The sequence below is a fragment of the Taudactylus pleione genome, unplaced genomic scaffold (assembly GCF_031769625.1).
Source record: "Taudactylus pleione unplaced genomic scaffold, aTauple2 ptg000411l, whole genome shotgun sequence".
NCBI lineage: Eukaryota > Metazoa > Chordata > Amphibia > Anura > Myobatrachidae > Taudactylus > Taudactylus pleione.
In genome coordinates, this window is record NW_028284813.1 from 1,735,960 (window position 1) to 1,808,048 (window position 72,089).

The following is a 72,089-nucleotide window of genomic DNA, read 5'->3' on the forward strand; positions in this document are numbered from 1 at the left end:
CCAGGGCCTCACTGTATGCCAGTTAAGGGTGCATACACATGGGTCGATTTTTTGGACGCCTGAACGATAATGACAGTCGTTCAAAATATCGTTCAGTTTTAAGGCCAAAACAATGAACGGTAACTACCAATGCGCGTTCCCGTTTGTAGTTGGTAGTTGCCATTCATCACCCGAACCTCCTGTCCAACCTGACAATAATATCAGGTTGAACATGTTCGGGGATGACGGAGGGAGCCAGAACAAATCGTTATTGATTTCGTTCAGTGTTGGGCTCAGTGTTGTTAACAACACTGAGTACACCCCTGCCGGGGACACACGGGACGATTTTCGTTCAGGGAGAAAATCGTCCCGTGTGTACGCACCTTTACAGTCACCGAGCTCTCAGGTGGGGGCGGGGCCATTATACTGTCTAATAGATATATACACCGCAGCAGCCCCATAGGTTTCTATTAGATGGAGTTAATTGACAACTGAAGCCTATGGACTTCTATGACCATTCTTGACAAAGGACAATATTCTACCTCAAACGTTGCTATTATTTTTGGTAATTATGCTTAAACAAACACTAGTGTAAGTTTAAATCTGCTTATGGAATGGTGTAATACCAGGAGAGATAAACAAATGGATGGATATTCGTAACATCCAAGCATCATGGAGCCAGCCATTGTGACCCGCACAAGCATCATAACCCCAGCCATTGTGACACGTGCACTGTGGCTTATATGCAAAGCACCTGACAGTTACTGAGCCATCAGTTCTAGGCAAAGGAGGAAGATGGAGGCCGATGATGGACTGAATGCGCTGGACTACACTGAGGAGATTTATGGAGGTGTTAGTGAGTCTTTATCGATAGTGGATGAGGCTTGGGAGTCGATAGATCCCAACCCCAACATCCAGGAACTCTTTACAGAGTTCAATGACGCTTACTTCGGAGGGAAGTTGGCTGATGTACCCGTGGCGTGGAGCTCCAGGCTGAAGTTGTGAGTGTAGATACTGTCAGATCAGTTTATTATAAGATATTCCTATTTATTAACAGTTAACAGTTATTTATATAGTCCCCTATAAATAAATGTTACTAATGGTTAATAATAATAATAATAATAAAATATATATCTGTAAGTGGCTGCCTGGTACACATTACACATATAGGGCAGTGATGGACATCTTTATACTGTACATGTATGTGCGGCCCTCCAACCTACATAATAACTGATCAGTGGGGGTTACGTGTAAGATAAATAAGTGTCACGCGCTATATACTCAGGTTCTATGTGACTTCTGGGTGAGCAGAATTTTCTCCAGCCTGTGACAGTGAGGATGAGGCATGAAGAGGCACAGCACAATTCTGCAGAGGATTCCGGCTGTCAGTGTGTTGCGTTTGTGTTAATAATGGGTCTAGGGGCTCCGGGCCCCATGAGAACACTTTTCATATTGCAAAAACAAATGTATGCATTTATAATTTTCAGGAGAACCAAAACAAGTGCTTCTGCTTTTCCCGCCTTTGGGCTGCCATCAGTCACATCCAGTGGCGGAGTTTACCACAGCTCCCCCCAGTAAAATCTACTACCTCAGTGAGCCAGTGAGAGTGACTGCACTGGCTACACTGTGACTGGCAGTGGCTTCCAATTGGAAGAGCTATCTGCCAATCACACACAGGACTGGCAGTCCCAGGGGCAGGTGTGTTTATCCCCCTGGGACTGCCAGTGCAGGCTGTGATCAGTAGAGCGTGTGCTTCCAGTGGGTGCCTTTCAGTCAGCCCAACATGGCTTCTAAGAGCTGCAGCTGATGCAGTCCCTAGAAGCCATCATTTTGCACATGTGCCAGTCCTGGCGCCTACCAGCTCCATTGAGCAGGCGCCGGGACCCGGCTGGGCAGAATTACTGCCTTCTCCTCTCCTACTGCAGTACAGTTAATGGGAGCACGGGCAGCAACAGCCCCCCTCATCCAAGAGGGTAGGAGTCACTGCTGGTCCCATCTATGTGGAGTATGTATAACTATCATATTTATATGGGCACTAATGTTAGCGTCTTCTCTCAATTGTCATCTCTCACCTCCTCGTATGTAATTGTATCAGACCATGGATGTTACTCATGTGCGATTTGTGTTCTCTCCCCAGAATGGCCGGATACTGCCGCCAGGGAAAGGAGTTTGGAGGAATCTGCTTAATTAGGCTGAGCAAACCGATCCTGGAGCAGCTGCCCAGGAGGAAACTAGTAGAGGTACTATAGGTTGTGTTTTCAGAGGGGATAAATATTTAGGGATCCCATCATTTCACAGAAATTAGGGTGTGATGACCCTCTGACCTCCCCATATGTCCCCCCCATGTCCCATCCACACCACCCTCCATGCCCCCCCCCTTACCATGCACAGGGGGTCAAAGTAATTTACAACACTGAGACTAATGAAGTATTGGAATGAGATAATGGGGAGAAGGGACATTTTTCAGAATATACAAAATTTTAAGTTTTCACCAATGATTTAATAGTACATAGTACAGTGTTTGTCTCTTTCGATCTGGCGTAACTCACATCTGGAAACATAAACCTCAATCGTTTTTAACAAAGTGTGTAATGTCTGTGTCATTCTTACTATAGATTGTAAGCTTGCGAGCAGGGCCTTCCTACCTATATATCTGTTTGTTATTACCCAATTTTGTTCTGTTAATGTTCCAATTGTAAAGCGCAACGGAATATGCTGCGCTATATAAAAAACTGTTAATAAATAAATAATAAATAAATACTATAACAGGCCCATTATTTGGTGTATTGCAGAGCTTATTGCATGAGATGATCCATGCCTTCCTGTATGTGTCCCAAATAAGGGACACGTCTCATCATGGAGAGGAATTTGTGAGAGAGATGGAGCGTATAAACAACCTGACTGGTACAAACATAACTGTAAGTATATAGTCAGTCATTAAGGGTCCATGTATGTGGGAGGAGAGGGGAGGCTATACACCAGCCAGCTGTATGTGGTGAGACATTGGCAGGATTCCTGGTGACCCTTACGCCTGACACACACGTTACCCTAAGGTTACATACCAGCCAGCTATATGTGGTTATACATTTGCAGGATTCCTGGTGACCCTTAGGGCTGGCACACACGTTACCATAAGGCTACATACCCCATTAGGAGTTAATCTGCCCATTCTTACAGTATATTACACTGCATAATGTTATCCTGTATTATTCTGCGTATCCCTATCATGTATGTAATTATGTACAGGACAGGAGACTTTAGAGTGTTTTCATGCAATCAGTGAAATGCTGTCGCCATTTGTATCTATAATTTGTTTTATTTCTACTATGTGATTAGATCTACCATGACTTCTATGCAGAAGAAGAGGCACTGAAGAAACACTGGTGGCAGTGCATGCGATGCCGGCTCTACTTAAAGCGGATGAATAACCGTCCACCATCTACTAGGGCAAGATGGTGGTCAGTGCACGAACAGCTGTGCGGGGGAGAAATCCGCAAAGTTAGGGAACCCCATCGCCAAGGTAAGAAACATAATGCCTCTTCTGGGGCTCAGAGTTCTCTCTCTGTACTCACCTAAGTGTGACTATATGCCGCAGTATCCTGATACATTGCCTGGGAGAAGGAAATCCAAATAATGCACATAGGCCCTAATCATGACAGGAGCCACATTGTACAGATCACAACACTGACAATGGCGAGTGACTGTTTGGGGGCAGGCGGCATATGCCCATGCTTGGTGTGTGCAACCCTCACAGTCAGACACCAGTGGCCTGAATACATGATTATATGTAACATATCCTGTAATATATCACCTTATATGTGCTGAGCAGTGATAAAGTCCTATGATGTACCCGATAACTGTCAGTAAACATAGGAAGATCACCTTGCACAATGCACTTGCTATGTCACTAATTGATACTTGTGTATTATAGGAAGGAGGAGGCCGAGGACCACTACTGATGGACCTCGTGACGAGGCCTCTCACACACCAGCAAAGAGAGCGAGGAAGGGAGTTGCCATATAAGACACTGGCGGCCACCCTCATTTTGCCTGTCACACGTCGGGATCTTAGCCCCCATTAGTGGGTTCAGCGGAGACATATCATCACCATCAGTGTTCCTTCTGGTCGTGCTTGGTGCTCCTGAGACCCTGGCCGGAACATCTCCACATAAAACCCATCTGGTAGTACCCGCGACAGTGGACCATGTTTGCCGCCATCTTGGATTAATTCATGACTACATCGTTCTACCAGATTCCAGCAGTCACGCTCACATAACCTGTCAAACCAATAGGCTCTGGGAGCGTCCTATTTAAACCTCCACTACTGGCATGTTCATTACCAGAACAACAAGCCTCCCTGACATCAGTATCCTGGATCCTGCGGCTCCCAGCTCCTGTCACCTGCAATTACCAGGGTATTCTGTGCCCAATATCTGCAGTTTTCAAGTGCTCTCGACTAGTGCTTCTGCCTACACATCTCTGCATTCAGGTGCACTCTGCAGCTGGCTACCATCAGCATCCAGCATTTACATGTGAGCATCCTGTACTCACAGTGTATATGTCCTGCATGGTACCAGTCCCCAGCTGCCTGCTTTGTCAGTATTCTCTGCATCTGCTTCAGTCCACATTTTACCAACAGGGCTGCCCTGCATTTGCACCTATATCAGCTGGCATCCTACCTGCACCTGTGTCCACCATCTGTTCCTGGGAACATGCAGCATTCTATGTGCCTACACCACCTACAGGCTGCCAACAGTACTACAGCCACCCTAAGGCCTGCCCTAATCAAAGACTGTATTCACACTGCTTTCGGCACTTTATTCAGTCCACCTATAGACACAGTGTGCCAGTCAGGGGCTTGCATTAATGATCAAACTGTGCCCACATCGTGTACAGGGGCGGGATGCCAATCACCTTACACCTGTGGCACCTTTTCTAAAAAGGCGCCAGAAAGACCTCTGTTTTCTGCAGCATCAGCAGCTGCACCCGGATCCCTGCAATGTCGTGCACAAGCTGCCTGCTGAGGAAACACTGACTGTTAGAGGCCAGGGACGGACTGGGAACTGAAAGTGGCCCTGGAAAAAACACCATTAGCCTTAGCCCAGGAGTGGGCAATTATTCCAGCTGAAGGGTGACATGTATCAGCTACAGTACCTGCCTATTATGCTAAATAAAGTCATAATGTGCTGTCTCTACACAACTAATTAGTGATTGCATGAGTGTTATATCTCTGATACATCTTTACTACAAATACTCACGGTCCCACATAATTAAGTATTCAACTCGCTGTGACTTGCGGCGATGAAAATGTAAGTACCGGAGCAATTCAACATTGTACATAAATACAAAGAACATACCAGTGACCGCCATAGAGTACGTTGACCATCACAGAAGAGGGACTGGTAGTGGGTAATGGGAATTATAGAGGGTAAAGTGCAGTGCCAGGGAGTGGTAGTGGGTGATGGGAATTATAGCGGGTGAGGTGCAGTGCCAGGAAGTGGTAGTGGGTGATGGGAATTATAGCGGGTAAGGTGTAGTGCCAGGTAGTGGTACTGGGTGATGGAAATTATAGCGGGTAAAGTGCAGTGCCAGGGAGTGGTACTGGGTGATGGGAATTATAGTGGGTAAGGTGCAGTGCCAGGGAGTGGTACTGGGTGATGGGAATTATAGCAGGTAAGGTGCAGTGCCAGGGAGTGGTACTGTGTGATAGGAATTATAGTGGGTAAGGTGCAGTGCCAGGGAGTGGTTGTGGATGATGGGCAATATATTGGGTCAGGTGCAGTCAGGGAGTGGTAGCAGGTGATGGGAATTATAGAGGGTAAGGTGCAGTGCCAGGGATTGGTAGTGGGTGATAGGAATTATAGCAGGTGAGGTGCAGCACTAGGGAGTGGTAGTGGGTGATGGGAATTATAGCCGGTAAGGTGCAGTGCCAGAGACGCAGCCATTAAACTGAGAATATAACTTACTGTAGAAACTGAATGGTATAAAAGATGCAACAGGAAAGTATGCCTGGGAAACCTGGGAACCCCACAGGATTCGCCATCATTGGATTGTTAATCCCATTGCTAAATGCTAAAGGAGCAAAACAAATGAGATAAAAAGACTCTTACAATGCGCTGACAAAACGATACTGAATATTGCGCAGCTGATTGGGTGTGACTATCACGGTCAGGGTGTAGTTCCAGCTTCACCACTCTGCGCACCTGGCTGGGCCGTGATACCCGATTGAGAGATTTTGGTCATATGATGCACAGCATTTCTCTCCTTTTTAGGCTTAACTTCATAGATCTTAAAGGCCTGTACTAATATAGCGCACACAGCAATTAAATCGATCCGACATTGTGTACGATTTCCCTTGAAATTCCTCCCCGGCAGCTCTGCACACGATTTGGTGTTTAAAGTGTCCAATTTACAAACGATGTATCATGCATCCAGACTTTTTCCAGTGCATTTGTGTCCCAGATTGGCAGAGCTGCCCTACAGCATGGCAGATCTGACGATGCGATGTGTGACCAGCGGGGAAGCGTATCGCATCGTGATCGTGAGTAGGGACTCACGATTTGGGCATTTTTTACACGATCTGTCGTTCCAATACGTCGGAATCGGCCCAAGGTCCCTATATTCTATATAACTTGCGCTGCATTTTCAAAACACCAAAAGTAGGTATGCCAGGCATTGAGACCTGTTAGCCGTGGGTGTCAGGGACTCCCAGGGGAACTTACGGTTAGCCCCCCCGGGAGGGTTGGTTAGGTTTAGGCACTAGGGGGGGGCTAGTGTATTGGAAACCATTGCATCAAGTGTTTAAACTGACATTTGGCTCATTGTAATGAACATTTTAATGAGTTTTTACAGAAGATGGCAGATGTAGCGTTTCAGCCAGGACGTGAGCGTTACTAAGATTGTAGGCAGGAAGCATCAGTGCATTTTATATGGCGGCGTTAATTATGCCGTTATGCATGAAGATTTGTAGTGCGTCCTGCCATGTATGTACATTAGCGCTGAGAGGCTCTTCCCCACATTATCCAAATGAACACACACGCCATGCAAATGACACACAGCGGTGCACAAACACAAGTAAAATACGCTCTGTACCAAATGCCAGTGGTGACCAACCGTCAGTAAATTTGCTGACACAATAAAGGGATGTAGCTTACTGTATACATAAGAATATTTAGGAGACCCTACTGTCAGCCCCTGGGCTCCTTTTAGCTCATAATACTGCAATTTTCACTTGGTACAAAATAAAAAAACACTTGACATGACATAAACAAATGTCAAAAAAGTAACAAAAAAGGAAATTTTCAAGGAATGGTAAACCTGAAAACATGTCCCTGCTCAAAGACACCTGATATTTGTGGGTGCATATACACTTTACTAACTGGGTGCAAACACATACTGCAACAACATACACACTGTATATGTATAACAATTAGAAACATAATATATAACTATACTCAGTGCACAGTACTGATAGGAAGAGCTCCAGCAAAGCTTCACATACATGTATTGCATGCAATATAACCTAATAGACAACATGCATAACTCACCCTGTCCCTGCTGCTATGCTATGTAGATCAGGGAACTTTTTTACCTTTATCCCAAAATATATTTAGATACGCCAACGTTACCCCCTTGATTTGAAAGGAAGGAAATCCTAGAGTAGTGACCCCATATAATGCCCCTGTAGTAGTGCCCCCATAGTTATGCCCCTATACCAGTGCCCCTAGCAGTGCCCCTGTAGCAGTGCCCTCATATAGTTATGCCCCTGTAGCAGTGCCCCAATAGATATGCCCTTGTAGCAGTGCCCTCATAGTTACAGTCAGGTGCATAAATATTGGGACATTGACAGAATTTTCATATTTTGGCCTCTATTCACCACCACAATGGCTTTGAAATGAAACAAACAAGATGTGCTTTAACTACAGACTTTCAGATTTCCCTGTAGCAGTGCCCCCATAGTTATGCCCCTGTAGCAGAGCCCCCATAGTTATGCCCCTGTAGTAGTGCCCTCATAGTTATGCCCCTGTAGCAGTGCCCCCATAGTTATGCCCCTGTAGCAGTGCCCTCATAGTTATGCCGCTGTAGCAGTGCCCCTGTAGTTATGCCCCTGTAGCAGTGCCCTCATAGTTATGCCCCTGTAGTGCCCCCATAGTTATGCCCCTGTAGCCGTGCCCTCAGTTATGCCCCTGTAGTAGTGCCCCCATAGTTATGCCCCTGTAGCAGTGCCCCCATAGTTATGCCCCTGTTGCAGTGCCCCCATAGTTATGCCCCTGTAGTGCCGCTTGTACAAAAAAAAAAAACACTTACCTTAATCCCCGCCACTGCATCCGCCGCCGTCCTGTCCGCCTGGCTGCTCCTCGGAACTATGGGAGAGAGTGCACATGGAGAGAGCCGGAAGCTGGAGTTCAGAAGAGAACTCCAGCCTCCGGCTAACGCAGCGCTGCATGGAGGGAGCGGGTGTCCGGCTAACAGCCTCCCTGCGGCGCCGGGCTGGAGGTCATTGACGCCGGGTGCAGTGGGTACGCCGCTGCACCCGGCGCCTGTGACCTCCATTCCTGGGGGTAATGGACGGACAGCCGGGCATGCAATGATTCATATGCATGCCCGGCTGTCCGTCCATTACCCCCAGTAATTTCAATTTTACCAAAAGTGGGGTAATTTACCCCTGTTCCCCGACCACTGGTGTAGATGCTCTGATCAGTGTCCTCTGGGTCTGTCTGCAGCAGCCTGCCCTGCAGTGCACTCACTCACATGTCACAGTCACCCTCCCACATGGTGCAACCAGGATATGGTCACAGCACCTCCCTTTCATTAATATACACCACCTATCTCACCAATGTTACTGACAGGAGGACACCTAGTGGTTAGTTTTGAGTACAGCAGCTTCATACAGAAGCTGAAGTCAGTATCATAAAATACTATTATTATTATTATTATTATTTATTATTTTTATTTTATATATGGTGCCACAAGGGGTCAGTAGCACCTTACATAGGGCCTGATTCAGACCTGTTCGCGAGCGCTTGGGGGGGGGGTTGGCTGTCTGAAGAAACGCCTGCCGTTTGCGGGCGGACCTACTGACACGGGTGGCAAGCTCACTGGGGCTTGCGGAAGATGAGATCCTACCACAAGGGTCTCGTTGCAAACCCGATGGTCGTGACTACCACCAGGCCGCTCGCAAAAGCTGTGGTGGGTCACCCACAGCTTAGCGAGTGGCCAGGAGGCCGGCCCAAAAAAAAAAAAAAAGCCGCCCTGATTCAGAGCGAGTGCTCTGAAAGAGCGTCCGGCTCTGAATCAGGGCCATAGTACAGAAACAGTGAAAACCAGGGAAGCTAATCCCTGGATCATGATCCACGGGATTCCCGGGATTTAACCTCAAAAAGTCAGGGATTTTAATTGAAGCTTCAATCCCTGGATTTGCGATTACTTACAGCGGGTGCGGTGTCCTTCGCAGTGGCGCAGTAATGGCAGTGTTAGCTCATTGTCCTGACCTGGGAAGCCCTAAGCTCTTCCGACGACGCATACGCAGCCCGGGCTCTGACATATGAGCAACAATGAGGTGTTGTGATGTCATAGGTCACGCAGCCAGGCGTCATCATTCCAGTACACACAGAGGGCCTGATTCAGACCCGGTCACAAGCGCTGAGCGCTCGCAACCGGGTCGATGGTGGCCCACAGCGCATGCGCGTGACGGAGCCGGCTCCGTCGTGTACATGCGCGAGACCCGGCTAGCAGCAGGCAATCCGTCTATCCGGGTCTCGCAAACAAAGGGGGCGAGCTGTCGATGTTGAGTGACAGCTCGCCCCGTTTGGTGGGCGGGCCGAGGGGGGGGCGTGGCTGCCCAAACGGAGGCGTTTCCATGAGAACACCTGCCGTGTGGGGGCGGCCCCTCACAAGTGATGTCAGTGGAGAGCTTACGGCTCTGTTAGAGCCGAAAGCTCTCTGGAGCTTGCGATGAATGAGATCCTACCACAAGGGTCTTGTCGCAAGCCCGATGGTCGCGATGGTCTTGACCATCGCAACCATCATCATGGCCGCTTGCTATAGCTGTGGGTGGTTACCCACAGCTATGCGAGCGGCCAAGAGGCCGCTCCTAAAAAAAAACAGCGCCCGCCCTGATTCAGAGTGAGCGCTCGCTTGTACTGCAGAGTAGGGTTGGCCATCAACAATTATGAACCATCGATGGATAACCACTGATAGTTGATAGTTTTGAGATTGATGGCGGAGATCCAATGATTCCATGCCATCAAAGACAGAGAGCCTCGCAATGTTTTTACCTGGTGCGGAGATGGAAAATCGCTCCGCCCCCTGGCACTACCCTTTAAGCCCCACCCTCAAACCTGATTGGCCAGCTGTCCAAAAGACCAGGGCTGACTGTAAGAGTAGGGCTGACCATCGGTGCGCAAAATTATTCTTACAATTATTAGACACAGGGGCCTGATTTAGAGGAAGCAGCCCCATGGAGTGCAGAATTCCTGTCTAAGCTTTGCCACCAGTGTCAAAAGACACAGTCGCCGATTTGGACACGCCAGTGACATGCACTTGTCTAATTGATACAATGTAATATAAAGATTTGTTTGAAAACTAGACATTACATTTTCAGCTTCTCTTTAGCTCTAAGGGGTAACTGTTCTGCAGAGAGATCTTCAACTCTGAATGTATCAAACCTTCCACAGTGTGGAGAAGTTTTCCATAGCAACCAATCAGCTTCTTTCTATTGTTTTATAGGATATACTTGATAAATGCTAGCTAGAAGCTGATTGGTTGCTATGGGGAACATCCCCTCTCTGTAGAAGGTTTGATACATGTCCCCTTCAGTCCTTTCAGTCCTGTGCATCTAGGCAGTGCTGGCTGTGTCTGTGAGGGGGCAGGGCCTCAGTGTATGTCAGTCTAGCAGTCACTGAGAGCTCTGAGGTGGGGGCGGGGCCACAATGTATGTCAGTCTAGCACAGAGGTCGGGATACAGGGGTAAATTACCCCACTTGGGGTAAAACTGAAACTCCTGTTGGTAATGGACGGACAGCTGGGCATGCATATGAATCATTGCATGCCTGGCTGTCCGTCCATTACCCCCAGGAATTAAGGTCACTGGCGCTGGGCGCACCTGCTGCACCCGATGTCAGTGACCTCCAGCCCGGCGCCGCAGGGAGGCTCTAAGCCGGACACCCGCTGAGATGTTATTACCAGCGTGTGCCTGGCTCCCTCCCTGCAGTGCTGCGTTAGCCGGAGGCTGGAGTTCTCTTCTGTACTCCAGCTTCCAGCTGTCACCATACTCACTATGGGAGACACATCATGACGTCTCTCCCATAGTTCCAAGGAGCAGCAAGTGGGGTTTTTTTTTGTTTATTTGTACAAGCGGCACTACAGGGGCATAACTCTGGGGGCTCTGCTACAGGGGCATAACTCTGGGGGCACTGCTACAGGGGCATAACTATGGGGGCACTGCTACAGGGGCATTCACCATTGAAACTTTCGATGTGATGGTAACTAACCATTGCATCAAAAGAATTTGATGGCAAAAGCTATCAATATGAATAGTTAAGGGGCGGGATTGGTGGTGGGGATAAGGGGACGGGGGCGGGGCTCAGAGCCGTGGCAAAAAAAAAAAAAAAAACCTGAGGCCAGCCAAGCAGAGCTGAGGAGATAGAAACACTATAACTTCCCCTGCTGCTACGTCACAGCCAACACTGGGAGACTGGATCTGTGTGTGTTTCTGAGGGACTGTTTATACTGCAGCACCAGGGCTGAACAATGATTGGCTCTCACTGTCTCGGAGAGCCAATCATGGCTAGCAGAGAGGGGAGGGACTGAGGGTCACGTCGGAGGCAGTTAGGGACAGCCTCCAACGATCCCAGCAGCATGAGCCATGGAGATCATCACATGCAGAGACACAGCACACAGCAGCCATGGGAGGCATAGCTTTTGGTATTTAAAGAAAAGAAGCCACCATCGCAACACCATCGAGTGATTACCATTTGATGACAGCAAACATCGGAATGCTGCCATCGAATGGTGAAAACAATAACATTGCAAGAAAAACATTAATGGTCGGTAAACATTCGACCAACGATGTCCATCCCTATCTAGCAGTCACTGAGAGCTCTGGTGTGGGGCCTGGGCCTCACTGTATGTCAGTTAAGGGTGCGTACACATGGGTCGATTATTTGGACGCCTGAACGATAATGACATCGTTATCGTTCAGTCGTTCAAAATATCATTCAGTTTTAAGGCCAAAACAATGAACGGTAACTACCAATGCGCGTTCCCGTTTGTAGTTGGTAGTTGCCATTCATCACCCGAACCTCCTGTCCAACCTGACAATAATATCAGGTTGAACATGTTCGGGGATGAGGGAGGGAGCCCGACACGGAACAAAATCGTTATTGATTTCGTTCAGTGTTGTGCTCAGTGTTGTTAACAACACTGAGTACACGCCTGCCGGGGACACACGGGACGATATTCGTTCAGGGAGAAAATCGTCCCGTGTGTATGCACCTTTACAGTCACCGAGAGCTCTCAGGTGGGGGCGGGCCCATTATACTGTCTAATAGATATATACACCGCAGCAGCCCCATAGGTTTCTATTAGATGGAGTTAATTGACTACTGAAGCCTATGGACTTCTATGACCATTCTTGATAAAAGACAATATTCTGCCTCAAACGTTGCTATTATTTTTGGTAATTATGCTTAAATAAACACTAGTGTAAGTTTAAATCAGCTTATGGAATGATGTAATACCAGGAGAGATAAACAAATGGATGGATGGATGGATATTCGTAACATCCAAGCATCATGGATCCAGCCATTGTGACACGTGCACTGTGGCTTATATGCAAAGCACCTGACAGTTACTGAGCCATCAGTTCTAGGCAAAGGAGGAAGATGGAGACCGATGATGGACTGAATGCGCTGGACTACACTGAGGAGATTTATGGAGGTGTTAGTGAGTCTTTATCGATAGTGGATGAGGCTTGGGAGTCGATAGATCCCAACCCCGACATCCAGGAACTCTTTACAGAGTTCAATGACGCTTACTTCGGAGGGAAGTTGGCTGATGTACCCGTGGCGTGGAGCTCCAGGCTGAAGCTGTGAGTGTAGATACTGTCAGATCAGTTTATTATAAGATATTCCTATTTATTAACAGTTAACAGTTATTTATATAGTCCCCTATAAATAAATGTTACTAATGGTTAATAATAATAATAATAATAATAATAATAATAAATAAAATATACATCTGTAAGTGGCTGCCTGGTACACATTACACATATAGGGCAGTGATGGACATCTTTATACTGTACATGTATGTGCGGCCCTCCAACCTACATAATAACTGATCAGTGGGGGTTACATGTAAGATAAATAAGTGTCACGCGCTATATACTCAGGTTCTATGTGACTTCTGGGTGAGCAGAATTTTCTCCAGCCTGTGACAGTGAGGATGAGGCATGAAGAGGCACAGCACAATTCTGCAGAGGATTCCGGCTGTCAGTGTGTTACGTTTATTTTATTAATGGGTCTAGGGGCTCCGGGCCCCATGAGAACACTTTTCATATTGCAAAAACAAATGTATGCATTTATAATTTTCAGGAGAACCAAAACAAGTGCTTCTGCTTTTCCCGCCTTTGGGCTGCCATCAGTCACATCCAGTGGCGGAGTTTACCACAGCTTCCCCCAGTAAAATCCACTACCTCAGTGAGCCAGTGAGAGTGACTGCACTGGCTACACTGTGACTGGCAATGGCTTCCAATTGGAAGAGCTATCTGCCAATCACACACAGGACTGGCAGTCCCAGGGGCAGGTGTGTTTATCCCCCTGGGACTGCCAGTGCAGGCTGTGATCAGCAGAGCGTGTGCTTCCAGTGGGTGCCTTTCAGTCAGCCCAACATGGCTTCTAAGAGCTGCAGCTGATGCAGTCCCTAGAAGCCATCATTTTGCACATGTGCCAGTCCTGGCGCCTACCAGCTCCATTGAGCAGGCGCCGGGACCCGGCTGGGCAGAATTACTGCCTTCTCCTCTCCTCCTGCAGTACAGTTAATGGGAGCACAGGCAGCAACAGCCCCCCTCATCCAAGAGGGTAGGAGTCACTGCTGGTCCCATCTATGTGGGGTGTGTATAACTATCGTATTTATATAGCCACTAATGTTAGCGTCTTCTCTCAATTGTCATCTCTCACCTCCTCGTATGTAATTGTATCAGACCATGGCTGTTACTCATGTGCGATTTGTGTTCTCTCCCCAGAATGGCCGGATACTGCCGCCAGGGAAAGGAGTTTGGAGGAATCTGCTTAATTAGGCTGAGCAAACCGATCCTGGAGCAGCTGCCCAGGAGGAAACTAGTAGAGGTACTATAGGTTGTGTTTTCAGAGGGGATAAATATTTAGGGATCCCGCCATTTCATAGAAATTAGGGTGTGATGACCCTCTGACCTCCCCAAATGTCCCCCCCATGTCCCACCCACACCACCCTCCATGCCCCCCCCCTTACCATGCACAGGGGTTCAAAGTAATTTACAACACTGAGACTAATGAAGTATTGGAACGAGATAATGGGGAGAAGGGACATTTTTCAGAATATACAAAATTTTAAGTTTTCACCAATGATTTAATAGTACATAGTACAGTGTTTGTCTCTTTCGATCTGGTGTAACTCACATCTGGAAACATAAACCTCAATCGTTTTTAACAAAGTGTGTAATGTCTGTGTCATTCTTACTATAGATTGTAAGCTTGCGAGCAGGGCCTTCCTACCTATATATCTGTTTGTCATTACCCAATTTTGTTCTGTTAATGTTCCAATTGTAAAGCGCAACGGAATATGCTGCGCTATATAAAAAACTGTTAATAAATAATAAATACTATAACAGGCCCATTATATGGTGTATTGCAGAGCTTATTGCATGAGATGATCCATGCCTTCCTGTATGTGTCCCAAATAAGGGACACGTCTCATCATGGAGAGGAATTTGTGAGAGAGATGGAGCGTATAAACAACCTGACTGGTACAAACATAACTGTAAGTATATAGTCAGTCATTAAGGGTCCATGTTTGTGGGAGGAGCGGGGAGGCTATATACCTGCCAGCTGTATGTGGTGAGACATTGGCAGGATTCCTGGTGACCCTTACGCCTGGTACACACGTTACCCTTAGGTTACATACCAGCCAGCTATATGTGGTGAGACATTGGCAGGATTCCTGGTGACTAGTGGTCTTATATATAGTCATATACATAGCGTTCCCTTAGGCCTGGCACACACGTTACCCTAAGGTTACATACCAGCCAGCTATATGTGGTGAGACATTGGCAGGATTCCTAGTGACCCTTAGGGCTGGCACACACGTTACCATAAGGCTACATACCCCATTAGGAGTTAATTTGCCCATTATTACAGTATATTAAACTGCATAATGTTATCCTGTATTATTCTGCGTATCCCTATCATGTATGTAATTATGTACAGGACAGGAGACTTTAGAGTGTTTTCATGCCATCAGTGAAATGCTGTTGCCATTTGTATCTATAATTTGTTTTATTTCTACTATGTGATTAGATCTACCATGACTTCTATGCAGAAGAAGAGGCACTGAAGAAACACTGGTGGCAGTGCATGCGATGCCGGCTCTACTTAAAGCGGATGAATAACCGTCCGCCATCTACTAGGGCAAGATGGTGGTCAGTGCACGAACAGCTGTGCGGGGGAGAAATCCGCAAAGTGAGGGAGCCCCATCGCCAAGGTAAGAAACATAATGACTCTTCTGGGGCTCAGAGTTCTCTCTCTGTACTCACCTAAGTGTGACTATATGCCGCAATATCCTGATACATTGCCTGGGGGAAGGAAATCCAAATAATGCACATAGGCCCCAATCATGACAGGAGCCACATTGTACAGATCACACCACTGACAATGGGCGAGTGACGGTTTGGGGGCAGGCGGCATATGCCCATGCTTGGTGTGTGCAACCCTCACAGTCAGACACCAGTGGCCTGAATACATGATTATATGTAACATATCCTGTAATATATCACCTTATATGTGCTGAGCAGTGATAAAGTCCTGTGATGTACCCGATAACTGTCAGTAAACATAGAAAGATCACCTTGCACAATGCACTTGCTATGTCTCTAATTGATACTTGTGTATTATAGGAAGGAGGAGGCCGAGGACCACTACTGATGCACCTCGTGACGAGGCCTCTCACACACCAGCAAAGAGAGCGAGGAAGGGAGTTGCCATATAAGACACTGGTGGCCACCCTCATTTTGCCTGTCACACGTCGGGATCTTAGCCCCCATTAGTGGGTTCAGCGGAGACATATCATCACCATCCGTGTTCCTTCTGGTCGTGCTTGGTGCTCCTGAGACCCTGGCCGGAACATCTCCACATAAAACCCATCTGGTAGTACCCGCGACAGTGGACCATGTTTGCCGCCATCTTGGATTAATTCATGACTACATCGTTCTACCAGATTCCAGCAGTCACGCTCACATAAACTGTCAAACCAATAGGCTCTGGGAGCGTCCTATTTAAACCTCCACTACTGGCAAGTTCATTACCAGAACAACAAGCCTCCCTGACATCAGTATCCTGGATCCTGCGGCTCCCAGCTCCTGTCACCTGCAATTACCAGGGTATTCTGTGTCCAATATCTGTAGTTTTCAAGTGCTGTCAACTAGTGCTTCTGCCTACACATCTCTGCATTCAGGTGAACTCTGCAGCTGGCTACCATCAGCATCCAGCATTTACATGTGAGCATCCTGTACTCACAGTGTATATGTCCTGCATGGTACCAGTCCCCAGCTGCCTGCTTTGTCAGTAATCTCTGCATCTGCTTCAGTCCACATTTTACCAACAGGGCTGCCCTGCATTTGCACCTATATCAGCTGGCATCCTACCTGCACCTGTGTCCACCATCTGTTCCTGGGAACACGCAGCATTCTATGTGCCTACACCACCTACAGGCTGCCAACAGTACTACAGCCACCCTAAGGCCTGCCCTAAGCAAAGACTGTATTCACACTGCTTTCGGCACTTTATTCAGTCCACCTATAGACACAGTGTGCCAGTCAGGGGCTTGCATTCATGATCAAACTGTGCCCACATCGTGTACAGGGGCGGGATGCCAGTCACCTTACACCTGTGGCACCTTTTCTAAAAAGGCGCCAGAAAGACCTCTGTTTTCTGCAGCATCAGCAGCTGCACCCGGATCCCTGCAACGTCGTGCACAAGCTGCCTGCTGAGGAAACACTGGCCCTCATTCAGAGCCGTTCGCTATTTGCGGTCGTTCGTTCAAAAACAAGGGGTGGCTATTCAAATGATCCGTTCGCAAATTGCAGTCTGTTCACGCCTCTAAGTATGAACGAGCGAGCAAAACATACGCTCGTTTATTTGTTAAAAATGCCCCCTGGCCGCTCGCACCATACGTCATGTCCGCTATTTATTAGATTAATCGAGTACATCGACCAGCGTATGAACTGCTCGCTATTCTTGTGGTTGGTGTTTGCTACCACAAATTTGCGAGCAGTTCTGGCTATAAAATAACCCAGTGACGTGGTCAATGACGCTGCTGTATTAATTATGCACACCCATAATACGCCCGTTTTGACCTTTAAGCACGCCTGCGTTCGGATCTCCACTCCCCATTTTCAAGCACCTTCCCCTGTTACCACCCACATACGCCTCATTCTGTCACTCAAAATAGCAGGCACTCGCTATATAGCGTACAAACGATTTTTGGCCGCACTGACTGGTTCGCGCATGCGTACTAAAAACCGTACGCATGCGCAGATGTGCAAACATCGCTCGGAACGAGCGTACTGCCGCTAACGAGCGGCTCTGAATGAGGGCCACTGACTGTTAGAGGCCAGGGACGGACTGGGAACTGAAAGTGGCCCTGGAAAAAACACCATTAGCCTTAGCCCAGGAGTGGGCAATTATTCCAGCTGAAGGGTGACATGTATCAGCTACAGTACCTGCCTATTATGCTAAATAAAGTCATAATGTGCTGTCTCTACACAACTAATTAGTGATTGCATGAGTGTTATATCTCTGATACATCTTTACTACAAATACTCACAGTATTCAACTCGCTGTGACTTGCGGCGATGAAAATGTAAGTACCGGAGCAATTCAACATTGTATATAAATACAAAGAACATACCAGTGACCGCCATAGAGTACGTTGACCATCACAGAAGAGGGACTGGTAGTGGGTGATGGTAAATATAGAGGGTAAAGTGCAGTGCCAGGGAGTGGTAGTGGGTGATGGGAATTATAGCGGGTAAGGTGTAGTGCCAGGAGTGGTACTGGGTGATGGAAATTATACCGGGTAAAGTGCAGTGCCAGGGAGTGGTACTGGATGATGGGAATTATAGCAGGTATGGTGCAGTGCCAGGGAGTGGTACTGGGTGATGGCAATTATAGTGGGTAAGGTGCAGTGCCAGGGAGTGGTTGTGGATGATGGGAAATATAGTGGGTCAGGTGCAGTCAGGGAGTGGTAGCAGGTGATGGGAATTATAGAGGGTAAGGTGCAGTGCCAGGGAGTGGTAATGGGTGATGGGAATTATAGCGGGTAAGGTGCAGTGCCAGAGACGCAGCTGATACTGTGGAGACATACATGATACAGGGGATATACTATATACATGATACAGGGGATATACTATATACATGATACTATGGTGAGTGCATCTGTCCTATCACTTTCCAGCTACTGGCGAGAGGCCGAGTGGAGGGAACTTGTCCTGTTAGCAGCCGACCATCATCTCCTTTTATAAGGACAAAGTAAATTTGATCATTGGATGTCATCAAATAAAAACATTTATGATGAACAGCAAAATAAACTCCATTTACATCACTAGTATAAAGAGCCATTAAACTGAGAATATAACTTACTGTAGAAACTGAATGGTATAAAAGATGCAACAGGAAAGTATGCCTGGGAAATCTGGGAACCCCACAGGATTCGCCATCATTGGATAGTTAATCCCATTGCTAAATGCTAAAGGAGCAAAACAAATGAGATAAAAAGACTCTTACAATGCGCAGACAAAATGAGACTGAATATTGCGCAGCTGATTGGGTGTGACTATCACGGTCAGGGTGTAGTTCCAGCCTCACCACTCTGCGCACCTGGCTGGGCCATGAGACTCGATTAAGAGATATTGGTCATATGATGCACAGCATTTCTCTCCTTTTTAGGATTAATTTCATAGATCTTAAAGGCCTGTACTAATATAGCGCACACAGCAATTAAATCGATCCGACAAGGTGTACGATTTCCCTTGAAATTCCTCCCCGGCAGCTCTGCACACGATTTGGTGCTTAAAGTGTCCAATTTACAAACGATGTATCATGTATCCAGACTTTTTCCAGTGCATTTGTGTCCCAGATTGGCAGAGCTGCCCTACAGCATGGCAGATCTGATGATGCGATGTGTGACCAGCGGGGAAGCGTATCACATCGTGATCGTGAGTGGGGACTCACGATTTGGGCATTTTTTACACGATCTGTCGTTCCAATACGTCGGAATCGGCCCAAGGTCCCTATATTCTATATAACTTGTGCTGCATTTTCAAAACACCAAAAGTAGGTATGCCAGGCATTGAGACCTGTTAGCCGTGGGGGTTAGGGACTCCCAGGGAAACTTATGGTTAGCCCCCCCCGGGAGGGTTGGTTAGGTTTAGGCACTAGGGGGGCTAGTGTATTGGAAACCATTGCATCAAGTGTTTAAACTGACATTTGGCTCATTGTAATGAACATTTTAATGAGTTTTTACAGAAGATGGCAAATGTAGCGTTTCGGCCAGGACGTGAGCGTTACTAAGATTGTAGGCAGGAAGCATCAGTGCATTTTATATGGCGGCGTTAATTATGCCGTTATGCATGAAGATTTGTAGTGCATCCCGCCATGTATCTGCATTAGCGCTGAGAGGCTCTTCCCTACATTATCCGAATGAACACACATGCCATGCAAATGACACACAGCAATGCACAAACACAAGTAAAATACGCTCTGTACCAAATGCCAGTGGTGACCAACCGTCAGTAAATTTGCTGACACAATAAAGGGATGTAGCTTACTGTACACCTAAGAATATTTAGGAGACCCTACTGTCAGCCCCTGGGCTCCTTTTAGCTCATAATACTGCAATTTTCACTTGGTACAAAATAAAAAAACACTTGACATGACATAAACAAATGTCAAAAAAGTAACAAAAAAGGAAATTTTCAAGGAATATTAAACCTGAAAACATGTCCCTGCTCAAAGACACCTGATATTTGTGGGTGCATATACACTTTACTAACTGGCTGCAAACACATACTGCAACAACATACACACTGTATATGTATTAGGGGTGAGCGGGTTCGGATTTCTGAAATCCGAACCCCCCCGAGCCCCCCCGATCCGAGTCCGATCCGAGTCAGGCTCGACTTTTCCCGCCTGACTCGGATCTGACATCGAGGCAAAACGTCATCATCCCGCCTTCCGAGTCTCGCGGGTTTTGGATCCTATATAAGGTACCCGCGTCGGCGCCATTTTCTCACTCGGCTGTGGACAGTGAAGAGGGAGGGTGGGAGTTAGTGCTGTGTAGTGTAGTGTAGTGTAGTGCTGCTGTTGTCCACTACTTCAAAGTCCATAGGGGCTGGCTGTGTTGTGCTGTGCTGCTGTTGTTAATAGGGGCTGTGTCCACTACTTCAAAGTCCATAGGGGCTGGCTGGACTGTGTTGTGCAGTCAGTTCTCCATAGGGGCTGTGTCCACTCCAAAGTCCTGTGCAGTGTCCCAGTCCTAAAGGGGTGCTGTAGTGTTGTCCAGGGGGTGCTCTGTCCATCAGGGGTGCTCCCCCCAAGTGCTAAAAAAAATAATATATTTTCTGTGTTTGTGAATTGTGTGCGCAGTAGCCGCACGTGCATCAACAAAGTAGTGCCAAGCGTGCGCCTGTGTCATAAGTAAAGGGCCGGCTGGCTTGACCGTTAAAGGGTGCTGTAACCCCCGAAAGTACACTCCAGTCCAAACCAAAAAAAAAATTATTTTCTGTGTTTGTGAATTGTGTGCGCAGTAGCCGCACGTGCATCAACAAAGTAGTGCCAAGCGTGCGCCTGTGTCATAAGTAAAGGGCCGGCTGGCTTGATCGTTAAGGGTGCTGTAACCCCCGAAAGTACACTCCAGTCCAAACCAAAAAAAAAATTATTTTCTGTGTTTGTGAATTGTGTGCGCAGTAGCCGCACGTGCATCAACAAAGTAGTGCCAAACGTGCGCCTGTGTCATAAGTAAAGGGCCGGCTGGCTTGACCGTTAAGGGTGCTGTAACCCCCGAAAGTACACTCCAGTCCAAACCAAAAAAAAAATTATTTTCTGTGTTTGTGAATTGTGTGCGCAGTAGCCGCACGTGCATCAACAAAGTAGTGCCAAACGTGCGCCTGTGTCATAAGTAAAGGGCCGGCTGGCTTGACCGTTAAGGGTGCTGTAACCCCCGAAAGTACACTCCAGTCCAAACCCCAAAAAAAATTATTTTCTGTGTTTGTGAATTGTGTGCGCAGTAGCCGCACGTGCATCAACAAAGTAGTGCCAAGCGTGCGCCTGTGTCATAAGTAAAGGGCCGGCTGGCTTGACCGTTAAGGGTGCTGTAACCCCCGAAAGTACACTCCAGTCCAAACCAAAAAAAAAATTATTTTCTGTGTTTGTGAATTGTGTGCGCAGTAGCCGCACGTGCATCAACAAAGTAGTGCCAAACGTGCGCCTGTGTCATAAGTAAAGGGCCGGCTGGCTTGACCGTTAAGGGTGCTGTAACCCCCGAAAGTACACTCCAGTCCAAACCAAAAAAAAAATTATTTTCTGTGTTTGTGAATTGTGTGCGCAGTAGCCGCACGTGCATCAACAAAGTAGTGCCAAACGTGCGCCTGTGTCATAAGTAAAGGGCCGGCTGGCTTGACCGTTAAGGGTGCTGTAACCCCCGAAAGTACACTCCAGTCCAAACCCAAAAAAAAATTATTTTCTGTGTTTGTGAATTGTGTGCGCAGTAGCCGCACGTGCATCAACAAAGTAGTGCCAAGCGTGCGCCTGTGTCATAAGTAAAGGGCCGGCTGGCTTGACCGTTAAGGGTGCTGTAACCCCCGAAAGTACACTCCAGTCCAAACCAAAAAAAAAATTATTTTCTGTGTTTGTGAATTGTGTGCGCAGTAGCCGCACGTGCATCAACAAAGTAGTGCCAAGCGTGCGCCTGTGTCATAAGTAAAGGGCCGGCTGGCTTGACCGTTAAGGGTGCTGTAACCCCCGAAAGTACACTCCAGTCCAAACCCCAAAAAAAATTATTTTCTGTGTTTGTGAATTGTGTGCGCAGTAGCCGCACGTGCATCAACAAAGTAGTGCCAAGCGTGCGCCTGTGTCATAAGTAAAGGGCCGGCTGGCTTGACCGTTAAAGGGTTCTGTAACCCCCAAAGTACACTCCAAACCAAAAAAATATATATTTTCTGTGTTTGTGACTTGTGTGCACTGTGGCTGCACGTGCATCAACAAAGGAGCAGCGCCAAGCGTGCGCCTGTGTCCCATAAGTAAAGAGCCGGCTGGCTCATTTCTTAAAGGGTGGTGTAACCCACAAAGTGCACTACTCTCCAGCAAAAATAAAAAAATATTTTCTGTGTTTGTGTGCGCTTTAGCCGCACGTATATATATCAATATAACATAAATGGAGGACCAAACTTTCTCTGATAAAAATAAAATAGGGAAAGATCAAGAACCACTTCCTACTAGTGCTGTTGCTGCTGCTGGGAGTTGTTCATCATCCCAGAGAGGAAGTAGGAACATCACTACTTTTACTAAACAATTGACCCTCCAACAGTCCCTAGCGATGAGGATGAAGTACGACAGCAGTCATCCTGAAGCAAAACGTATAACTGAGGCCTTGACTGCTATGTTGGTGTTAGACGTGCGTCCGGTATCCGACATTAGTGCAGTGGGATTTAGACAATTGATGGAGGTAGTGTGTCCTCGGTTCCAAATCCCGTCTAGATTCCACCTGCATCCTCAAAGCAGCAGCGACAAGCGTGCGTCTGTCTGTTAAAGGGTGGTGACACCCTCAAAGTGTGCTACACAAACAATTAAAATATTGTTCTTTTTTTTTCTGTCTTTGTGAAATGTGTGGGCTGTAGCCGCACCTGCATCCTTAAAGCAGCAGCGACAAGCGTGCGTCTGTCTGTTAAAGGGTGGTGACACCCTCAAAGTGTGCTACACAAACAATTAAAATATTGTTCTTTTTTTTTCTGTCTTTGTGAATTGTGTGGGCTGTAGCCGCACTTGCATCCTCAAAGCAGCAGCGACAAGCGTGCGTCTGTCTGTTAAAGGGTGTTGTAACTCTCAAAGTGCTCCAAAAAAAATCAAAAATTTTTTTTTAATGTGTTTGTGACTTGTGTGTGATGTAGCCACACTTGCATCCTCAAAGCAGCAGCGACAAGCGTGCGTCTGTCTGTTAAAGGGTGGTGACACCCTCAAAGTGTGCTACACAAACAATAAAAATATTCTTCTTCTTTTTTCTGTCTTTGTGAATTGTGTGGGCTGTAGCCGCACCTGCATCCTTAAAGCAGCAGCGACAAGCGTGCGTCTGTCTGTTAAAGGGTGGTGTAACTCACGAAGTGCTCCAAAAAATAAAAAACTATTTTTTTAATGTGTTTGTGACTTGTGTGCGATGTAGCCGCACTTGCATCCTCAAAGCAGCAGCGACAAGCGTGCGTCTGTCTGTTAAAGGGTGGTGACACCCTCAAAGTGTGCTACACAAACAATAAAAATATTCTTCTTTTTTCTGTCTTTGTGAATTGTGTGGGCTGTAGCCGCACCTGCATCCTTAAAGCAGCAGCGACAAACGTGCGTCTGTCTGTTAAAGGGTGGTGACACCCTCAAAGTGTGCTACACAAACAATTAAAATATTGTTATTTTTTCTGTCTTTGTGAATTGTGTGGGCTGTAGCCGCACCTGCATCCTTAAAGCAGCTGCGACAAGCGTGCGTCTGTCTGTTAAAGGGTGGTGACACCCTCAAAGTGTGCTACACAAACAATTAAAATATTGTTCTTTTTTTTTCGGTCTTTGTGAAATGTGTGGGCTGTAGCCGCACCTGCATCCTTAAAGCAGCAGCGACAAGCGTGCGTCTGTCTGTTAAAGGGTGGTGACACCCTCAAAGTGTGCTACACAAAGAATAAAAATATTCTTCTTCTTTTTTCTGTCTTTGTGAATTGTGTGGGCTGTAGCCGCACTTGCATCCTCAAAGCAGCAGCGACAAGCGTGCGTCTGTCTGTTAGAGGGTGGTGTAACCCTCAAAGTGTGCTCCACAAACAATAAAAATATTCTTTTTTTTTTTCTGTCTTTGTGAATTGTGTGGGCTGTAGCCGCACTTGAATCCTCAAAGCAGCAGCGACAAGCGTGCGTCTGTCTGTTAAAGGATTACATCGGTGACAGCATCCAAGTAGGCATGTCAGACAGTCCGTACCTGTACTGGCAGGAAAAAGAAGCAATTTGGAGGTCCCTGTACAAACTGGCTCTATTTTACCTGAGTTGCCCCCCCTCCAGTGTGTACTCCGAAAGAGTGTTTAGTGCAGCCGGGAACCTTGTTAGCGAAAGGCGTAGGAGGTTGCTTCCACAAAATGTGGAGAAGATGATGTTCATAAAATGAATGATCAACTCTTCCAGGGAGACCAGCCTCCAGAACGTACAGAGGGACCTGTGGTTCCAGCAGGGACGAATTAATACTCTGTGAGGATGAGGATGTACATAACACTGAAGAGGGTGAGGAATCTGTGGATGAGGAGGATGAGGACGACTTCTTGCCTCCGTAGAGCCAGTTTGTGCAGGGACAGATTAATTGCCAGCTTGTTTTGTGGGGGCCCAAACGAACCAATCATTTCAGCCACAGTTGTGTGGCAGACCCTGGCGCTGAAATGATTGGTTTGTTAAAGTGTGCATGTCCTGTTTATACAACATAAGGGTGGGTGGGAGGGCCCAAGGACAATTCCATCTTGCACCTCTTTTTTTTCTTTGCATTATGTACAGTTTGGGGCCTAGTTTTTCAATGCCATCCTGTCTGCCACTGCAGTTTCACGCCTAGATGGGTCACGTGTTTGTGCCGCCCACTCGTGTCGCTTAGCATAGTCATCCAGCTACCTCGGTGCAACCTTTTGGACATAAAAACACTATTGTGAGGTGTGAGGTATTCAGAATAGACTGGAAATGAGTGGAAATTAAGGTTATTGAGGTTAATAATAGCATAGGAGCAGAAAAACCTACAAATTCTGTGATTTTAGCTGTTTTTATGCTTTTTTTAAAAAAAATACAGATCCAAAACACAAAACCCAGAACCCAAAACACGGAAGGGTGGTTTTGGCAAAACCAATCCAGATCCAAAACACGAAGAAAGATCCAGATCCAAAACCAAAACACAAAACACGAAAAGTGGCCGGTGCACACCCCTAATATGTATAACAATTAGAAACATAATATATAGCTATACAGTGCACAGTACTGATAGGAAGAGCTCCAGGAAAGCTTCACATACATGTATTGCATGCAATATAACCTAATAGACAACATGCATAACTCACCCTGTCCCTGCTGCTATGCTATGTAGATCAGGGGTCAGGGAACTTTTTTACCTTTTACCCCAAAATATATTTAGATACGCAGACGTTACCCCCTTGATTTGAAAGGAAGGAAATCCTATAGTAGTGCCCCCATATAATGCCCCTGTAGTAGTGCCCCCATAGTTATGCCCCTGTAGCAGTGCCCCTATAGCAGTGCCCTCATATAGTTATGCCCCTGTAGCAGTGCCCCCATAGTTACAGTCAGGTGCATAAATATTGGGACATTGATAGAATTTTCATATTTTGGCCTCTATTCACCACCACAGTGGCTTTGAAATGAAACAAACAAGATGTGCTTTAACTGCAGACTTTCAGATTTCATTTGAGAGTAATTACATCCAAATCAGGTGAACGATGTAGGAATTACAACGGTTTCTATATGTGCCTCCCACTTTTTAAGGGGCCAAAAGTAATGGGACTATCAACTCAAAAGCTATTTCGTGGATAGGTGTGGGCTATTCCCTCGTTATTTCATTATCAATTGAGCAGGCAAAGGTCTGGAGTTGATTCTAGGTGTGACATTTGCATTTGGAATCAGTTGCTGTCGACTTTCAATATGAGATCCAAAGAGCTGTTACTATCAGTGAAGCAAGCCATCATTAGGCTGAAAAATCAAAACAAACCCATCAGAGAGATAGCAAAAACATTAGGTGTGGCCAAATCAACAGTTTGGAACATTCTTAAAAAGAAAGAACGCACCGGAGAGCTCAGCAACACCAAAAGACCCGGAACACCATGGAAAATAACTGTGGTGGATGACAGAAGAATTATTTCCCTGGTGAAGAAAAACCCCTTCAAAACAGTTGGCTAAATCAAGAACACTCTCCAGGAGGTAGGTGTATATGTGTCAAACTCAACAATCAAGAGAAGACTTCACAAGAGGGAATATAGAGGGTTCACCATAAGATGTAAAACATTGGTGAGCCACAAAAACAGGAAGACCAGATTAGAGCTTGCCAAACAACATCTAAAAAGCCATTACAGTTCTGGTACAACATCCTATGGACAGATGAGACAAAGATCAACTTGTACTAGAGTGATGGGAAGAGAAGAGTATGGAGAATGAAAGGAACTGCTCATGATCCAAAACATACCACCTCATCAGTGAAGCATGGTGGTGGTAGTGTCATGGCGTGGGCATGTATGGCTGCCAATGGAACTGGTTCCCTTGTATTTATTGATGATGTGACTGCTGACAAAAGCAGCAGAATGAATTCTGAAGTGTTTCGGGCAATATTATATGCTCATATTCAGTCAAATGCTTCAGAACTCATTGGATGGCGCTTCACAGTACAGATGGACAATGACCCGAAGCATACTGCAAAAGCAACCAAAGAGTTTTTTAAGGCTAAAAAGTAGAATGTTATGCAATGGCCAAGTCAATCCCCTGACCTGAATCTGATTGAGCATGCATTTCACTGGATGAAGACAAAACTGAAGGGAAAATGTCCCAAGAACAAGCAGGAACGGAAGACATTAGCAGTAGAGGCCTGGCAGAGCATCACCAGGGATGAAACCCAGTGTCTGGTGATGTCTATGCATTCCAGACTTCAGGCTGTAACTGCCTGCAAAGGATTGGCAACAAAGTATTAAAAAGTGAAAATAAGATTTAGGATTGTTTAGTTTGTCCCATTACTTTTGGCCCCTTAAAAAGTGGGAGGCACATATAGAAACCGTTGTAATTCCTAAACCGTTCACTTGATTTGGATGTAATTACCCTCAAATGAAATCTGAAAGTCTAAAGTTTAAGCACATCTTGTTTGTTTCATTTCAAAGCCATTGTGGTGGTGAATAGAGGCCAAAATATGAAAATTCTGTCAATGTCCCACTATTTATGCACCTGACTGTATGCCCCTGTAGCAGTGCCCTCATAGTTATGCCCCTGTAGCAGTGCCATAGTTATGCCCCTGTAGCAGTGTCCCCATAGTTATGCCCCTGTAGCAGTGCCCTCATAGTTATGCCCCTGTAGCAGTGCCCCCATAGTTATCCCCCTGTAGCAGTGCCCTCATAGTTATGCCCCTGTAGTAGTGCCCCCATAGTTATGCCCCTGTAGCAGTGCCCTCAGTTATGCCCCTGTAGTAGTGCCCCCATAGTTATGCCCCTGTAGCAGTGCCCCCATAGTTATGCCCCTGTAGCAGTGCCCCCATAGTTATGCCCCTGTAGTGCCGCTTGTACAAAAAAAAAACCACTTACCTTAATCCCCGCCCCTGCATCCGCCGCCGTCCTGTCCGCCCGGCTGCTCCTCGGAACTATGGGAGAGAGTGCACATGGAGAGAGCCGGAAGCTGGAGTTCAGAAGAGAACTCCAGCCTCCGGCTAACGCAGCGCTGCAGGGAGGGAGCCGGGCGCCCTCTGGTAATAACATCTCAGCGGGTGTCTGGCTTAGAGCCTCCCTGCGGCGCCGGGCTGGAGGTCCCTGACACCGGGTGCAGCGGGTGTCCGGCTAACAGCGCCAGTGACCTCCATTCCTGGGGGTAATGGACGGACAGCCGGGCATGCAATGATTCATATGCATGCCCGGCTGTCCGTCCATTACCCCCAGGAATTTCAGTTTTACCCCAAGTGGGGTAATTTACCCCTGTTCCCTGACCACTGATGTAGATGATCTGATCAGTGTCCTCTGAGTCTGTCTGCAGTAGCCTGCCCTGCAGTGCACTCACTCACATGTCACAGTCACCCTCCTACATAGTGCAACCAGGAGATGGTCACAGCACCTCCCTTTCATTAATATACACCACCTATCTCACCAATGTTACTGACAGGAGGACACCTAGTGGTTGGTTTTGAGTACAGCAGCTTCATACAGAAGCTGAAGTCAGTATTATAAAATACTATTATTATTAATATTATTCATTATTTCTATTTTATATATGTGCCACAAGGGGTCAGTAGCACCTTACATAGGGCCTGATTCAGACCTGCTCGCGAGCGCTTGGGGGGGGGGGGGGGGTTGGCTGGCCGAAGAAATGCCTGCCGTTTGCGGGCGGACCTACTGACACGGGTGGCAAGCTCACTGGGGCTTGCGATGAATGAGATCCTACCACATGGGTCTTGTCGCAAGCCTGATGGTCTTGACCATCGCGACCATCATCATGGCCGCTTGCTATAGCTGTGGGTGGTCACCCACAGCTATGCGAGCGGCCAAGAGGCCGCTCCTAAAAAAAAACAGTGCCCGCCCTGATTCAGAGCGAGCGCTCGCTTTTTGCGAGTGCCTTTGAATCAGGCCCACAGTGCACTCATCTGTACAGAAAGACTCCGCTTGTACTGCAGACTAGGGTTGGCCATCGACAATTATGAACCCTCGATGGATAACCACCGATAGTTGATAGTTTTGCGATTGATGGCGGAGATCCAATGATTCCATGCCATCAAAGACAGAGAGCCCCGCAATGTTTTTACCTGGTGCTGAGATGGAAAATCGCTCCGCCCCCTGGCGCTACCCATTAAGCCCCACCCTCAAACCTGATTGGCCAGCTGTCCAATAGACCAGGGCTGACTGTTAGAGTAGGGCTGACCATCGGTGCGCAAAATTATTCTTACAATTATTAGACACAGGGGCCTGATTTAGAGGAAGCAGCCCCATGGAGCGCAGAATTCCTGTCTAAGCTTTGCCACCAGTGTCAAAAGACACAGTCGCCGATTTGGACACGCCAGTGACATGCACTTGTCTAATTGATACAATGTAATATAAAGATTTGTTTGAAAACTAGACATTACATTTTCATCTTCAACTCTGAATGTATCAAACCTTCCACAATGTGGAGAAGTTTTCCATAGCAACCAATCAGCTTCTTTCTATTGTTTTATAGGATATACTTGATAAATGCTAGCTAGAAGCTGATTGGTTGCTATGGGGAACATCCCCTCTCTGTAGAAGGTTTGATACATGTCCCCATCAGTCCTGTGCATCTAGGCAGTGCTGGCTGTGTCTGGGAGGGGGCAGGGCCTCAGTGTATGTCAGTCTAGCAGTCACTGAGAGCTCTGAGGTGGGGGCGGGGCCACAATGTATGTCAGTCTAGCACAGTGGTCGGGGTACAGGGGTAAATTTCCCCACTTGGGGTAAAACTGAAATTCCTGTTGGTAATGGACGAACAGCTGGGCATGTATATGAATCATTGCATGCCTGGCTGTCCGTCCATTACCTCCAGGAATTAAGGTCACTGGCGCTCTCCCATAGTTCCAAGGAGCAGCAAGTGGGTTTTTTGTGTTTAATTGTACAAGCGGCACTACAGGGGCATAACTCTGGGGGCACTGCTACAGGGGCATAACTCTGGGGGCACTGCTACAGGGGCAGAACTCTGGGGGCACTGCTACAGGGGCAGAACTCTGGGGGCACTGCTACAGGGGCAGAACTATGGGGGCACTGCTTCAGGGGCAGAACTATGGGGGCACTGCTACAGGGGCAGAACTATGGGGGCACTACTACAGGGGCATACCTATGAGGGCACTGCTACAGGGGCATAACTATGGGGGCACTGCTACAGGGGCATTCACCATTGAAACTTTCGATGTGATGGTAACTAACCATTGCATCAAAAGAATTTGATGGCAAAAGCTATCAATATGAATAGTTAAGGGGCGGGATTGGTGGTGGGGATAAGGGGACGGGGGCGGGGCTCAGAGCCGTGGCAAAAAAACAAACACCTGAGGCCAGCCAAGCAGAGCTGAGGAGAGAGAAACACTATAACTTCCCCTGCTGCTATGTCACAGCCAACACTGGGAGACTGGATCTGTGTGTGTTTCTGAGGGACTGTTTATACTGCAGCACCAGGGCTGAACAATGATTGGCTCTCACTGTCTCGGAGAGCCAATCATGGCTAGCAGAGAGGGGAGGGACTGAGGGTCACATCGGAGGCAGTTAGGGACAGCCTCCAACGATCCCAGCAGCATGTGCCATGGAGATCATCACATGCAGAGACACAGCACACAGCAGCCATGGGAGGCATAGCTTTTGGTATTTAAAGAAAAGAAGCCACCATCGCAACACCATCGAGTGATTACCATTTGATGACAGCAAACATCGATCGGAATGCTGCCATCGAATGGTGAAAACAATAACATTGCAAGAAAAACATTAATGGTCGGTAAACATCGACCAACGATGTCCATCCCTATCTAGCAGTCACTGAGAGCTCTGGTGTGGGGCCTGGGCCTCACTGTATGTCAGTTAAGGGTGCGTACACATGGGTCGATTTTTTGGACGCCTGAACGATAATGACGTCGTTATCGTTCAGTCGTTCAAAATATCGTTCAGTTTTAAGGCCAAAACAATGAACGGTAACTACCAATGCGCGTTCCTGTTTGTAGTTGGTAGTTGCCATTCATCACCCGAACCTCCTGTCCAACCTGACAATAATATCAGGTTGAACATGTTCGGGGATGACGGAGGGAGCCCGACACGGAACAAAATCGTTATTGATTTCGTTCAGTGTTGTGCTCAGTGTTGTTAACAACACTGAGTACACCCCTGCCGGGGACACACGGGACGATTTTCGTTCAGTCACCGAGAGCTCTCAGGTGGGGGCGGGGCCATTATACTGTCTAATAGATATATACACCGCAGCAGCCCCATATGGTTCTATTAGATGGAGTTAATTGACTACTGAAGCCTATGGACTTCTATGACCATTCTTGACAAAGGGCAATATTCTGCCTCAAACGTTGCTATTATTTTTTGGTAATTATGCTTAAATAAACACTAGTGCAAGTTTAAATCTGCTTATGGAATGATGTAATACCAGGAGAGATAAACAAATGGATGAATGGATGGATGGATGGATGGATGGATGGATATTCGTAACATCCAAGCATCATGGAGCCAGCCTTTGTGACCCGCACAAGCATCATAAACCCAGCCATTGTGACACGTGCACTGTGGCTTATATGCAAAGCACCTGACAGTTACTGAGCCATCAGTTCTAGGCAAAGGAGGAAGATGGAGGCCGATGATGGACTGAATGCGCTGGACTACACTGAGGAGATTTATGGAGGTGTTAGTGAGTCTTTATCGATAGTGGATGAGGCTTGGGAGTCGATAGATCCCAACCCCGACATCCAGGGACTCTTTACAGAGTTCAATGACGCTTACTTCGGAGGGAAGTTGGCTGATGTACCCGTGGCGTGGAGCTCCAGGCTGAAGCTGTGAGTGTAGATACTGGCAGACCAGTTTATTATAAGATATTCCTATTTATTAACAGTTAACAGTTATTTATATAGTCCCCTATAAATAAATGTTACTAATGGTTGATAATAATAATAATAAAATATATATCTGTAAGTGGCTGCCTGGTACACATTACACATATAGGGCAGTGATGGACATCTTTATACTGTACATGTATGTGCGGCCCTCCAACCTACATAATAACTGATCAGTGGGGGTTTCATGTAAGATAAATAAGTGTCACGCGCTAAATACTCAGGTTCTATGTGACTTCTGGGTGAGCAGAATTTTCTCCAGCCTGTGACAGTGAGGATGAGGCATGAAGAGGCACAGCACAATTCTGCAGAGGATTCCGGCTGTCAGTGTGTTGCGTTTGTGTTATTAATGGGTCTAGGGGCTCCGGGCCCCATGAGAACACTTTTCATATTGCAAAAACAAATGTATGCATTTATAATTTTCAGGAGAACCAAAACAAGTGCTTCTGCTTTTCCCACCTTTGGGCTGCCATCAGTCACATCCAGTGGCAGAATTTACCACAGCTCCCCCCAGTCAAATCCACTACCTCAGTGAGCCAGTGAGAGTGACTGCACTGGCTACACTGTGACTGGCAGTGGCTTCCAATTGGAAGAGCTATCTGCCAATCACACACAGGACTGGCAGTCCCAGGGGCAGGTGTGTTTATCCCCCTGGGACTGCCAGCGCAGGCTGTGATCAGCAGAGCGTGTGCTTCCAGTGGGTGCTTTTCAGTCAGCCCAACATGGCTTCTAAGAGCTGCAGCTGATGCAGTCCCTAGAAGCCATCATTTTGCACATGTGCCAGTCCTGGCGCCTACCAGCTCCATTGAGCAGGCGCCGGGACCCGGCTGGGCAGAATTACTGCCTTCTCCTCTCCTCCTGCAGTACAGTTAATGGGAGCACAGGCAGCAACAACCCCCCTCATCCAAGAGGGTAGGAGTCACTGCTGGTCCCATCTATGTGGGGTGTGTATAACTATCGTATTTATATAGCCACTAATGTTAGCGTCTTCTCTCAATTGTCATCTCTCACCTCCTCGTATGTAATTGTATAAGACCATGGATGTTACTCATGTGCGATTTGTGTTCTCTCCCCAGAATGGCCGGATACTGCCGCCAGGGAAAGGAGTTTGGAGGAATCTGCTTAATTAGGCTGAGCAAACCGATCCTGGAGCAGCTGCCCAGGAGGAAACTAGTAGAGGTACTATAAGTTGTGTTTTCAGAGGGGATAAATATTTAGGGATTCCGCCATTTCATAGAAATTAGGGTGTGATGACCCTCTGACCTCCCCATATGTCCCCCCCATGTCCCATCCACACCACCCTCCATGCCCCCCCCTTACCATGCACAGGGGGTCAAAGTAATTTACAACACTGAGACTAATGAAGTATTGGAATGAGATAATGGGGAGAAGGGACATTTTTCAGAATATACAAAATTTTAAGTTTTCACCAATGATTTAATAGTACATAGTACAGTGTGTGTCTCTTTTGATCTGGTGTAACTCACATCTGGAAACATAAACCTCAATCGTTTTTAACAAAGTGTGTAATGTCTGTGTCATTCTTACTATAGATTGTAAGCTTGCGAGCAGGGCCTTCCTACCTATATATCTGTTTGTTATTACCCAATTTTGTTCTGTTAATGTTCCAATTGTAAAGCGCAACGGAATATGCTGCGCTATATAAAAAACTGTTAATAAATAAATAATAAATAAATACTATAACAGGCCCATTATTTGGTGTATTGCAGAGCTTATTGCATGAGATGATCCATGCCTTCCTGTATGTGTCCCAAATAAGGGACACGTCTCATCATGGAGAGGAATTTGTGAGAGAGATGGAGCGTATAAACAACCTGACTGGTACAAACATAACTGTAAGTATATAGTCAGTCATTAAGGGTTCATGTATGTATGAGGAGCGGGGAGGCTATACACCAGCCAGCTATATGTGGTGAGACATTGGCAGGAGTCCTGGTGACCCTTACGCCTGGTACACACATTACCATAAGGTTACATACCGGCCAGCTATATGTGGTGAGACATTGGCAGGATTCCTGGTGACTAGTGTTCTCATATATAGTCACATACATAGCGTTCCCTTAGGCCTGGCACACACGTTACCCTAAGGTTACATACCAGCCAGCTATATGTGGTGAGACATTGGCAGGATTCCTGGTGACCCTTAGGGCTGGCACACACGTTACCATAAGGCTACATACCCCATTAGGAGTTAATTTGCCCATTCTTACAGTAAATTACACTGCATAATGTTATTCTGTATTATTCTGCGTATCCCTATCATGTATGTAATTATGTACAGGACAGGAGACTTTAGAGTGTTTTCATGCAATCAGTGAAATGCTGTCGCCATTTGTATCTATAATTTGTTTTATTTCTACTATGTGATTAGATCTACCATGACTTCTATGCAGAAGAAGAGGCACTGAAGAAACACTGGTGGCAGTGCATGCGATGCCGGCTCTACTTAAAGCGGATGAATAACCGTCCACCATCTACTAGGGCAAGATGGTGGTCAGTGCACGAACAGTTGTGCGGGGGAGAAATCCGCAAAGTGAGGGAGCCCCATCGCCAAGGTAAGAAACATAATGACTCTTCTGGGGCTCAGAGTTCTCTCTCTGTACTCACCTAAGTGTAACTATATGCCACAATATCCTGATACATTGCCTGGGGGAAGGAAATCCAAATAATGCACATAGGCCCCAATCATGACAGGAGCCACATTGTACAGATCACACCACTGACAATGGGCGAGTGACGGTTTGGGGGCAGGCGGCATATGCCCATGCTTGGTGTGTGCAACCCTCACAGTCAGACACCAGTGGCCTGAATACATGATTATATGTAACATATCCTGTAATATATCACCTTATATGTGCTGAGCAGTGATAAAGTCCTATGATGTACCCGATAACTGTCAGTAAACATAGGAAGATCACCTTGCACAATGCACTTGCTGTCTCTAATTGATACTTGTGTATTATAGGAAGGAGGAGGCAGAGGACCACTACTGATGCACCTCATGATGAGGCCTCTCACACACCAGCAAAGAGAGCGAGGAAGGGAGTTGCCATATAAGACACTGGCGGCCACCCTCATTTTGCCTGTCACACGTCGGGATCTTAGCCCCCATTAGTGGGTTCAGCGGAGACATATCATCACCATCCGTGTTCCTTCTGGTCGTGCTTGGTGCTCCTGAGACCCTGGCCGGAACATCTCCACATAAAACCCATCTGGTAGTACCCGCGACAGTGGACCATGTTTGCCGCCATCTTGGATTAATTTATGACTACATCGTTCTACCAGATTCCAGCAGTCACGCTCACATAACCTGTCAAACCAATAGGCTCTGGGAGCGTCCTATTTAAACCTCCACTACTGGTATGTTCATTACCAGAACAACAAGCCTCCCTGACATCAGTATCCTGGATCCTGCGGCTCCCAGCTCCTGTCACCTGCAATTACCAGGGTATTCTGTGCCCAATATCTGCAGTTTTCAAGTGCTCTCGACTAGTGCTTCTGCCTACACATCTCTGCATTCAGGTGCACTCTGCAGCTGGCTACCATCAGCATCCAGCATTTACATGTGAGCATCCTGTACTCACAGTGTATATGTCCTGCATGGTACCAGTCCCCAGCTGCCTGCTTTGTCAGTATTCTCTGCATCTGCTTCAGTCAACATTTTACCAACAGGGCTGCCCTGCATTTGCACCTATATCAGCTGGCATCCTACCTGCACCTGTGTCCACCATCTGTTCCTGGGAACACGCAGCATTCTATGTCCCTACACCACCTACAGGCTGCCAACAGTACTACAGCCACCCTAAGGCCTGCCCTAATCAAAGACTGTATTCTCACTGCTTTTGGCACTTTATTCAGTCCACCTATAGACACAGTGTGCCAGTCAGGGGATTGCATTCATGATCAAACTGTGCCCACATCGTGTACAGAGGCGGGATGCCAATCACCTCACACCTGTGGCACCTTTTCTAAAAAGGCGCCAGAAAGACCTCTGTTTTCTGCAGCAACAGCAGCTGCACCCGGATCCCTGCAACGTCGTGCACAAGCTGCCTGCTGAGGAAACACTGACTGTTAGAGGCCAGGGACGGACTGGGAACTGAAAGTGGCCCTGGAAAAAACACCATTAGCCTTAGCCCAGGAGTGGGCAATTATTCCAGCTGAAGGGTGACATGTATCAGCTACAGTACCTGCCTATTATGCTAAATAAAGTCATAATGTGCTGTCTCTACACAACTAATTAGTGATTGCATGAGTGTTATATCTCTGATACATCTTTACTACAAATACTCACGGTCCAACATAATTAAGTATTCAACTCGCTGTGACTTGCGGCGATGAAAATGTAAGTACCGGAGCAATTCAACATTGTACATAAATACAAAAAACATACCAGTGACCGCCATAGAGTACATTGACCATCACAGAACAGGGACTGGTAGTGGGTAATGGGAATTATAGAGGGTAAAGTGCAGTGCCAGGGAGTGGTAGTGGGTGATAGGAATTATAGCGGGTGAGGTGCAGTGCCAGGAAGTGGTAGTGGGTGATGGGAATTATAGCGGGTAAGGTGTAGTGCCAGGGAGTGGTACTGGGTGATGGAAATTATAGCGAGTAAAGTGCAGTGCCAGGGAGTGGTACTGGGTGATGGGAATTATAGCAGGTAAGGTGCAGTGCCAGGGAGTGGTACTGGGTGCTGGGAATTATAGCGGGTAAGGTGCAGTGCCAGAGACGCAGCTGATACTGTGGAGACATACATGATACAGGGGATATACTATATACATGCTACAGGGGATATACTATATACATGATACAGGGGATATACTATATACATGATACTATGGTGAGTGCATCTGTCCTATCACTTTCCAGCTACTGGCAAGAGGCCGAGTGGAGGGAACTTGTCCTGTTAGCAGCCGACCATCATCTCCTTTTATAAGGACAAAGTAAATTTGATCATTGGATGTCATCAAATAAAAACATTTATGATGAACAGCAAAATAAACTCCATTTACATCACTAGTATAAAGAGCCATTAAACTGAGAATATAACTTAATGTAGAAACTGAATGATATAAAAGATGCAACAGGAAAGTATGCCTGGGAAATCTGGGAACCCCACAGGATTCGCCATCATTGGATAGTTAATCCCATTGCTAAATGCTAAAGGAGCAAAACAAATGAGATAAAAAGACTCTTACAATGCGCTGACAAAATGAGACTGAATATTGCGCAGCTGATTGGGTGTGACTATCACGGTCAGGGTGTAGTTCCAGCTTCACCACTCTGCGCACCTGGCTGGGCCGTGATACCCGATTAAGAGATTTTGGTCATATGATGCACAGCATTTCTCTCCTTTTTAGGCTTAACTTAATAGATCTTAAAGGCCTGTACTAATATAGCGCACACAGCAATTAAAGGTGCAGCCTACACACTTACCGATCTGCACACGATCCGACATTGTGTACGATTTCCCTTGAAATTCCTCCCCGGCAGCTCTGCACACGAGTTGGTGTTTAAAGTGTCCAATTTACAAACGATGTATCATGCATCCAGACTTTTTCCAGTGCATTTGTGTCCCAGATTGGCAGAGCTGCCCTACAGCATGGCAGATCTGATGATGCAATGTGCGACCAGCAGGGATGCGCATCGCATCATGATGGTGAGTGGGACTTACGATTTGGGGAATTTTTTCACGATCTGTCGTTCCAATACGTCGGAATCAGCCAGATCGTGTAAGAAAAAAAAAAGAAAAAAAATTGGTAAGTGTGTAGGCACCTTAAGTTTCCAAGATATTGACCCAAGGTCCCTATATTCTATATAACTTGCGCTGCATTTTCAAAACACCAAAAGTAGGTATGCCAGTCATGGAGACCTGTTAGCCACAGGGGAAGAGGGATAGGGACTCCCAGGGGAACTTATGGTTAGCCCCCCCGGGAGGGTTGGTTAGGTTTAGGCACTAGGGGGGGCTAGTCTATTGGAAACCATTGCATCAAGTTTTTAAACTGACATTTGGCTCATTGTAAAGAACATTTTAATGTGTTTTTACAGAAGATGGCAGATGTAGCGTTTCGGCCATGACGCGCGCGTTACTAAGATTGTGGGCAGGAAGCATCAGTGCATTTTGCATGCCGGTGTGAATTATGCCGTTATGCATGAAGATTTGTAGTGCGTCCCGCCATGTATCTGCATTAGCGCTGAGAGGCTCTTCCCCACCTTATCCAGATGAACACACACGCCATGCAAATGGCACACAGCGACGCACAAACACAAGTAATATACGCTCTGTACCAAACGCCAATGGTGACCAACCGTCAGTAAATTTGCTGACACAAAGAAACGATGTAGCCTACTGTATACCTACTAGGGGTGTGCACCGGCCACTTTTCGTGTTTTGTGTTTTGGTTTTGGATCTGGATCTTTCTTCGTGTTTTGGATCTGGATTGGTTTTGCCAAAACCACCCTTCCGTGTTTTGGGTTCTGGGTTTTGTGTTTTGGATCTGTATTTTTTTTTAAAAAAGCATAAAAACAGCTAAAATCACAGAATTTGTAGGTTTTTCTGCTCCTATGCTATTATTAACCTCAATAACCTTAATTTCCACTCATTTCCAGTCTATTCTGAACACCTCACACCTCACAATAGTGTTTTTATGTCCAAAACGTTGCACCGAGGTAGCTGGATGACTATGCTAAGCGACACGAGTGGGCGGCACAAACACGTGACCCATCTAGGCGTGAAACTGCAGTGGCAGACAGGATGGCAGTTTGAAAAACTAGGCCCCAAACTGTACATAATGCAAAGAAAAAAAAGAGGTGCAAGATGGAATTGTCCTTGGGCCCTCCCACCCACCCTTATGTTGTATAAACAGGACATGCACACTTTAACAAACCAATCATTTCAGCGCCAGGGTCTGCCACACAACTGTGGCTGAAATGATTGGTTCGTTTGGGCCCCCACAAAACAAGCTGGCAATTAATGTGTCCCTGCACAAACTGGCTCTATGGAGGCAAGATGTCATCCTCATCCTCCTCATCCACCGATTCCTCACCCTCTTCAGTGTGTACATCCTCATCCTCACAAAGTATTAACTCGTCCCCACTTGAATCCACCACCACAGGTCCCTCTGTACCTTCTGGAGGCTGGTCTCCCTGGAAGAGCTGATAATTCATTTTGATGAACATCATCTTCTCCACATTCTGTGGAAGCAACCTCCTACGCCTTTCGCTGACAAGGTTCCCGGCTGCACTAAACACTCTTTCGGAGTACACACTGGAGGGGGGGCAACTCAGGTAAAATAGAGCCAGTTTGTACAGGGGCCTCCAAATTGCCTCTTTTTCCTGCCAGTACAGGTATGGACTGTCTGCCATGCCTACTTGGATGCTGTCACCGATGTAATCCTCCACCATTCTGTCAATGGTGACAGTATCATATGCAGTGACAGTAGACATGTCAGAAATTGTTGCCAGGTCCTTCAGTCCGGACCAGATGTCCAAACTTGGTCCTGCCTGTCCTGCATCACCGCCAGCGGGTTGCTTAGGATACCTAAGTTTTTTCCTGGCAGCCCCAGTTGCAGGAGAAAATGAAGAAGGAGCTGTTGACGTGTCACGTTCCGCTTCAGCTGACAGTGTGTTCACCAGCAGGTCTTTGCACCTCTGCAGGCTTGTGTCGGCCGGAAAGAGAGACACCACATAGGCTTTAAACCTAGGATCGAGCACGGTGGCCAAAATGTAGTGGTCTGATTTCAACAGATTGACCACCCTGGAATCCTGGCAAAGCGAATGAAGGGCTTCATCCACAAGTCCCACATGCCGAGCGGAATCGCTCCGTCTTAGCTCCTCCTTCACTTTCTCCAGCTGCTTCTGCAAAAGCCTGATGAGGGGAATGACCTGACTCAAGCTGGCAGTGTCTGAACTGACTTCACGTGTGGCAAGTTCGAAGGGCTGGAGAACCTTGCACAACACGGAAATCATTCTCCACTGCGCTTGAGTCAGGTGCATACCCCCTCCTTTGCCTATGTCATAGGTGGATGTATAGGCTTGTATGGCCTTTTGCTGCTCCTCCATCCTCTGAAGCATATAGAGGGTTGAGTTCCACCGTGTCACAACCTCTTGCTTCAGGTGATGGCGGGGCAGGTTCAAGAGTGTTTGCTGGCGCTCCAGTCTTCGGCACGCAGTCGCTGAATGGCGAAAGTGGCCAGAAATTTTTCGGGCCACCCAAAGCGTCTCCTGCACGCCCCTGTCGCTTTTCAGAAAATTCTGCACCACCAAGTTTATTGTGTGAGCAAAACATGGGACGTGCTGGAATTTGCCCAGATGTAATGCCCGCACAATATTGGTGGCGTTGTCAGATATCACAAATCCCCAGGAGAGTCTAAGTGGGGTAAGCCACTGGGCGATGATTTCCCTCAGTTTCTCTAAGAGGTTGTCGGCGGTGTGCCTCTTACTGAAACCGGTGATACACAGCGTAGCCTGCCTTGTAACGAGCTGGCGTTTCTGAGATGCTGCTACTGGTGACGCTGCTGCTGTTGCTGCGTAAGGTGATACATCTACCCAGTGGGCTGTCACAGTCATATAGTCCTTAGTCTGCCCTGTTCCACTTGTCCACATGTCCGTGGTTAAGTGGACATTGTGTACAACGGCATTTTTCAGGACACTGAGGACACTTTTTCTGACGTTTCTGTACAGTCTCGGTATCGCCTGCCTAGTGAAGTGGAATCTAGACGGTATTTGGAACCGGGGACACACTACCTCCATCAATTGTCTAAATCCCACTGCACTAATGGCGGATACCGGACGCACGTCTAACACCAACATAGCAGTCAAGGCCTCAGTTATACGTTTTGCTTCAGGATGACTGCTGTCGTACTTCATCCTCCTCGCTAAGGACTGTTGGAGGGTCAATTGTTTAGTAAAAGTAGTGGTGTTCCTACTTCCTCTCTGGGATGATGAACGACTCCCAGCAGCAGCAACAGCAGCAGCGACAGCAGTAGGCGTAGCAATGCAGGATCCTCCAGAGGAATCCCGGATAGGAGAGTCAGTCATGCCAGTGACATGGCCTGCAGGACTACTTCCGATCCTGACTAAGGAGGAAATTGACGAGGAGGGAGTTGACGGTGTGGTTTGCAGGCGCTTGGATACAACAGGACAACGGGATTTAGGTGTCCCTGGACTGCTTACGGTCTTAGCCAAAGTTTCTGAACTTGACAGTAACTTTTTATGAACGCGCTGCAGGTGCCGTATAAGGGAGGATGTTCCTAGGTGGTTGACGTCCCTACCCCTACTTATTTCACCTTTACATATGGTACATATGGCAAGACAGTTGTTGTCCGGATTTGGATAGAAATATTGCCAGACCAAAGAGGTGGAATGTTTGGTCTTCTGCCCAGGCATGACCGTGATGGGCTTTTTCATCCCACGGACAACAACTGTCTCCCCCGGAGCCTGATTTAAACAAACCACATCACCATCAGAATCCTCCTCGCCAACTTCCTCCTCAGCGCCAGCTACACCAGTATCCTCATCCTGTTGTACTTCAACAGTGACATCTTCAATTTGCATATCAGCAAGTGGACTGTGGGTGCTCCTTTCAGCACTTGCAGGGGGCATGCAAATGGTGGAAAGAGCCACCTCTTCCCGTCCAGTGCTGGGAAGGTCAGGCATCGCAACCACCACCACACTTGGACTCTCCTTGGGGATTTGTGATATCTTCTTAGAAAGCACAGTTCTTCGCTGTGCTTTTGCCAGCTTAACTCTTTTGATTTTTTTAGTGGGAGGAGGGCTTCCATCGTCATGTGAAGCTGAACCACTAGTCATGAACATACTAGGGATCGACCTTAGCCGTTCCTTGCCACTCCGTGTCGTAAATGGCATATTGGCAAGTTTACGTTTCTCTTCAGCTGATTTAAATGTCTTTTTCAAGGTCATTTTCCTGAACTTTGCCATTTGGGATTGTATGTGCCCTCTACTATGACATTGGGCATCGGCCTTGGCAGACGACGTTGATGGCATGTTATCGTCTATGTCATGACTAGTGGCAGCAGCTTCAGCACTAGGAGGAAGTGGTTCTTGATCTTTCTCTATTTTATTTTTATCGGAGAAAGTTTGGTCCTCCATTTATGTTATATCGATTTGATATATACGTGCGGCTAAACACAGAAAATAATTTTTTTTTTGGTTTGGACTGGAGTGTACTTTGTGGGTTACAGCACCCTTTAACGGTCAAGCCAGCCGGCCCTTTACTTATGACACAGGCGCACTCTTGGCACTACTTTGTTGATGCACGTGCGGCTACTGCGCACACAATTCACAAACACAGAAAATAATTTTTTTTTGGTTTGGCCTGGAGTGTACTTTCGGGGGTTACAGCACCCTTTAACGGTCAAGCCAGCCGGCCCTTTACTTATGACACAGGCGCACGCTTGGCACTACTTTGTTGATGCACGTGCGGCTACTGCGCACACAATTCACAAACACAGAAAATAATTTTTTTTTTGGTTTGGACTGGAGTGTACTTGGGGGTTACAGCACCCTTTAACGGTCAAGCCAGCCGGCCCTTTACTTATGACACAGGCGCACGCTTGGCACTACTTTGTTGATGCACGTGCGACTACTGCGCACACAATTCACAAACACAGAAAATAATATTTTTTTTGGTTTGGACTGGAGTGTACTTTCGGGGGTTACAGCACCCTTAACGGTCAAGCCAGCCGGCCCTTTACTTATGACACAGGCGCACGCTTGGCACTACTTTGTTGATGCACGTGCGGCTACTGCGCACACAATTCACAAACACAGAAAATAATTTTTTTTTGGTTTGGACTGGAGTGTACTTTCGGGGGTTACAGCACCCTTAACGGTCAAGCCAGCCGGCCCTTTACTTATGACACAGGCGCACGCTTGGCACTACTTTGTTGATGCACGTGTGGCTACTGCGCACACAATTCACAAACACAGAAAATAATTTTTTTTTGGTTTGGCCTGGAGTGTACTTTCGGGGGTTACAGCACCCTTTAACGGTCAAGCCAGCCGGCCCTTTACTTATGACACAGGCGCACGCTTGGCACTACTTTGTTGATGCACGTGCGGCTACTGCGCACACAATTCACAAACACAGAAAATATTTTTTTTTTTGGTTTGGACTGGAGTGTACTTGGGGGTTACAGCACCCTTTAACGGTCAAGCCAGCCGGCCCTTTACTTATGACACAGGCGCACGCTTGGCACTACTTTGTTGATGCACGTGCGGCTACTGCGCACACAATTCACAAACACAGAAAATAATATTTTTTTTGGTTTGGACTGGAGTGTACTTTCGGGGGTTACAGCACCCTTTAACGGTCAAGCCAGCCGGCCCTTTACTTATGACACAGGCGCACGCTTGGCACTACTTTGTTGATGCACGTGCGGCTACTGCGCACACAATTCACAAACACAGAAAATAATTTTTTTTTTGGTTTGGACTGGAGTGTACTTTCGGGGGTTACAGCACCCTTAACGGTCAAGCCAGCCGGCCCTTTACTTATGACACAGGCGCACGCTTGGCACTACTTTGTTGATGCACGTGCGGCTACTGCGCACACAATTCACAAACACAGAAAATATATTATTTTTTTAGCACTTGGGGGGAGCACCCCTGATGGACAGAGCACCCCCTGGACAACACTACAGCACTCCTTTAGGACTGGGACACTGCACAGGACTTTGGAGTGGACACAGCCCCTATGGAGAACTGACTGCACAACACAGTCCAGCCAGCCCCTATGGACTTTGAAGTAGTGGACACAGCCCCTATTAACAACAGCAGCACAGCACAACACAGCCAGCCCCTATGGACTTTGAAGTAGTGGACAACAGCAGCACTACACTACACTACACTACACAGCCCTAACTCCCACCCTCCCTCTTCACTGTCCACAGCCGAGTGAGAAAATGGCGCCGACGTGTGTACCTTATATAGGATCCAAAACCCGCGAGACTCGGAAGGCGGGAAGATGACGTTTTGCCTCGATTTCAGATCCGAGTCAGGCGGGAAAAGTCGAGCCTGACTCGGATCGGACTCGGATCGGGGGGGCTCGGGGGGGTTCGGATTTCAGAAATCCGAACCCGCTCACCCCTAATACCTACCAATATTTAGGAGCGCCTTTTCGCTCATAATACTGCAATATTCACTTGGTACATAAATAAAACACTAGACATGACATTAACAATGAGCCAGTGTAATGGGCATAAGAGTAACTTTTTAAGGAATGGAAAACCTGAAAACATGTCTCTGCTCAAAGACACCAGATATTTGTAGGTGCCTAAAAACTTTACTAACTGGCTGCAAATACTGCAACAACATACACACTGTATATGTATAACAATCAGAAACATAATGAATAGCTATACTCTATTCTATAGCAAAGCTTCACGTACATGTATTGCAGTGGTTCTCAAACTCGATCCTCAGGACCCCCCACAGTTCACATTTTGTAGGTCTCCTAGCAGGTGCACAGGTGTAGTAATTACTCACGGACACATAATTATTTCACTTGTGTTTCTGTGAGGAGACCTGGAAAACATGCACAGTTTTTTTGTCCTGAGGACCGAGTTTGAAAACCTGTGATGTATTGCATGCAATATAACCTAATAGACACCATGCATAACTCACCCTGTCCCTGCTGCTATGCTATGTAGATGCTCTCTGATCAATGTCCTCTGAGTCTGCAGCAGCAGCAGCCTGCCCTGCAGTGCACTTACTCGCATGTCACAGTCACCCTCCCACATGCAGTGTTGCCAACTCTGAAATGAAAAATAAGCAACAAATAAGTAAATAACAAGCCCAAACCAATCATAAAAAGCTCAATAAAAAAGCCCAATTTATGGGGGTGTCTTTTGTTCTCACTCTCTACCTGCCTAACTTCCTTTATTCCCTCCTTCACTAACCTAAATATTTTAGTGTATGCACGGCCTTATCTGCCTATATTGCTTTTCTCCCTCTAAACCAACCTCCATATTTTTACTCCTCCCTCTTTTCATGCTTCATTGCCTTGCCAGTCTTCAGCTGGGTACACACTGGCCGATGTGTGCACCCAGCGATGCAACACCGACCACGCAATATATATCGGGCAGTCGAAACATACTGCACAATGCAGTGACCGAACGCCCGATATATTGGGCCCCGGCTCCAACCACTATGCCGGCGTCGGCATCTGGGTCGTTCCATCGGCCCTACATGCAGGCCGACGGAACAACTGTATTGGACGACCCGCAGTAGTGCGCAGGGTCACACATAGTGGTTACACACTGGCCGATGACAATATGTCGGTCTTATGAGCGTGAATCAGTTTGGCGGCAAGCCACAGAGGGTAGCAGGGGGCCGGCCCAGTGGGAACTCTTCTGATTTCCCAGTGGTCCACCCCGCCCCTGCTGGTATGTCATTCCGTCTGTCATGGTTCTGCCCAGTAGTAACCACGAGATATTGTAATTTTCAAAACTTTGTGCAATAATTGCATGACCTACCCATTACCTATTTTATATTGCATTTGAGGCCAGTATTCTTATCTGTTAATGAAAGCTTGGAAGGAAGACTGGTTTTATGGCTCTACACTTCAATCATTTGAAGATCATTGTTTAAAGATAAAGGGCCTGATTCAGAGCCGGACGCAATTAGCGCTCGCTCGTCCTGAAAATAGGGGTGGCTATTCAAATGAACCGTTCGCTGTTTGCGGTCTGTTCACGCCTCTAGGTCTGAACGAGCGAACAAAACTTGCGGTCGTTTTTTGGGAAACTACGCCCCCTGGCCGCTCGCATCCTACGTCATGTCCGCTATTTATTAGATTAATCGAGTACATCGAACAGGGTATGAGCTGCTCGCTATTCTTGTGGTTGGTTTTTGCTACCACAATTTTGCGAGCAGTTCTGGCTTCAAAAAAACCCAGTGACGTGGTCAATGACGCTGCTGTTTTAATTATGCACACCCATAAAACGCCCGTTTTGACATTTAAGTACGCCTGTGATCGGATCTCCACTCCCCGTTTTCAAGCACCTTCCCCTGTTACCACCCACATACGCCTCATCCTGTCACTCAATTTATCAGGCATTCGCTATTTTGCGAGCACATGAATTTCGGCCGCACTGACTGGTTCGCACATGCGTATAACGATCCGTACGCATGCGCAGTTGGTCAAACATCGCTCGGAGCGAACGAGCTGCCGCTTACGAGTGGCTCTGAATCAGGCCCAAAATACATTCCATAGATTGATATATAAACCCAAAACTAGGGGTGTGCACCGGCCACTTTTCGTGTTTTGTGTTTTGGTTTTGGATCTGGATCTTTCTTCGTGGTTTGGATCTGGATTGGTTTTGCCAAAACCACCCTTCCGTGTTTTGGGTTCTGGGTTTTGTGTTTTGGATCTGTATTTTTTTGAAAAAAAGCATAAAAACAGCTAAAATCACAGAATTTGTAGGTTTTTCTGCTCCTATGCTATTATTAAACTCAATAACCTTAATTTCCACTCATTTCCAGTCTATTCTGAACACCTCACACCTCACAATAGTGTTTTTATGTCCAAAAGGTTGCACCGAGGTAGCTGGATGACTATGCTAAGCGACACGAGTGGGCGGCACAAACACGTGACCCATCTAGGCGTGAAACTGCAGTGGCAGACAGGATGGCAGTTTGAAAAACTAGGCCCCAAACTGTACATAATGCAAAGAAAAAAAAGAGGTGCAAGATGGAATTGTCCTTGGGCCCTCCCACCCACCCTTATGTTGTATAAACAGGACATGCACACTTTAACAAACCAATCATTTCAGCGCCAGGGTCTGCCACACGACTGTGGCTGAAATGATTGGTTCGTTTGGGCCCCCACAAAACAAGCTGGCAATTAATCTGTCCCTGCACAAACTGGCTCTACGGAGGCAAGATGTCATCCTCATCCTCCTCATCCACCGATTCCTCACCCTCTTCAGTGTGTAAATCCTCATCCTCACAAAGTATTAACTCGTCCCCACTTGAATCCACCACCACAGGTCCCTCTGTACGTTCTGGAGGCTGGTCTCCCTGGAAGAGCTGATAATTCATTTTGATGAACATCATCTTCTCCACATTCTGTGGAAGCAACCTCCTACGCCTTTAGCTGACAAGGTTCCCGGCTGCACTAAACACTCTTTCGAAGTACACACTGGAGGGGGGGCAACTCAGGTAAAATAGAGCCAGTTTGTACAGGGGCCTCCAAATTGCCTCTTTTTCCTGCCAGTACAGGTATGGACTGTCTGCCATGCCTACTTGGATGCTGTCACCGATGTAATCCTCCACCATTCTGTCAATGGTGACAGTATCATATGCAGTGACAGTAGACATGTCAGAAATTGTTGCCAGGTCCTTCAGTCCGGACCAGATGTCCAAACTTGGTCCTGCCTGTCCTGCATCACCGCCAGCGGGTTGCTTAGGATACCTAAGTTTTTTCCTGGCAGCCCCAGTTGCAGGAGAAAATGAAGAAGGAGCTGTTGACGTGTCACGTTCCGCTTCAGCTGACAGTGTGTTCACCAGCAGGTCTTTGCACCTCTGCAGGCTTGTGTCGGCCGGAAAGAGAGACACCACATAGGCTTTAAACCTAGGATCGAGCACGGTGGCCAAAATGTAGTGGTCTGATTTCAACAGATTGACCACCCTGGAATCCTGGCAAAGCGAATGAAGGGCTTCATCCACAAGTCCCACATGCCGAGCGGAATCGCTCCGTCTTAGCTCCTCCTTCACTTTCTCCAGCTGCTTCTGCAAAAGCCTGATGAGGGGAATGACCTGACTCAAGCTGGCAGTGTCTGAACTGACTTCACGTGTGGCAAGTTCGAAGGGCTGGAGAACCTTGCACAACACGGAAATCATTCTCCACTGCGCTTGAGTCAGGTGCATACCCCCTCCTTTGCCTATGTCATAGGTGGATGTATAGGCTTGTATGGCCTTTTGCTGCTCCTCCATCCTCTGAAGCATATAGAGGGTTGAGTTCCACCGTGTCACAACCTCTTGCTTAAGGTGATGGCGGGGCAGGTTCAAGAGTGTTTGCTGGCGCTCCAGTCTTCGGCACGCAGTCGCTGAATGGCGAAAGTGGCCAGAAATTTTTCGGGCCACCCAAAGCGTCTCCTGCACGCCCCTGTCGCTTTTCAGAAAATTCTGCACCACCAAGTTTATTGTGTGAGCAAAACATGGGACGTGCTGGAATTTGCCCAGATGTAATGCCCGCACAATATTGGTGGCGTTGTCAGATATCACAAATCCCCAGGAGAGTCTAAGTGGGGTAAGCCACTGGGCGATGATTTCCCTCAGTTTCTCTAAGAGGTTGTCGGCGGTGTGCCTCTTACTGAAACCGGTGATACACAGCGTAGCCTGCCTTGTAACGAGCTGGCGTTTCTGAGATGCTGCTACTGGTGACGCTGCTGCTGTTGCTGCGTAAGGTGATACATCTACCCAGTGGGCTGTCACAGTCATATAGTCCTTAGTCTGCCCTGTTCCACTTGTCCACATGTCCGTGGTTAAGTGGACATTGTGTACAACGGCATTTTTCAGGACACTGAGGACACTTTTTCTGACGTTTCTGTACAGTCTCGGTATCGCCTGCCTAGTGAAGTGGAATCTAGACGGTATTTGGAACCGGGGACACACTACCTCCATCAATTGTCTAAATCCCACTGCACTAATGGCGGATACCGGACGCACGTCTAACACCAACATAGCAGTCAAGGCCTCAGTTATACGTTTTGCTTCAGGATGACTGCTGTCGTACTTCATCCTCCTCGCTAAGGACTGTTGGAGGGTCAATTGTTTAGTAAAAGTAGTGGTGTTCCTACTTCCTCTCTGGGATGATGAACGACTCCCAGCAGCAGCAACAGCAGCAGCGGCAGCAGTAGGCGTAGCAATGCAGGATCCTCCAGAGGAATCCCGGATAGGAGAGTCAGTCATGCCAGTGACATGGCCTGCAGGACTACTTCCGATCCTGACTAAGGAGGAAATTGACGAGGAGGGAGTTGACGGTGTGGTTTGCAGGCGCTTGGATACAACAGGACAACGGGATTTAGGTGTCCCTGGACTGCTTACGGTCTTAGCCAAAGTTTCTGAACTTGACAGTAACTTTTTATGAACGCGCTGCAGGTGCCGTATAAGGGAGGATGTTCCTAGGTGGTTGACGTCCCTACCCCTACTTATTTCACCTTTACATATGGTACATATGGCAAGACAGTTGTTGTCCGGATTTGGATAGAAATATTGCCAGACCAAAGAGGTGGAATGTTTGGTCTTCTGCCCAGGCATGACCGTGATGGGCTTTTTCATCCCACGGACAACAACTGTCTCCCCCGGAGCCTGATTTAAACAAACCACATCACCATCAGAATCCTCCTCGCCAACTTCCTCCTCAGCGCCAGCTACACCAGTATCCTCATCCTGTTGTACTTCAACAGTGACATCTTCAATTTGCATATCAGCAAGTGGACTGTGGGTGCTCCTTTCAGCACTTGCAGGGGGCATGCAAATGGTGGAAAGAGCCACCTCTTCCCGTCCAGTGCTGGGAAGGTCAGGCATCGCAACCACCACCACACTTGGACTCTCCTTGGGGATTTGTGATATCTTCTTAGAAAGCACAGTTCTTCGCTGTGCTTTTGCCAGCTTAACTCTTTTGATTTTTTTAGTGGGAGGAGGGCTTCCATCGTCATGTGAAGCTGAACCACTAGTCATGAACATACTAGGGATCGACCTTAGCCGTTCCTTGCCACTCCGTGTCGTAAATGGCATATTGGCAAGTTTACGTTTCTCTTCAGCTGATTTAAATGTCTTTTTCAAGGTCATTTTCCTGAACTTTGCCATTTGGGATTGTATGTGCCCTCTACTATGACATTGGGCATCGGCCTTGGCAGACGACGTTGATGGCATGTTATCGTCTATGTCATGACTAGTGGCAGCAGCTTCAGCACTAGGAGGAAGTGGTTCTTGATCTTTCTCTATTTTATTTTTATCGGAGAAAGTTTGGTCCTCCATTTATGTTATATCGATTTGATATATACGTGCGGCTAAACACAGAAAATAATTTTTTTTTTGGTTTGGACTGGAGTGTACTTTGTGGGTTACAGCACCCTTTAACGGTCAAGCCAGCCGGCCCTTTACTTATGACACAGGCGCACTCTTGGCACTACTTTGTTGATGCACGTGCGGCTACTGCGCACACAATTCACAAACACAGAAAATAATTTTTTTTTGGTTTGGCCTGGAGTGTACTTTCGGGGGTTACAGCACCCTTTAACGGTCAAGCCAGCCGGCCCTTTACTTATGACACAGGCGCACGCTTGGCACTACTTTGTTGATGCACGTGCGGCTACTGCGCACACAATTCACAAACACAGAAAATAATTTTTTTTTTGGTTTGGACTGGAGTGTACTTGGGGGTTACAGCACCCTTTAACGGTCAAGCCAGCCGGCCCTTTACTTATGACACAGGCGCACGCTTGGCACTACTTTGTTGATGCACGTGCGACTACTGCGCACACAATTCACAAACACAGAAAATAATATTTTTTTTGGTTTGGACTGGAGTGTACTTTCGGGGGTTACAGCACCCTTAACGGTCAAGCCAGCCGGCCCTTTACTTATGACACAGGCGCACGCTTGGCACTACTTTGTTGATGCACGTGCGGCTACTGCGCACACAATTCACAAACACAGAAAATAATTTTTTTTTGGTTTGGACTGGAGTGTACTTTCGGGGGTTACAGCACCCTTAACGGTCAAGCCAGCCGGCCCTTTACTTATGACACAGGCGCACGCTTGGCACTACTTTGTTGATGCACGTGTGGCTACTGCGCACACAATTCACAAACACAGAAAATAATTTTTTTTTGGTTTGGCCTGGAGTGTACTTTCGGGGGTTACAGCACCCTTTAACGGTCAAGCCAGCCGGCCCTTTACTTATGACACAGGCGCACGCTTGGCACTACTTTGTTGATGCACGTGCGGCTACTGCGCACACAATTCACAAACACAGAAAATAATTTTTTTTTTGGTTTGGACTGGAGTGTACTTGGGGGTTACAGCACCCTTTAACGGTCAAGCCAGCCGGCCCTTTACTTATGACACAGGCGCACGCTTGGCACTACTTTGTTGATGCACGTGCGACTACTGCGCACACAATTCACAAACACAGAAAATAATATTTTTTTTGGTTTGGACTGGAGTGTACTTTCGGGGGTTACAGCACCCTTAACGGTCAAGCCAGCCGGCCCTTTACTTATGACACAGGCGCACGCTTGGCACTACTTTGTTGATGCACGTGCGGCTACTGCGCACACAATTCACAAACACAGAAAATAATTTTTTTTTGGTTTGGACTGGAGTGTACTTTCGGGGGTTACAGCACCCTTAACGGTCAAGCCAGCCGGCCCTTTACTTATGACACAGGCGCACGCTTGGCACTACTTTGTTGATGCACGTGTGGCTACTGCGCACACAATTCACAAACACAGAAAATAATTTTTTTTTTGGTTTGGACTGGAGTGTACTTTCGGGGGTTACAGCACCCTTAACGGTCAAGCCAGCCGGCCCTTTACTTATGACACAGGCGCACTCTTGGCACTACTTTGTTGATGCACGTGCGGCTACTGCGCACACAATTCACAAACACAGAAAATAATTTTTTTTTGGTTAGGACTGGAGTGTACTTTCGGGGGTTACAGCACCCTTTAACGGTCAAGCCAGCCGGCCCTTTACTTATGACACAGGCGCACGCTTGGCACTACTTTGTTGATGCACGTGCGGCTACTGCGCACACAATTCACAAACACAGAAAATAATTTTTTTTTTGGTTTGGACTGGAGTGTACTTTCGGGGGTTACAGCACCCTTAATGGTCAAGCCAGCCGGCCCTTTACTTATGACACAGGCGCACGCTTGGCACTACTTTGTTGATGCACGTGCGGCTACTGCGCACACAATTCACAAACACAGAAAATAATTTTTTTTTTGGTTTGGACTGGAGTGTACTTGGGGGTTACAGCACCCTTTAACGGTCAAGCCAGCCGGCCCTTTACTTATGACACAGGCGCACGCTTGGCACTACTTTGTTGATGCACGTGCGACTACTGCGCACACAATTCACAAACACAGAAAATAATATTTTTTTTGGTTTGGACTGGAGTGTACTTTCGGGGGTTACAGCACCCTTAACGGTCAAGCCAGCCGGCCCTTTACTTATGACACAGGCGCACTCTTGGCACTACTTTGTTGATGCACGTGCGGCTACTGCGCACACAATTCACAAACACAGAAAATAATTTTTTTTTGGTTAGGACTGGAGTGTACTTTCGGGGGTTACAGCACCCTTTAACGGTCAAGCCAGCCGGCCCTTTACTTATGACACAGGCGCACGCTTGGCACTACTTTGTTGATGCACGTGCGGCTACTGCGCACACAATTCACAAACACAGAAAATAATTTTTTTTTTGGTTTGGACTGGAGTGTACTTTCGGGGGTTACAGCACCCTTAACGGTCAAGCCAGCCGGCCCTTTACTTATGACACAGGCGCACGCTTGGCACTACTTTGTTGATGCACGTGCGGCTACTGCGCACACAATTCACAAACACAGAAAATATATTATTTTTTTAGCACTTGGGGGGAGCACCCCTGATGGACAGAGCACCCCCTGGACAACACTACAGCACTCCTTTAGGACTGGGACACTGCACAGGACTTTGGAGTGGACACAGCCCCTATGGAGAACTGACTGCACAACACAGTCCAGCCAGCCCCTATGGACTTTGAAGTAGTGGACACAGCCCCTATTAACAACAGCAGCACAGCACAACACAGCCAGCCCCTATGGACTTTGAAGTAGTGGACAACAGCAGCACTACACTACACTACACTACACAGCCCTAACTCCCACCCTCCCTCTTCACTGTCCACAGCCGAGTGAGAAAATGGCGCCGACGTGTGTACCTTATATAGGATCCAAAACCCGCGAGACTCGGAAGGCGGGAAGATGACGTTTTGCCTCGATTTCAGATCCGAGTCAGGCGGGAAAAGTCGAGCCTGACTCGGATCGGACTCGGATCGGGGGGGCTCGGGGGGGTTCGGATTTCAGAAATCCGAACCCGCTCACCCCTAATACCTACCAATATTTAGGAGCGCCTTTTCGCTCATAATACTGCAATATTCACTTGGTACATAAATAAAACACTAGACATGACATTAACAATGAGCCAGTGTAATGGGCATAAGAGTAACTTTTTAAGGAATGGAAAACCTGAAAACATGTCTCTGCTCAAAGACACCAGATATTTGTAGGTGCCTAAAAACTTTACTAACTGGCTGCAAATACTGCAACAACATACACACTGTATATGTATAACAATCAGAAACATAATGAATAGCTATACTCTATTCTATAGCAAAGCTTCACGTACATGTATTGCAGTGGTTCTCAAACTCGATCCTCAGGACCCCCCACAGTTCACATTTTGTAGGTCTCCTAGCAGGTGCACAGGTGTAGTAATTACTCACGGACACATAATTATTTCACTTGTGTTTCTGTGAGGAGACCTGGAAAACATGCACAGTTTTTTTGTCCTGAGGACCGAGTTTGAAAACCTGTGATGTATTGCATGCAATATAACCTAATAGACACCATGCATAACTCACCCTGTCCCTGCTGCTATGCTATGTAGATGCTCTCTGATCAATGTCCTCTGAGTCTGCAGCAGCAGCAGCCTGCCCTGCAGTGCACTTACTTGCATGTCACAGTCACCCTCCCACATGCAGTGTTGCCAACTCTGAAATGAAAAATAAGCAACAAATAAGTAAATAACAAGCCCAAACCAATCATAAAAAGCTCAATAAAAAAGCCCAATTTATGGGGGTGTCTTTTGTTCTCACTCTCTACCTGCCTAACTTCCTTTATTCCCTCCTTCACTAACCTAAATATTTTAGTGTATGCACGGCCTTATCTGCCTATATTGCTTTTCTCCCTCTAAACCAACCTCCATATTTTTACTCCTCCCTCTTTTCATGCTTCATTGCCTTGCCAGTCTTCAGCTGGGTACACACTGGCCGATGTGTGCACCCAGCGATGCAACACCGACCACGCAATATATATCGGGCAGTCGAAACATACTGCACAATGCAGTGACCGAACGCCCGATATATTGGGCCCCGGCTCCATCCACTATGCCGGCGTCGGCATCTGGGTCGTTCCATCGGCCCTACATGCAGGCCGACGGAACAACTGTATTGGACGACCCGCAGTAGTGCGCAGGGTCACACATAGTGGTTACACACTGGCCGATGACAATATGTCGGTCTTATGAGCGTGAATCAGTTTGGCGGCAAGCCACAGAGGGTAGCAGGGGGCCGGCCCAGTGGGAACTCTTCTGATTTCCCAGTGGTCCACCCCGCCCCTGCTGGTATGTCATTCCGTCTGTCATGGTTCTGCCCAGTAGTAACCACGAGATATTGTAATTTTCAAAACTTTGTGCAATAATTGCATGACCTACCCATTACCTATTTTATATTGCATTTGAGGCCAGTATTCTTATCTGTTAATGAAAGCTTGGAAGGAAGACTGGTTTTATGGCTCTACACTTCAATCATTTGAAGATCATTGTTTAAAGATAAAGGGCCTGATTCAGAGCCGGACGCAATTAGCGCTCGCTCGTCCTGAAAATAGGGGTGGCTATTCAAATGAACCGTTCGCTGTTTGCGGTCTGTTCACGCCTCTAGGTCTGAACGAGCGAACAAAACTTGCGGTCGTTTTTTGGGAAACTACGCCCCCTGGCCGCTCGCATCCTACGTCATGTCCGCTATTTATTAGATTAATCGAGTACATCGAACAGGGTATGAGCTGCTCGCTATTCTTGTGGTTGGTTTTTGCTACCACAATTTTGCGAGCAGTTCTGGCTTCAAAAAAACCCAGTGACGTGGTCAATGACGCTGCTGTTTTAATTATGCACACCCATAAAACGCCCGTTTTGACATTTAAGTACGCCTGTGATCGGATCTCCACTCCCCGTTTTCAAGCACCTTCCCCTGTTACCACCCACATACGCCTCATCCTGTCACTCAATTTATCAGGCATTCGCTATTTTGCGAGCACATGAATTTCGGCCGCACTGACTGGTTCGCACATGCGTATAACGATCCGTACGCATGCGCAGTTGGTCAAACATCGCTCGGAGCGAACGAGCTGCCGCTTACGAGTGGCTCTGAATCAGGCCCAAAATACATTCCATAGATTGATATATAAACCCAAAACTAGGGGTGTGCACCGGCCACTTTTCGTGTTTTGTGTTTTGGTTTTGGATCTGGATCTTTCTTCGTGGTTTGGATCTGGATTGGTTTTGCCAAAACCACCCTTCCGTGTTTTGGGTTCTGGGTTTTGTGTTTTGGATCTGTATTTTTTTGAAAAAAAGCATAAAAACAGCTAAAATCACAGAATTTGTAGGTTTTTCTGCTCCTATGCTATTATTAAACTCAATAACCTTAATTTCCACTCATTTCCAGTCTATTCTGAACACCTCACACCTCACAATAGTGTTTTTATGTCCAAAAGGTTGCACCGAGGTAGCTGGATGACTATGCTAAGCGACACGAGTGGGCGGCACAAACACGTGACCCATCTAGGCGTGAAACTGCAGTGGCAGACAGGATGGCAGTTTGAAAAACTAGGCCCCAAACTGTACATAATGCAAAGAAAAAAAAGAGGTGCAAGATGGAATTGTCCTTGGGCCCTCCCACCCACCCTTATGTTGTATAAACAGGACATGCACACTTTAACAAACCAATCATTTCAGCGCCAGGGTCTGCCACACGACTGTGGCTGAAATGATTGGTTCGTTTGGGCCCCCACAAAACAAGCTGGCAATTAATCTGTCCCTGCACAAACTGGCTCTACGGAGGCAAGATGTCATCCTCATCCTCCTCATCCACCGATTCCTCACCCTCTTCAGTGTGTAAATCCTCATCCTCACAAAGTATTAACTCGTCCCCACTTGAATCCACCACCACAGGTCCCTCTGTACGTTCTGGAGGCTGGTCTCCCTGGAAGAGCTGATAATTCATTTTGATGAACATCATCTTCTCCACATTCTGTGGAAGCAACCTCCTACGCCTTTAGCTGACAAGGTTCCCGGCTGCACTAAACACTCTTTCGAAGTACACACTGGAGGGGGGGCAACTCAGGTAAAATAGAGCCAGTTTGTACAGGGGCCTCCAAATTGCCTCTTTTTCCTGCCAGTACAGGTATGGACTGTCTGACATGCCTACTTGGATGCTGTCACCGATGTAATCCTCCACCATTCTGTCAATGGTGACAGTATCATATGCAGTGACAGTAGACATGTCAGAAATTGTTGCCAGGTCCTTCAGTCCGGACCAGATGTCCAAACTTGGTCCTGCCTCCCCTGCATCACCGCCAGCGGGTTGCTTAGGATACCTAAGTTTTTTCCTGGCAGCCCCAGTTGCGGGAGAAAATGAAGAAGGAGCTGTTGACGTGTCACGTTCCGCTTCAGCTGACAGTGTGTTCACCAGCAGGTCTTTGCACTTCTGCAGGCTTGTGTCGGCCGGAAAGAGAGACACCACATAGGCTTTAAACCTAGGATCGAGCACGGTGGCCAAAATGTAGTGGTCTGATTTCAACAGATTGACCACCCTGGAATCCTGGCAAAGCGAATGAAGGGATTCATCCACAAGTCCCACATGCCGAGCGGAATCGCTCCGTCTTAGCTCCTCCTTCACTTTCTCCAGCTGCTTCTGCAAAAGCCTGATGAGGGGAATGACCTGACTCAAGCTGGCAGTGTCTGAACTGACTTCACGTGTGGCAAGTTCGAAGGGCTGGAGAACCTTGCACAACACAGAAATCATTCTCCACTGCGCTTGAGTCAGGTGCATACCCCCTCCTTTGCCTATGTCAGGTGGATGTATAGGCTTGAATGGCCTTTTGCTGCTCCTCCATCCTCTGAAGCATATAGAGGGTTGAGTTCCACCGCGTCACAACCTCTTGCTTCAGGTGATGGCGGGGCAGGTTCAAGAGTGTTTGCTGGCGCTCCAGTCTTTGGCACGCAGTCGCTGAATGGCAAAAGTGGCCAGAAATTTTTCGGGCCACCCAAAGCGTCTCCTGCACGCCCCTGTCGCTTTTCATAAAATTCTGCACCACCAAGTTTATTGTGTGAGCAAAACATGGGACGTGCTGGAATTTGCCCAGATGTAATGCCCGCACAATATTGGTCGCGTTGTCAGATATCACAAATCCCCAGGAGAGTCTAAGTGAGGTAAGCCACTGGGCGATGATTTCCCTCAGTTTCTCTAAGAGGTTGTCGGCGGTGTGCCTCTTACTGAAACCGGTGATACACAGCGTAGCCTGCCTTGGAACGAGCTGGTGTTTCTGAGATGCTGCGACTGGTGACGCTGCTGCTGTTGCTGCGTAAGGTGATACATCTACCCAGTGGGCTGTCACAGTCACATAGTCCTTAGTCTGCCCTGTTCCACTTGTCCACATGTCCGTGGTTAAGTGGACATTGGGTACAACGGCATTTTTCAGGACACTGAGGACACTTTTTCTGACGTTTCTGTACAGTCTCGGTATCGCCTGCCTAGTGAAGTGGAATCTAGACGGGATTTGGAACCGGGGGCACACTACCTCCATCAATTGTCTAAATCCCACTGCACTAATGGCGGATACCGGACGCACGTCTAACACCAACATAGCAGTCAAGGCCTCAGTTATACGTTTTGCTTCAGGATGACTGCTGTCGTACTTCATCCTCCTCGCTAAGGACTGTTGGAGGGTCAATTGTTTAGTAAAAGTAGTGGTGTTCCTACTTCCTCTCTGGGATGATGAACGACTCCCAGCAGCAGCAACAGCAGCAGCGGCAGCAGGAGGTGTAGCAATGCAGGATCCTCCGGAGGAATCCGGGATAGGAGAGTCAGTCATGCCAGTGAAATGGCCTGCAGGACTACTTCCGATCCTGACTAAGGAGGAAATTGACGAGGAGGGAGTTGACGGTGTGGTTTGCAGGCGCTTGGATACAACAGGACAACGGGATTTAGGTGTCCCTGGACTGCTTACGGTCTTAGCCAAAGTTTCTGAACTTGACAGTAACTTATTATGAACGCGCTGCAGGTGCCGTATAAGGGAGGATGTTCCTAGGTGGTTAACGTCCCTACCCCTACTTATTCCACCTTTACATAAGGTACATATGGCAAGACAGTTGTTGTCCGGATTTGGATAGAAATATTGCCAGACCAAAGAGGTGGAATGTTTGGTCTTCTGCCCAGGCATGACCGTGATGGGCTTTTTCATCCCACGGACAACAACTGTCTCCCCCGGAGCCTGATTTAAACAAACCACATCACCATCAGAATCCTCCTCGCCAACTTCCTCCTCAGCGCCAGCTACACCAGTATCCTCATCCTGTTGTACTTCAACAGTGACATCTTCAATTTGCATATCAGCAAGTGGACTGTGGGTGCTCCTTTCAGCACTTGCAGGGGGCGTGCAAATGGTGGAAAGAGCCACCTCTTCCCGTCCAGTGCTGGGAAGGTCAGGCATCGCAACCACCACCACACTTGGACTCTCCTTGGAGATTTGTGATCTCTTCTTAGAAAGCACAGTTCTTCGCTGTGCTTTTGCCAGCTTAACTCTTTTGATTTTTTTAGTGGGAGGAGGGCTTCCATCGTCATGTGAAGCTGAACCACTAGTCATGAACATACTAGGGATCGACCTTAGCCGTTCCTTGCCACTCCGTGTCGTAAATGGCATATTGGCAAGTTTACGTTTCTCTTCAGCTGATTTAAATGTTTTTTCAAGTTCATTTTCCTGAACTTTGTCATTTGGGATTGTATGTGCCCTCTATTATGACATTGGGCATCGGCCTTGGCAGACGACGTTGATGGCATGTTATCGTCTATGTCATGACTAGTGGCAGCAGCTTCAGCACTAGGAGGAAGTGGTTCTTGATCTTTCTCTATTTTATTTTTATCGGAGAAAGTTTGGTCCTCCACTTATGTTATATCGATTTGATATATACGTGTGGCTAAACACAGACATTTTTTTTTTTGCTGGAGAGTAGTGCACTTTGCGGGTAACACCAGCCTTTAAGAAATGAGCCAGCCGGCTCTTTACTTATGGGACACAGGCGCACGCTTGGCGCTGCTCCTTTGTTGATGCACGTGCGGCTACAGCGCACACAAGTCACAAACACAGAAAATATATATTTTTTTGGTTTGGAGTGTACTTTGGGGGTTAGAGCACCCTTTAATGGTCAAGCCAGCCGGCCCTTTACTTATGACACAGGCGCACGCTTGGCACTACTTTGTAGATGCACGTGCGGCTACTGCGCACACAATTCACAAACACAGAAAATATATATTTTTTTGGTTTGGACTGGAGTGTACTTTGGGGGTTACAGCACCCTTTAACGGTCAAGCCAGCCGGCCCTTTACTTATGACACAGGCGCACGCTTGGCACTACTTTGTTGATGCACGTGCGGCTACTGCGCACACAATTCACAAACACAGAAAATATTTTTTTTTTTGGTTTGGACTGAAGTGTACTTTGGGGGTTACAGCACCCTTTAACGGTCAAGCCAGCCGGCCCTTTACTTATGACACAGGCACACGCTTGGCACTACTTTGTTGATGCACGTGCGGCTACTGCGCACACAATTCACAAACACAGAAAATATTTTTTTTTTGGTTTGGACTGGAGTGTACTTTGGGGGTTAAAGCACCCTTTAATGGTCAAGCCAGCCGGCCCTTTACTTATGACACAGGCGCACGCTTGGCACTACTTTGTTGATGCACGTGCGGCTACTGCGCACACAATTCACAAACACAGAAAATATTTTTTTTTTGGGTTTGGACTGGAGTGTACTTTGGGGATTACAGCACCCTTTAACGGTCAAGCCAGCCGGCCCTTTACTTATGACACAGGCGCACGCTTGGCACTACTTTGTTGATGCACGTGCGGCTACTGCGCACACAATTCACATACACAGAAAATACATATTTTTTTGGTTTGGACTGGAGTGTACTTTGGGGGTTACAGCACCCTTTAACGGTCAAGCCAGCCGGCCCTTTACTTATGACACAGGCGCACGCTTGGCACTACTTTGTAGATGCACGTGCGGCTACTGCGCACACAATTCACAAACACATAAAATATTTTTTTTCTTGGTTTGGACTGGAGTGTACTTTGGGGGTTACAGCACCCTTTAACGGTCAAGCCAGCTGGCCCTTTACTTATGACACAGGCGCACGCTTGGCACTACTTTGTTGATGCACGTGCGGCTACTGCGCACACAATTCACAAACACAGAAAATATTTTTTTTCTTGGTTTGGACTGGAGTGTACTTTGGGGGTTACAGCACCCTTTAACGGTCAAGCCAGCCGGCCCTTTACTTATGACACAGGCGCACGCTTGGCACTACTTTGTTGATGCACGTGCGGCTACTGCGCACACAATTCACAAACACAGAAAATATTTTTTTTTTTGGTTTGGACTGGAGTGTACTTTGGGGGTTACAGCACCCTTTAACGGTCAAGCCAGCCGGCCCTTTACTTATGACACAGGCGCACGCTTGGCACTACTTTGTTGATGCACGTGCTGCTACTGCGCACACAATTCACAAACACAGAAAATATTTTTTTTTTTGGTTTGGACTGGAGTGTACTTTGGGGATTACAGCACCCTTTAATGGTCAAGCCAGCCGGCCCTTTACTTATGACACAGGCGCACGCTTGGCACTACTTTGTTGATGCACGTGCGGCTACTGCGCACACAATTCACAAACACAGAAAATATTATTTTTTTTGGTTTGGACTGAAGTGTACTTTGGGGGTTACAGCACCCTTTAACGGTCAAGCCAGCCGGCCCTTTACTTATGACACAGGCGCACGCTTGGCACTACTTTGTTGATGCACGTGCGGCTACTGCGCACACAATTCACAAACACAGAAAATATTTTTTTTTTTGGTTTGGAATGGAGTGTACTTTGGGGGTTACAGCACCCTTTAACGGTCAAGCCAGCCGGCCCTTTACTTATGACACAGGCGCACGCTTGGCACTACTTTGTTGATGCACGTGCGTCTACTGCGCACACAATTCACAAACACAGAAAATATTTTTTTTTTTGGTTTGGACTGGAGTGTACTTTGGGGGTTACAGCACCCTTTAACGGTCAAGCCAGCCGACCCTTTACTTATGACACAGGCGCACGCTTGGCACTACTTTGTTGATGCACGTGCGGCTACTGCGCACACAATTCACAAACACAGAAAATATTTTTTTTTTTGGTTTGGACTGAAGTGTACTTTGGGGGTTACAGCACCCTTTAACGGTCAAGCCAGCCGGCCCTTTACTTATGACACAGGCACACGCTTGGCACTACTTTGTTGATGCACGTGCGGCTACTGCGCACACAATTCACAAACACAGAAAATATTTTTTTTTTGGTTTGGACTGGAGTGTACTTTGGGGGTTAAAGCACCCTTTAATGGTCAAGCCAGCCGGCCCTTTACTTATGACACAGGCGCACGCTTGGCACTACTTTGTTGATGCACGTGCGGCTACTGCGCACACAATTCACAAACACAGAAAATATTTTTTTTGGGGGTTTGGACTGGAGTGTACTTTGGGGATTACAGCACCCTTTAACGGTCAAGCCAGCCGGCCCTTTACTTATGACACAGGCGCACGCTTGGCACTACTTTGTTGATGCACGTGCGGCTACTGCGCACACAATTCACAAACACAGAAAATATATATTTTTTTGGTTTGGACTGGAGTGTACTTTGGGGGTTACAGCACCCTTTAACGGTCAAGCCAGCCGGCCCTTTACTTATGACACAGGCGCACGCTTGGCACTACTTTGTAGATGCACGTGCGGCTACTGCGCACACAATTCACAAACACATAAAACATTTTTTTTCTTGGTTTGGACTGGAGTGTACTTTGGGGGTTACAGCACCCTTTAACGGTCAAGCCAGCCGGCCCTTTACTTATGACACAGGCGCACGCTTGGCACTACTTTGTTGATGCACGTGCGGCTACTGCGCACACAATTCACAAACACAGAAAATATTTTTTTTCTTGGTTTGGACTGGAGTGTACTTTGGGGGTTACAGCACCCTTTAACGGTCAAGCCAGCCGGCCCTTTACTTATGACACAGGCGCACGCTTGGCACTACTTTGTTGATGCACGTGCGGCTACTGCGCACACAATTCACAAACACAGAAAATATTTTTTTTTTTGGTTTGGACTGGAGTGTACTTTGGGGGTTACAGCACCCTTTAACGGTCAAGCCAGCCGGCCCTTTACTTATGACACAGGCGCACGCTTGGCACTACTTTGTTGATGCACGTGCTGCTACTGCGCACACAATTCACAAACACAGAAAATATTTTTTTTTTTGGTTTGGACTGGAGTGTACTTTGGGGATTACAGCACCCTTTAATGGTCAAGCCAGCCGGCCCTTTACTTATGACACAGGCGCACGCTTGGCACTACTTTGTTGATGCACGTGCGGCTACTGCGCACACAATTCACAAACACAGAAAATATTATTTTTTTTGGTTTGGACTGAAGTGTACTTTGGGGGTTACAGCACCCTTTAACGGTCAAGCCAGCCGGCCCTTTACTTATGACACAGGCGCACGCTTGGCACTACTTTGTTGATGCACGTGCGGCTACTGCGCACACAATTCACAAACACAGAAAATATTTTTTTTTTTGGTTTGGAATGGAGTGTACTTTGGGGGTTACAGCACCCTTTAACGGTCAAGCCAGCCGGCCCTTTACTTATGACACAGGCGCACGCTTGGCACTACTTTGTTGATGCACGTGCGTCTACTGCGCACACAATTCACAAACACAGAAAATATTTTTTCTTTTGGTTTGGACTGGAGTGTACTTTGGGGGTTACAGCACCCTTTAACGGTCAAGCCAGCCGGCCCTTTACTTATGACACAGGCGCACGCTTGGCACTACTTTGTTGATGCACATGCGGCTACTGCGCACACAATTCACAAACACAGAAAATATTTTTTTTTTGGTTTGGACTGGAGTGTACTTTGGGGGTTACAGCACCCTTTAACGGTCAAGCCAGCCGGCCCTTTACTTATGACACAGGCGCACGCTTGGCACTACTTTGTTGATGCACGTGCGGCTACTGCGCACACAATTCACAAACACAGAAAATAATTTTTTTTTTGGTTTGGACTGGAGTGTACTTTGGGGGTTACAGCACCCTTTACCGGTCAAGCCAGCCGGCCCTTTACTTATGACACAGGCGCACGCTTGGCACTACTTTGTTGATGCACGTGCGGCTACTGCGCACACAATTCACAAACACAGAAAATTATTTTTTTTTTGGTTTGGACTGGAGTGTACTTTGGGGGTTACAGCACCCTTTAATGGTCAAGCCAGCCAGCCCTTTACTTATGACACAGGCGCACGCTTGGCACTACTTTGTTGATGCACGTGCGGCTACTGCGCACACAATTCACAAACACAGAAAATAATTTTTTTTTTGGTTTGGAGTGTACTTTGGGGGTTACAGCACCCTTTAACGGTCAAGCCAGCTGGCCCTTTACTTATGACATAGGCGCACGCTTGGCACTACTTTGTTGATGCACGTGCGGCTACTGCGCACACAATTCACAAACACAGAAAATATATTTTTTTTTGGTTTGGACTGGAGTGTACTTTGGGGGTTACAGCACCCTTTAACGGTCAAGCCAGCCGGCCCTTTACTTATGACACAGGCGCACGCTTGGCACTACTTTGTTGATGCACGTGCGGCTACTGCGCACACAATTCACAAACACAGAAAATAATTTTTTTTTTGGTTTGGACTGGAGTGTACTTTAGGGGTTACAGCACCCTTTAATGGTCAAGCCAGCCGGCCCTTTACTTATGACACAGGCGCACGCTTGGCACTACTTTGTTGATGCATGTGCGGCTACTACGCACACAATTCACAAACACAGAAAATATTTTTTTTTTTGTTTGGACTGGAGTGTACTTTGGGGGATACAGCACCCTTTAACGGTCAAGCCAGCCGGCCCTTTACTTATGACACAGGCGCACGCTTGGCACTACTTTGTTGATGCACGTGCGGCTACTGCGCACACAATTCACAAACACAGAAAATATTTTTTTTTTTGGTTTGGACTGGAGTGTACTTTGGGGGTTACAGCACCCTTTAACGGTCAAGCCAGCCGGCCCTTTACTTATGACACAGGCGCACGCTTGGCACTACTTTGTTGATGCACGTGCGGCTACTGCGCACACAATTCACAAACACAGAAAATATTTTTTTTTTTGGTTTGGACTGGAGTGTACTTTGGGGGTTACAGCACCCTTTAATGGTCAAGCCAGCCGGCCCTTTACTTATGACACAGGCGCACGCTTGGCACTACTTTGTTGATGCACGTGCGGCTACTGCGCACACAATTCACAAACACAGAAAATATTTTTTTTTTGGTTTGGACTGGAGTGTACTTTGGGGGTTACAGCACCCTTTAACGGTCAAGCCAGCCGGCCCTTTACTTATGACACAGGCGCACGCTTGGCACTACTTTGTTGATGCACATGCGGCTACTGCGCACACAATTCACAAACACAGAAAATAATTTTTTTTTTGGTTTGGACTGGAGTGTACTTTGGGGGTTACAGCACCCTTTAACGGTCAAGCCAGCCGGCCCTTTACTTATGACACAGGCGCACGCTTGGCACTACTTTGTTGATGCACGTGCGGCTACTGCACACACAATTCACAAACACAGATTTATTTATTTTTTTTGGTTTGGACTGGAGTGTACTTTGGGGGTTACAGCACCCTTTAACGGTCAAGCCAGCCTGCCCTTTACTTATGACACAGGCGCACGCTTGGCACTACTTTGTTGATGCACGTGCGGCTACTGCGCACACAATTCACAAACACAGAAAATATTTTTTTTTTGGTTTGGACTGGAGTGTACTTTGGGGGTTACAGCACCCTTTAACGGTCAAGCCAGCCAGCCCTTTACTTATGACACAGGCGCACGCTTGGCACTACTTTGTTGATGCACATGCGGCTACTGCGCACACAATTCACAAACACAGAAAATATTTTTTTTTTTGGTTTGGACTGGAGTGTACTTTGGGGGTTACAGCTCCCTTTAATGGTCAAGCCAGCCGGCCCTTTACTTATGACACAGGCGCACGCTTGGCACTACTTTGTTGATGCACGTGCGGCTACTGCGCACACAATTCACAAACACAGAAAATATTCTTTCTTTTGGTTTGGACTGGAGTGTACTTTGGGGGTTACAGCACCCTTTAACGGTCAAGCCAGCCGGCCCTTTACTTATGACACAGGCGCACGCTTGGCACTACTTTGTTGATGCACGTGCGGCTACTGCGCACACAATTCACAAACACAGAAAATATATATTTTTTTGGTTTGGACTGGAGTGTACTTTGGGGGTTACAGCACCCTTTAACGGTCAAGCCAGCCGGCCCTTTACTTATGACACAGGCGCACGCTTGGCACTACTTTGTTGATGCACATGCGGCTACTGCGCACACAATTCACAAACACAGAAAATATTTTTTTTTTGGTTTGGACTGGAGTGTACTTTGGGGGTTACAGCACCCTTTAACGGTCAAGCCAGCCGGCCCTTTACTTATGACACAGGCGCACGCTTGGCACTACTTTGTTGATGCACGTGCGGCTACTGCGCACACAATTCACAAACACAGAAAATAATTTTTTTTTTGGTTTGGACTGGAGTGTACTTTGGGGGTTACAGCACCCTTTACCGGTCAAGCCAGCCGGCCCTTTACTTATGACACAGGCGCACGCTTGGCACTACTTTGTTGATGCACGTGCGGCTACTGCGCACACAATTCACAAACACAGAAAATTATTTTTTTTTTGGTTTGGACTGGAGTGTACTTTGGGGGTTACAGCACCCTTTAATGGACAAGCCAGCCGGCCCTTTACTTATGACACAGGCGCACGCTTGGCACTACTTTGTTGATGCACGTGCGGCTACTGCGCACACAATTCACAAACACAGAAAATAATTTTTTTTTTGGTTTGGAGTGTACTTTGGGGGTTACAGCACCCTTTAACGGTCAAGCCAGCTGGCCCTTTACTTATGACATAGGCGCACGCTTGGCACTACTTTGTTGATGCACGTGCGGCTACTGCGCACACAATTCACAAACACAGAAAATATATATTTTTTTGGTTTGGACTGGAGTGTACTTTGGGGGTTACAGCACCCTTTAACGGTCAAGCCAGCCGGCCCTTTACTTATGACACAGGCGCACGCTTGGCACTACTTTGTTGATGCACGTGCGGCTACTGCGCACACAATTCACAAACACAGAAAATAATTTTATTTTTGGTTTGGACTGGAGTGTACTTTAGGGGTTACAGCACCCTTTAATGGTCAAGCCAGCCGGCCCTTTACTTATGACACAGGCGCACGCTTGGCACTACTTTGTTGATGCATGTGCGGCTACTACGCACACAATTCACAAACACAGAAAATATTTTTTTTTTTGTTTGGACTGGAGTGTACTTTGGGGGATACAGCACCCTTTAACGGTCAAGCCAGCCGGCCCTTTACTTATGACACAGGCGCACGCTTGGCACTACTTTGTTGATGCACGTGCGGCTACTGCGCACACAATTCACAAACACAGAAAATATTTTTTTTTTTGGTTTGGACTGGAGTGTACTTTGGGGGTTACAGCACCCTTTAACGGTCAAGCCAGCCGGCCCTTTACTTATGACACAGGCGCACGCTTGGCACTACTTTGTTGATGCACGTGCGGCTACTGCGCACACAATTCACAAACACAGAAAATATTTTTTTTTTTGGTTTGGACTGGAGTGTACTTTGGGGGTTACAGCACCCTTTAACGGTCAAGCCAGCCGGCCCTTTACTTATGACACAGGCGCACGCTTGGCACTACTTTGTTGATGCACGTGCGGCTACTGCGCACACAATTCACAAACACAGAAAATATTTTTTTTTTGGTTTGGACTGGAGTGTACTTTGGGGGTTACAGCACCCTTTAACGGTCAAGCCAGCCGGCCCTTTACTTATGACACAGGCGCACGCTTGGCACTACTTTGTTGATGCACATGCGGCTACTGCGCACACAATTCACAAACACAGAAAATAATTTTATTTTTGGTTTGGACTGGAGTGTACTTTGGGGGTTACAGCACCCTTTAACGGTCAAGCCAGCCTGCCCTTTACTTATTACACAGGCGCACGCTTGGCACTACTTTGTTGATGCACGTGCGGCTACTGCACACACAATTCACAAACACAGATTTATTTATTTTTTTTGGTTTGGACTGGAGTGTACTTTGGGGGTTACAGCACCCTTTAACGGTCAAGCCAGCCGGCCCTTTACTTATGACACAGGCGCACGCTTGGCACTACTTTGTTGATGCACGTGCGGCTACTGCGCACACAATTCACAAACACAGAAAATATTTTTTTTTTGGTTTGGACTGGAGTGTACTTTGGGGGGTTACAGCACCCTTTAACGGTCAAGCCAGCCGGCCCTTTACTTATGACACAGGCGCACGCTTGGCACTACTTTGTTGATGCACATGCGGCTACTGCGCACACAATTCACAAACACAGAAAATATTTTTTTTTTTTGTTTGGACTGGAGTGTACTTTGGGGTTACAGCTCCCTTTAATGGTCAAGCCAGCCAGCCCTTTACTTATGACACAGGCGCACGCTTGGCACTACTTTGTTGATGCACGTGCGGCTACTGCGCACACAATTCACAAACACAGAAAATATTCTTTCTTTTGGTTTGGACTGGAGTGTACTTTGGGGGTTACAGCACCCTTTAACGGTCAAGCCAGCCGGCCCTTTACTTATGACACAGGCGCACGCTTGGCACTACTTTGTTGATGCACGTGCGGCTACTGCGCACACAATTCACAAACACAGAAAATATATATTTTTTTGGTTTGGACTGGAGTGTACTTTGGGGGTTACAGCACCCTTTACCGGTCAAGCCAGCCGGCCCTTTACTTATGACACAGGAGCACGCTTGGCACTACTTTGTTGATGCACGTGCGGCTACTGCGCACACAATTCACAAACACAGAAAATTATTTTTTTTTGGTTTGGACTGGAGTGTACTTTGGGGGTTACAGCACCCTTTAATGGTCAAGCCAGCCGGCCCTTTACTTATGACACAGGCGCACGCTTGGCACTACTTTGTTGATGCACGTGCGGCTACTGCGCACACAATTCACAAACACAGAAAATAATTTTTTTTTTGGTTTGGAGTGTACTTTGGGGGTTACAGCACCCTTTAAAGGTCAAGCCAGCTGGCCCTTTACTTATGACATAGGCGCACGCTTGGCACTACTTTGTTGATGCACGTGCGGCTACTGCGCACACAATTCACAAACACAGAAAATATATATTTTTTTGGTTTGGACTGGAGTGTACTTTGGGGGTTACAGCACCCTTTAACGGTCAAGCCAGCCAGCCCTTTACTTATGACACAGGCGCACGCTTGGCACTACTTTGTTGATGCACGTGCGGCTACTGCGCACACAATTCACAAACACAGAAAATATTTTTTTTTTTTGTTTGGACTGGAGTGTACTTTGGGGGTTACAGCACCCTTTAATGGTCAAGCCAGCCGGCCCTTTACTTATGACACAGGCGCACGCTTGGCACTACTTTGTTGATGCATGTGCGGCTACTACGCACACAATTCACAAACACAGAAAATATTTTTTTTTTTGTTTGGACTGGAGTGTACTTTGGGGGATACAGCACCCTTTAACGGTCAAGCCAGCCGGCCCTTTACTTATGACACAGGCGCACGCTTGGCACTACTTTGTTGATGCACGTGCGGCTACTGCGCACACAATTCACAAACACAGAAAATATTTTTTTTGGGGGGTTTGGACTGGAGTGTACTTTGGGGTTACAGCACCCTTTAACGGTCAAGCCAGCCGGCCCTTTACTTATGACACAGGCGCACGCTTGGCACTACTTTGTTGATGCACGTGCGGCTACTGCGCACACAATTCACAAACACAGAAAATATTTTTTTTTTTGGTTTGGACTGGAGTGTACTTTGGGGGTTACAGCACCCTTTAACGGTCAAGCCAGCCGGCCCTTTACTTATGACACAGGCGCACGCTTGGCACTACTTTGTTGATGCACGTGCGGCTACTGCGCACACAATTCACAAACACAGAAAATATTTTTTTTTTGGTTTGGACTGGAGTGTACTTTGGGGGTTACAGCACCCTTTAACGGTCAAGCCAGCCGGCCCTTTACTTATGACACAGGCGCACGCTTGGCACTACTTTGTTGATGCACATGCGGCTACTGCGCACGACAATTCACAAACACAGAAAATAATTTTTTTTTGGTTTGGACTGGAGTGTACTTTGGGGGTTACAGCACCCTTTAACGGTCAAGCCAGCCTGCCCTTTACTTATGACACAGGCGCACGCTTGGCACTACTTTGTTGATGCACGTGCGGCTACTGCACACACAATTCACAAACACAGATTTATTTATTTTTTTTGGTTTGGACTGGAGTGTACTTTGGGGGTTACAGCACCCTTTAACGGTCAAGCCAGCCGGCCCTTTACTTATGACACAGGCGCACGCTTGGCACTACTTTGTTGATGCACGTGCGGCTACTGCGCACACAATTCACAAACACAGAAAATATTTTTTTTTTGTTTGGACTGGAGTGTACTTTGGGGGTTACAGCACCCTTTAACGGTCAAGCCAGCCGGCCCTTTACTTATGACACAGGCGCACGCTTGGCACTACTTTGTTGATGCACATGCGGCTACTGCGCGCACAATTCACAAACACAGAAAATATTTTTTTTCTTGGTTTGGACTGGAGTGTACTTTGGGGGTTACAGCACCCTTTAACGGTCAAGCCAGCCGGCCCTTTACTTATGACACAGGCGCACGCTTGGCACTACTTTGTTGATGCACGTGCGGCTACTGCCGCACGACAATTCACAAACACAGAAAATATTATTTCTTTTGGTTTGGACTGGAGTGTACTTTGGGGGTTACAGCACCCTTTAACGGTCAAGCCAGCCGGCCCTTTACATATGACACAGGCGCACGCTTGGCACTACTTTGTTGATGCACGTGCGGCTACTGCGCACACAATTCACAAACACAGAAAATTATTTTTTTTTTGGTTTGGACTGGAGTGTACTTTGGGGGTTACAGCACCCTTTAATGGTCAAGCCAGCCGGCCCTTTACTTATGACACAGGCGCACGCTTGGCACTACTTTGTTGATGCACGTGCGGCTACTGCGCACCACAATTCACAAACACAGAAAATAATTTTTTTTTTTGGTTGGAGTGTACTTTGGGGGTTACAGCACCCTTTAACGGTCAAGCCAGCTGGCCCTTTACTTATGACATAGACGCACGCTTGGCACTACTTTGTTGATGCACGTGCGGCTACTGCGCACGACAATTCACAAACACAGAAATATTTTTTTTTTGGTTTGGACTGGAGTGTACTTTGGGGGTTACAGCACCCTTTAACGGTCAAGCCAGCCGGCCCTTTACTTATGACACAGGCGCACGCTTGGCACTACTTTGTTGATGCACGTGCGGCTACTGCGCACGACAATTCACAAACACAGAAAATATTTTTTTTTGGTTTGGACTGGAGTGTACTTTGGGGGTTACAGCACCCTTTAACGGTCAAGCTAGCCGGCCCTTTACTTATGACACAGGCGCACGCTTGGCACTACTTTATTGATGCACGTGCGGCTACTGCGCACACAATTCACAAACACAGAAAATAATTTTTTTTTGGGTTTGGACTAGAGTGTACTTTGGGGGTTACAGCACCCTTTAACGGTCAAGCCAGCCAGCCCTTTACTTATGACACAGGCGCACGCTTGGCACTACTTTGTTGATGCACGTGTGGCTACTGCGCACACAATTCACAAACACAGAAAAACATTTTTTTGGTTTGGACTGGAGTGTACTTTGAGGGTCACAGCACCCTTTAACGGTCAAGCCAGCTGGCCCTTTACTTATGACACAGGCGCATGCTTGGCACTACTTTGTTGATGCACGTGCGGCTACTGCGCACACAATTCACAAACACAGAAAAACATTTTTTTGGTTTGGACTGGAGTGTACTTTGGGGGTTACAGCACCCTTTAACGGTCAAGCCAGCCGGCCCTTTGCTTATGACACAGGCGCACGCTTGGCACTACTTTGTTGATGCACGTGCGGCTACTGCGCACACAATTCACAAACACAGAAAATATTTATTTTTTTGGTTTGGAGTGTACTTTGGGGGTTACAGCACCCTTTAATGGTCAAGCCAGCCGGCCCTTTACTTATGACACAGGCGCACGCTTGGCACTACTTTGTTGATGCACGTGCGGCTACTGCGCACACAATTCACAAACACAGAAAATATCTTTTTTTTTGGTTTGGACTGGAGTGTACTTTGGGGGTTACAGCACCCTTTAATGCTCAAGCCAGCCGGCCCTTTACTTATGACACAGGCGCACGCTTGGCACTACTTTGTTGATGCACGTGCGGCTACTGCGCGCACAATTCACAAACACAGAAAATATTTTTTTTGGGGGGTTTGGACTGGAGTGTACTTTGGGGGTTACAGCACCCTTTAAACGGTCAAGCCAGCCGGCCCTTTACTTATGACACAGGCGCACGCTTGGCACTACTTTGTTGATGCACGTGCGGCTACTGCACACACAATTCACAAACACAGATTTATTTATTTTTTTTGGTTTGGACTGGAGTGTACTTTGGGGGTTACAGCACCCTTTAACGGTCAAGCCAGCCGGCCCTTTACTTATGACACAGGCGCACGCTTGGCACTACTTTGTTGATGCACGTGCGGCTACTGCGCACACAATTCACAAACACAGAAAATATTTTTTTTTTGGTTTGGACTGGAGTGTACTTTGGGGGTTACAGCACCCTTTAACGGTCAAGCCAGCCAGCCCTTTACTTATGACACAGGCGCACGCTTGGCACTACTTTGTTGATGCACATGCGGCTACTGCGCACTACAATTCACAAACACAGAAAATATTTTTTTTTTTTGGTTTGGACTGGAGTGTACTTTGGGGGTTACAGCTCCCTTTAATGGTCAAGCCAGCCGGCCCTTTACTTATGACACAGGCGCACGCTTGGCACTACTTTGTTGATGCACGTGCGGCTACTGCCCATACAATTCAGA

At 47.3% G+C, this 72,089-nt stretch overlaps 3 protein-coding genes across 3 annotated transcripts; all 3 read left to right on the plus strand.

Annotated features, from left to right (window-relative positions):
- Positions 1-774: 774 nt before the first annotated feature.
- LOC148506267 (DNA-dependent metalloprotease SPRTN-like) lies at positions 775-4,002 on the plus strand. Its single transcript, XM_088447025.1, has 5 exons — positions 775-980; positions 2,117-2,219; positions 2,772-2,897; positions 3,316-3,499; positions 3,911-4,002. Exons 1-5 carry the CDS (start codon positions 775-777, stop codon positions 4,000-4,002), a joined length of 711 nt encoding a protein of 236 aa, XP_088303151.1.
- Positions 4,003-12,862: 8,860 nt separating this feature from the next.
- Positions 12,863-16,217, plus strand: LOC148506268 (DNA-dependent metalloprotease SPRTN-like). Its single transcript, XM_088447026.1, has 5 exons — positions 12,863-13,068; positions 14,221-14,323; positions 14,868-14,993; positions 15,530-15,713; positions 16,126-16,217. Exons 1-5 carry the CDS (start codon positions 12,863-12,865, stop codon positions 16,215-16,217), a joined length of 711 nt encoding a protein of 236 aa, XP_088303152.1.
- A 15,313-nt stretch (positions 16,218-31,530) lies between these two features.
- On the plus strand, positions 31,531-34,369 carry LOC148506269 (DNA-dependent metalloprotease SPRTN-like; the record flags this gene model as incomplete). Its single annotated transcript, XM_088447027.1, has 4 exons — positions 31,531-31,736; positions 32,870-32,972; positions 33,524-33,649; positions 34,186-34,369. Coding segments are annotated over exons 1-4 (619 nt in total), but the record flags the coding sequence as incomplete, so codon positions are not given.
- Between the last annotated feature and the right edge of the window lie 37,720 nt (positions 34,370-72,089).

What these genes read in the sequence shown, in the direction of transcription:
- LOC148506267 (XM_088447025.1), top strand. Translation starts at nt 775, where the DNA reads ATGGAGGCCGATGATGGACTGAATGCGCTGGACTACACTGAGGAGATT. An exon ending in TGGAGCTCCAGGCTGAAGTT is followed by an intron (nt 981 to 2,116) that starts GTGAGTGTAGAT and finishes TTCTCTCCCCAG; the next exon opens with AATGGCCGGATACTGCCGCC. An exon ending in TGACTGGTACAAACATAACT is followed by an intron (nt 2,898 to 3,315) that starts GTAAGTATATAG and finishes CTATGTGATTAG; the next exon opens with ATCTACCATGACTTCTATGC.
- LOC148506268 (XM_088447026.1), top strand. Translation starts at nt 12,863, where the DNA reads ATGGAGACCGATGATGGACTGAATGCGCTGGACTACACTGAGGAGATT. An exon ending in TGGAGCTCCAGGCTGAAGCT is followed by an intron (nt 13,069 to 14,220) that starts GTGAGTGTAGAT and finishes TTCTCTCCCCAG; the next exon opens with AATGGCCGGATACTGCCGCC. An exon ending in CCAGGAGGAAACTAGTAGAG is followed by an intron (nt 14,324 to 14,867) that starts GTACTATAGGTT and finishes GGTGTATTGCAG; the next exon opens with AGCTTATTGCATGAGATGAT.